This window comes from Vicia villosa, unplaced genomic scaffold (assembly GCF_029867415.1).
Source record: "Vicia villosa cultivar HV-30 ecotype Madison, WI unplaced genomic scaffold, Vvil1.0 ctg.000650F_1_1_1, whole genome shotgun sequence".
In the NCBI taxonomy this organism is placed as follows: Eukaryota; Viridiplantae; Streptophyta; class Magnoliopsida; order Fabales; family Fabaceae; genus Vicia; species Vicia villosa.
Window position 1 is genome coordinate 427,127 of NW_026705290.1, and position 72,089 is coordinate 499,215.

Genomic DNA, 72,089 nt, shown 5'->3' on the forward strand with positions numbered 1-72,089 from the left:
AAGAATTTCCACAGTTTGTGGGCAGAGAGAAACTCTGCAGAAAATACTTTCTCCTTCTCTTTTAATATTTCCGCAAACCCTAATCCTATTTTTCTTCATTGTCATCTTTAACGATAAGGAATTACTCAAAGGTTTGAGAGTCTAATTCCAACATATATGAACATTTAGACTGACCTATTTAGCATTTTTTTAATATATATGCATATATAGACCAATCTATTTAACATTTTTTCTAATATATATGCATATATAGGCCAACCTATTTAGACTAATTTTAATATATATGAAAATATAGGCCAGTCTACAAGACTTTATAGGCTTTTTTAATAGCCTGGACCTGACCTATTTTATTAAATAGACTTTTAAAAAAATTCAAGCCTGGCCTTTTTATCAAATTGGTCTGATCTGACCTTAAGTAGGCTAGGCTATAGGCCCCTGTAGGCCGGCCTGGCCTATTCCCACCCCTACAGCCAAGCCACCAACTTGCATGTGAGACGGGCCGAGCTTTGCAAGCAGTTGGGATGAGATAATTATAAACCGTCATACTCATTTTGTCAACTTAATAATTCAGACAACGCTTACCACATTCTAACTATCACATCCTAGCTTCTACATTATTCGTCCCTTTAGTTTATTCAACTTCATTAATTGAGTGTTTTTTGTTGAAATAATTAACCTTGCATTAATCTTAGAACAATATTACTTTCATCATATTCTGACGTGCGTCCAAATTTTTATTATTTTGTAATAAGTAAATGTTTGAAACCTTGATAAGTGTGATGAGTGTGATCAAAATTCTTAGATGAATGTCGGCCAATGAAGACAATTTTAAGGGTGTCTCGATTTCAAATGTGCTTTTGTTGAAAATAGTTTAACAAGCTAACTGTCACGATACTAATATGTCACTGAAAAGGATATTTACTTAGTTTGTATTCTCTATAGATAATTAATAGTTGAGAAATGCTTAATGTTAATAGAATATACATAACGAATACTTCACAAATAGTTATGATTGGTAGTCCAACTTTGACCTCCCATGTTTTCCGTACAAAACATAAATGTAAGTTGCTCTCTTTCTTTATAACTCAGATATGTTCGAAGCTGTCAGGTGCTGCGTTGTTCTAGATCTCCAAAATACAAACATCTCGTACGCTATAAGGGTTGTTTGGAAGACCAAGGTTCCCTCGAAAATTCAAGGGTTTGGTTGGCGGTGCATAAGGAACACAAACGTAACTAGAGACTAACTAGCTAAAAGAGGTATTATAGAGGTTGATAATGAGAATGTATGTCTTTTTTGTTTATCAAGTATCAAGTCGCTAAATCATTTGATGGTACAATACTATTATTTGAAATTGGTTTGGCAAGAGATAGTTATGTGGTTAGGTTTCAATATAGGCAATTCTGTTGAGGTGGTGGAACACTTGTTGGCATTCTATAGGGGGTTGGTTGGGGTTGTTTGTGCGAGAAAGCGACTGGTAACGTGGTTAGCCACTTGTTGGGCAATATGGAGTATGCGAAATGATATTTATTTCAATGCAGCGGTATTTCAAGTTGGTGAGGTGGTATATAGGGTAAAACTTTTGTCGTGGTTATGGAACGTTTTAGGAATTCCGGCGAATATGTACTGTAATTATACACTATGGTGCAATCGGCCTATCGACTTCCTTAATAGTTGATTTTGTAATTATCGGGGGAGTATGATTTGTACTCCGCCTTTTTAATGAATTTCATTGCTTATAAAAATAAACTCAAATATGTTCGCATTGTAAAATTTTATGAAGCAAGTCTTTGTGATATATGGTAGTGATTTAAATATTTATTCCAAGAGAGCAAATAGGTTGATACTTGATTTACGAAGCATACTTATAATTGTAGGCCAATTTAAACTATTTATAACATTAATTAATTAATGATCCGTGAATACCATCTTCCACAATATAATTGGTAAGTTTGTTGAGGTTTACATTGACGATGTAATTCTCAAGTCCATCAGTCACGAGCAACACTTCATCCGAGGAAAATCTTTAAAAAAATGAGGAAACACAACCTTAAGATGGCTTTAGAAAAGGGTGGGTTTTGTGTGTTGGCAACTAAATTTTTTCAATTCCCACTCTACGAGAAGGGAATCAAAGTCGAAAAGAATAAGACCAAATCCATCCGAAAAATGTCACCTCTTGAAAACAAGAAACCTAATCCTTCTTAAGAATGGTTAACTTTCCTAGGAGATCCATAATCAACTTGTTAGGAAAGACACGGGTTTTTACATCATTTGTTTAATTAAAGGTTGGACATGAGATTGTTTGGGAAGGCTAACATCAAGAGGCTTGCAAGAAAATATAATAGAGCCTTTGGTGATGATGGTTACTATCCCAAGGTGATCTTTGAAGATGTAAATTTTGGCGTTGGAAATCAATATGGATAATTTATTAGCTCAAGATGATGAAAATAATGTAGAAAGAGTTCTATATAATCTTAGTGATTGTAAAATGATTTTGAAACTATATATTTATCAAGGCTTGATACCCTTTTTGATCCTGTTTGTTAATCTCGAAGTTCATTTTGGTCTCTCAACTTAAAAAAGTATCATATTGGTCCTTTAACTCTTTAAAAGTATCATGTTAGTTCTTTCCGCCAAATTAGCGACGAAAAAACTCAAAACTTAATTATCAAGTTCGTCGCTAATTAGACAAAAAGAACTAACATGGTAAGTTTTGAAGAGTTAAGAGACCAAAATAAACCTCCAAAGTTAACGTATGGGATCAAAAAGGATAGTAAACCATTTATCAATTGAAAAGTTGAGTTTGTCTTTGCACTACTTTTGCACAAAATTTAAATATCACATAACACTTTGTAACATTTATGTTCTATCAAAAATCGACTTGATCAAATACTAGTGGTAAAAAACGCTATTAAATGGGTGCAATGGTAAATGGATTGCTTCTTTTTTGGAATTTTCTTCATAATATGTTCTTATGAAAGTCGTTAAAAGTCAAGTGATTTCATTCCAGACCACTCCTGTATGGACGTGTACGTGGTGACATATGTAGGAATGAAGCCCTGGCGCATGTATTTTGATGGTTCTAAGCATCAAGGAGGCGTGAATGCATGACGATTACCAATCTCACCCAAGAATTACTGACAGAACTCATGTTTAAATTGAAATACAAATGTTCTAACAACAAAGTTGAATATAAAGTTGAATATGAAGATTTGATATTCAGGTTGAAAATAATAATTTATATGGAGCCATAAATGTACATATTATTGGAGACTATCTAATAGTAGTTAAATAGTTGACACAACAATGCAAATGTGTTAGACAAAATTTGATATGATTTTTCAAATCCTATAGGTTCAACATAAACTAAGTTAATATTGCATGACAACGGTGAAACTTTGTAAGGAAATTGATACGTCTTGGTAGGAAATTTTACTTCGTACCCCTACAATTATACTTATATCTCTACGTGAAAAAACTTGGACCAAAATACCCTCATATAAATAATACATATTTTAAAAAATTTCATGTTTTCCTTACATTTTAGAAAAAATTTGAAACACCCAAAAATATATAAACCGAAACACTTTTTCAAAGTCTTCCGGTATAAAAAAAAAAGCACACCGAAACACTAAGAAAAAGAGTTTCAGTAGTTTTCAAGTTGTTTAAAGTTGCATACCGGAACACTTATATAAAGTGTTCCGGTGATTTTTTTTCTAAAATTCTAGACTTTACGCAACGGCTTAAAACGTTGTCTAAAGTGAATGGCAAATAATATAAAACTGTTGCCTAAAGTGTGTTAAGCTTACGCTAAGCAATTACTATAGGCAACAGTTTCTCTCTGCCAGCCAATATCTTTAGGCAACGGTTTTGAACAGCTGCGTAAAATTTAGAATTTTTAAAAAAAATTAAAGCAGCGAAACACTTTTAATAAGTGTTTCGGTATGCATCTTTAAACTCCACTTTAAAACTACCGAAACTCTTTTTCTAAGTGTTCCGGTGTGGTTTTTTTTAAACCAGAAGACTTTGAAAAAGTGTTCCGGTTTATATTTTTGGGTGTTTCAATTTATTTATTTTTTAAATGTAAAAAAAAAAGTAAAATTTCTTTTAAAATATGTATTATTTATACAAGAGTATTTTGGTCCAAATTTTGTGTGTGTAGGGGTATGAGTCTAATCGTAGGGGTACAAAGTAAAATTTCCGTAGCTGCCAAATCTTTTGAGGAATTAACTTGTCACCCCAAAATTGTACCTTCCACCCCCAATTTTATTTATTCCAATTTTACCCTTGTTAAAAAATGTGAAAGACAAAGAATTTCCGAAGCAAATTTCCGGTATGCACCTCAAAATTTCCGATACAAAATACTGAAAATTTAATTAATGTGAAATTTTCGGTACAACATACCGGAAATTTAGTTAATTTGAAATTCCGGTATACCAGAAATTTCAAATTAACTAAATTTCTGGTATGTAATTTTTAGTTTTTTAAACGGTTGAGATTTTGCCGACACTTTTGGAGGGTCCTGATTGCACTGATACATTTGTGTGGTCTAGAATGCACCATCATTTGTATAAATAGGGGTCTTAGGGTTATCGGATAACACATCATTTCAACAAAATGCCTCTTCCTCAGTATTTTATTAATGTAGAAGTGTGTTTCAATGGCCATAACCCTGTTGTTCAAACCAAGATTTCAGATGGGCCTGAATCCTTTGCCACCTTGGAAGAAACGTTGAACAATTTGCTGCCTGATTCTGATAACAGAAGGGTGACAAAGATCGAATTTCGGGAGAACTGGATTGATACAAATGGAATGGTGAAATACAACTTAATCGAGTTGAAGAATGATGAAGATGTGAAGGTCATGTAAAAATCATTTCGCCGTAGGATAACTAAAGGTCCGATCGAATTGGATGTGCCGATCCAAAGATCCGTTGAAGACATAATGTAGTGTCTGATTCGTCCAGAGTCTTCCGATAGTACCTAGGTTTTCATTTTTCAGAGTATTGTTTATGCTTGTTGTTTGTCATCTAATGTTTGTTAACTATGTATGTTTGTCATTAATGTTATTTTCTTTATCTACTCGAAACATGTATTGGCCAAAAAGATTATGCAATAAATAAGATGTTCGTATAAAATATACAAATATACAAATAATACAATCATAACAAAATGAATCTACATAGGTCCTCCACGGGCAACATCCGCCAACCTAGCTAAAATATTGTGAACCTCACCATCAGGGTTCACCAAACCCATGAGGCTATCCAAGTGAACTACGATGTATTGTAGGCGATTGTCCTAGTCACCAGCGGGAGGTGGAGGTGATGGTGGTGGTGGTGAAGAAGCCCTGGTACCTGAAGGCCCTAGAACATCAGATGCTGCAGCAAATGGGCTGACCCTAGGGTGTGACACACTGAGGAACCACTCCAGATATCCATCCTGACACTGCTCAGGCTGCTGAACCGCAACGGCTGTATCAAGAATCTCACGGGGAGATATGAAGATGTGACTCTGAAACCAGCCATCAATGCCACCAGATGGAGCCTCTGGGACCGGCCGTGGGATGCACTGCATATAACCAAAATGACGTTGACTCTTCTCAGGCAAGTGTCTAGCCACATGGCTCTCCCATCGGACATACCCTGAATATAAAGAAGATGCATCAAAAGGAAGATGCTCGCGATGACCTGTATACGGTGTCCAGATGACATCATCCAGCGTCAGAGCATCCAGCCTCCGCCTGTACTCCATCAAGGGTCTGTCTGGCCTTCCACCTCCTCGCACAAGGGTCAGTAGCCGCACAATGCTGAGTATTCCGCTCACAGATGTGAAGGAAGTGCTCGTAGATCCAACACTGCATAAATAAAAATAATCAAGCCCATGTAAAATATAATAAAACACAAAAAACCATGTAAGAATATATACCTGTAACAAACTCAGATAACCAGCAAGTAGTCTGGTGTCAAGACGAGATGCGGCATCAAGCGCTGTGTACAGCATCGTGAATGCAGCCACTCCCCAAGCCCAACATGGGGTCTCAAGGCTGCTGAATATAGAAAGATAGCGGACATACATATAATATCCAGACTTGTCCGCAAAGAGAGTACATGCCACTAGATGTAGCATGTACGCCCTAGCGGCAGCCTAGTACCTCCTACATCAACAAGCTCCTGATAAACCCTCCTCAACCAAGACATTCTGAGGTGAAAGCCCCGAGTGTCACCAAACTCCTTGAGCACAGTCAGCTCATCAACCTCTAAAGCATCCATCACCATGTGCACCGTCGTCGCCTGGTCCCTATGAACTGGTGTAAAAAATGTACCAGCTATCAGAAGGTGAAATAGGGAATGCACATCATCTAGAGTCACCGTCATCTCCCCGAATGGAAGATGGAAGGATGATGTCTCCGGGTGCCATCTCTCTACAAAAGCTGATAATAGAGGGGCGTCCAACATCGTCTGGGAGCATCTAGCAAAGTCCAACAAATGACAGTCCCGAACTATCCTCGCCACCTGCTCAGGCATCGGTCTCTCAGAGAAGTTCTTCAACTTCGACCCGTGAGAAGTGAGCTTCAGCACGAGACGCTCCTGTAACAAAAAAAAATACAATTCAAAAAATACTATTAAAAGACAATAGTATAAATCAAATTGCATAATAAAAATTAAGCAATGTTACATACCTCGCCCTGCCATATCCTATAAGCGACATGGTCATCATATCCTATCAAAACGGACATGTCAGAAGGTCCTCCTAAAAAACCTCCATCAGTGTGTACTGATGGCTTAGTATATGCACCTGTGGTGGTATATGTATCATGCACCACTCGCTCCTCAGCAACCTCCTCCTCAACCACAGACACCCACTCCTCAACTCTAGGCACCTCCTCATCAGCAATAGGTACATGCTCCACAGCAACAGCCACCGGCTCCTCAGCAACAGCCAGCTCCCGAACAACAACCACTGCCTCAACCTCAGCAACCTCATCCTGATGCACCTGCTCGTCCACAACAGTGGATGCTCTACAACCCCGGCAGCGAGGTGCACGGAACCCCCTATCCGCCTGCTCAGCTCTTTGTTTCCAGTTAGAGTTGGTCGGAGGAATGCGTCCAGCACGTAAGATTGAGGTACTAGCCTCATCAGCAGCCGCCCGAGCACGAGCATCAGCTCTATCAATGGCCCGACCCGCAACAGTACTATCTCTGCCTCTAGTCCTCACTTAAAAAAATAAAAAATATAAGAAAAATAGCATTTTTTTAAAAATAAAAATACTGGAAATTTCAAAATTTCCGGTATGGGAAAAAATACCGGAATTTTCAAAATTTCTGGTATTTTTAGAATTTTACAAATATACAGGAAATTTTGAAATTTCCGGTAAAAAATACCGGAAATTTCATAAATCTATCGGAAACTTACTTGTTTTTGCCAAATTTTCGGTACGCTGCTCAAATTTCCCGTATCGCCCAAAGATTTAAAAATTCCGGTGATCCACGCAGATTTCAGAAAATGTGGTAATGAATTATTGGTGGACATTTTGGTCATTTCAATTATTTTAGAGGTGCCAAGAATAATTTTAGGGGTGGCAAGACAAATTCTCAAATCTTTTGGTTCCAAAATTGGAAAAGGCCCATTTGACGAGTTGTGGTATTTGGAAGGAAAACTAGTGAAATCTTTGTTGGTACGAAAATAATTGACAATTTTTTTATAGATCCCCATGGGGTGAAAACCCTGCTGAAAACCCCAAAATACCTTTCGGAGATGCATCTCCGAAAAAACTGAGATTTGGGTTAATTCAGAGATGCATCTTCAAAAACACCCAAAAAAAGTTGGGATTTTGGTTAATTCGGAAATGCATATCCGAAAAAAACCCCCAAAAAATGGTTAGAGGTTTTTTCGGATATGCATATCCGAAAAAATCCCAAAAAATTAAAAAATGTGAGATATTGATTAATTCATATATCATAAAATTGATATAATTTATAAGTTATGAATAATAATAATGATAATTATACTGTTGTTGTTGATATTTCTATTCTAATTCCAATTATGAATTAAAAAATAAAACTCATAAAAAATTTAATTTTTTTGATAAATTTCACATTAATAATTACTAAAGTTATAACTAATACGCAACAATTATGATTATATAAAATATAAATACATTAATAATTATTCAACAAAAATTAAAAATTAAAAAAATCAAGTAAGAATAAAATTATTTACTACTTTATTCATATTTTAATACAAAGTTTGAATTACATAACTTTTTAAAATAATAAATAAAAATCACAAATATAAAAATTATTTTAATAATTAATTATGATAAAAAAATCATTTTTCACTTAGTTTAAAAATATTACATGAAAATTTTGTCTTAATTTTATTTAGTGAATAAATTATATATTTAATTTTATATAATTCAAAATTTACTTATGAAATATAATAAGAATATTTTTTATTTATATAAGTTCGTAGAATAATTTTAACTTTAAAATTATATGGAAAAATTTGTTTATAAAATGAATTTTTTAACTAAAAAATTATTTTTGAAAATTAGTTTATAAAACGTTTTTTTATGTATCATAAAAAAATATTAAATAAATATATTTATTATTATTATTATTATTAATTATATATATATATATATATATATATATATATATATATATATATATATATATATAAATAAGGTGTTAATTTAAATATTTATTAGGTTAATATTATTATTATATCTTGATTATAATGATATATATTTAATAATATATTTTAATTAATACAATTAATTATACTATTAATTGTATTGATTCACCTTGATTTTAATTTTTTTATAATTACTGAGTTTTTTCGGACATGCATATCCGAAAAATTCCAAGATCAAAAATTGGAATAATTCGGATATGCATCTCCGAAGATACCCCTTTCTAAAAAAAATGGTATTTTCGGAAGTGTATCTCCGAAGTCACATTTTTTCTTTAAAAAAAAAATGCATTCGGAGATGCACTTCCGAAATATAGGGGCGTTTAAGGAATTTCGTCGCGGGTTCATAAGAAGGTGGGAGGTGGATAAAGAAATTGTCAAATAATTTGACAAAATAATTTGACAACATTGCTTTTCGAGACAAAAAGTAATTATAGAGGTTCCCACTAAAAGAATCCATGAAATTGAGTGAAATATGGAACCAAATAGAGCGAGTCAGGTTGATGTGCATAAGGTATATCCTTATGCACGGTGCATAAATACTCAAATATTGTTTATATTACTCAAAGTATTATATTTATTACTCAAAATAATATACAGATTACTCAAAATAGTATAAATATTACTCAAAACAATAAATATATTACTCAAAATAGTTAAAAATTAAACACATCCCCAAGTAGAGCCATATTATTATTTTATGAAAGTTTGAAACTAAACATTGCTTGAATTCAAGGCTCCAAAGAACAACTTTAAGGATTTGAAAAAATTATTCTTGTAGTTTGCTTTCATCGACCATGCTAAGTTTGTTGTAAATAAGGTATTGAACACTAACTTTTTATTCACGTGTTTTTTAGAGAGAGAAGCTCCAACTTCTCTCTAAGAAAACTTAACGTGTTTTTCCCTCCTACTCTTTCTAGGAATTGAGCGTCGTCCGGTTTTCCCAGTTCCTCTGGTTTTCTTTCCCAAATTCATTTTGGTCTTTCTCTCTTCTCGTTTTACTAGAGGAGAGTCTTTCTGAGTTCGTTTAACAGCTATCATATAGTTTTTATCTGTGTGGTGTGGTGGTAAGGATACTATGGAGAAATGGAGAGAGGTTCAGTTGTCCAAAGAAGAGGAGGAAGGTATTACGGCAGAAATGGAGGAGGCGTGTGAAGATGAAGTGTTCCAAAGAACGTTGGTGGCCATGCTATGGACTAAAAACACTTTCAACACTCGTGCTTTTACAAACATGATGATAGGAGCTTGGAAGCTAAAGAATCCTGTGGAAGTTCAAGAGCTAAGCAAGAATCTTTTTCTTTTCCGTTTTGCAAACAAATGAGATCTGGAAGGAATTTTCAGAAATGGACCCTGGAGCTTCGACCGAAATCTATTGGTGCTCGCTCGTGTGTCTGGAGAAAAACAGCCATCAGAGCTCAATATGCATTTTGGCACTTTATGGGTTAGGGTTTATGAGCTTCCCCTTATGCTCAGATCGGAGGCCATGGCTAAGAAATTAGGAGGTATCTTGGGAGAGTTCGAAGAGATGGATCAAAAAGAGGCGTATAGGAATGGAAGAATTCTGCGTCTGAAGGTTAAAATGGATCTAAAGAAACCTCTCAAAAGGGGAACCATGGTGCGTTTCAAAGAAAAGAACTTAAGAGTGTATTTCAAGTACGAGAGGCTACCCACCTTATGCTTTATCTGTGGTAGAATCGGGCATCAGATGAAAGATTATGAAGCAGTTGGAGACCTCATTTACGAAGATTTCGAAAATCTAGAAGAGCAAGAACTGTCCTATGGAGCGTGGTTGAGGGTTTCCCCCTTACCCATGATTCAGGAAAAACAGAGGAAGAAAGAGTCAACTTCGAGTTCATGTAGTAAAAGTCTTTTCAACCTTTCCTCAGGACAGAGCAGATGTGAGGCGAAAGGAAAGGAGAAGGATGGAGATGAAGGAGAGATTAATCAGAACAAGGAAGCTGCACCTATTCTGATTCGTGACAAAGAAGAAGGAACCAAACAGGATGAAGGAGCTCCAAAGAGAAATGTGCCGGAAATTGAAGCTATGGAGGAATCCTTTGGGGCAGTGGATATCTCAAATGTCGGACAGAGCTCAGGGAAAGTCCAAAAGGAAAGTATTATTAAAAAGAAGAAGTGGGTTTGTAGACAGAGAGCAAGGAAAGGCAGCTAAAACCAAACCAAGAAGGCGGAGGTTAAGAGTGGTAAGAGTGGTAAGGCTCATTAAATTAGAAAATCCCGATCTGGTGTTCATCATGGAGTCGAGGCTTAAGAAGGAGGAGGTTCAAAATGTCAAATATAGAAGTGGTTTCAGTTGTTGCTTAAGTGTAGATTGTAGAGGCCATGGCAAGGAAAGAAATGGAGGATTGATCCTGTTTTGGAAGGAGAATATCCAACTGAATTTTATTTCCTTCTCATACAATCATATAGGGGGGTCGATAGTGGATGAGATTGACAATCAAAACTGGTTCTTTAATGGAATATATGGATATCCAAAGGAGCATAATAAGAGGAACACTTGAAAACTTCTGCAGGAGTTGGTTAGTAGGGTTGGAGACAGAGTTGTGTGTTTTGGAGATTTAAATGACATCATATTCGATACTGAGAAATTAGGGGGTAACAATAGGTCCTTTACTCAACTATCTATAGGAAGACAAGCTCTGGATGTGTGTGGCTTGATGGACCTGGGGTTCCATAGCCACCCCTTTACCTAGACTAATGGCAGAAAGGGAAGTGACAACATTCAATGTAGAGTGGATAGGGCTGTAGCAACTCAAAATTTCCTCAATAGATTATCTCCAATAAAAGTCACTCATTTACCAAGATTTGGTTCGGATTACGTGGTTCTTAGAATTGACTTGGAGGCGGATTTGGGCAACAACGCTAAACGAAGGAAACATTTGTTCAGATTTGAAGAGGCTTGGAGAAAAGACAAAAAGTGCGAAGCTACGGTGAAAGAAGTCTAGAATAATTTTCCTGGGCAAGGGGCAACAAAAATTGCAGGGATGAAAAGCTTGGAGGATCAGTTTACAGAGTACAAAGTCAGTGCAGTTAATCAGGAGCTGAGGAGAATTGAGTCATTACTAAAAGAATAAGAAAACTGGGATCCTAATGAAGAAGAAGTTGCAGCCTACAAAGCTCTAGAAGCTCAACGCAATTCCTTGCGCCACGTAGAAGAAATTATTTGGAGGCAAAAAAGTATGGCAGTTTGGCTTCAGCACAGGGACAAGAATTAAAATTTTTTCATAGGAAAACTGTACAGAGAAGAAAAATCAACATTATTCAGAAGCTCAAAGATGATAATGGCGCTTGGTGGAGAGGAGATGATAACGTGGAAAGGCTGCTGGTTACCCATTTTTCAGAGTTGCTTACTTCCTCGATTCCAGAAAATATCTCTGAAGTAGTTTCTGTGGTGCGGGGGAAAATCAAAGAAGATCATTTCAGGTGGTGTGAGAATCGATTTTCTGTCTCAGAGGTCAAAGAAGCGCTTTTTCATATGAGTCCTCTCAAAGCTCCAGACCCGAGCGGTCTTCCCGCTCTATTTTTTTCAGAAGTACTGGCATGTAGTTGGTCAGGGGGTTAGCATATTGGTGTTGGATATCCTAAACAATAACAGAGATCCTGGTGACATAAATAGCACTCACATTATTCTAATTCCTAAATGTAAAAACCCCTCTACCCCCCAAGGATTTTTGTCCCATTAGCTTGTGCAATGTGGTGATGAAGTTAGTCTCAAAGACTATAGCAAATAAGATCAAGAAAATTTTTCCAGAAATTGTAGACGAAGAGAAAAGCTGTTTTGTGAGTGGGAGGTTGATAACAGATAATGCTTTGGTGGTTATGGAGTGTTTCCATTGGCTTAAGAAGAAGAAAAAAGGAAAGAAAGAAGTGCTGGCTCTAAAATTGGACATGTCAAAGGCTTATGATAGGTTGGAGTGGGCATTTGTTGTGTAGGTCCTTACAGCGATGGGTTTTCCAACCCACATGGTCAGTGTGATAAAAAGATGTATATCGTCAGTGTCCTACAAGATCCTATCAACGGCCATCCTAGTAGAGTCCTTACACCTAAGAGAGGTCTTCGCCAAGGAGACCTGCTCTCACCATACTTATTTATTCTATGTGTCGATGTTCTTTCAGGTATGCTGAAGAAGGATGCTGAACAAAAGATGATTCATGGCATACAGGTGGCGAGATAAGCCCCGGTCATCACTCACCTGTTTTTCGCGGACGATAGCCTCTTGTTCTCTAGGGCAACCTGTCAAGAAGCGGATAGAATCATGTCAATTTTGAATTCTTATCAACTATCTTCAGGTCAAATGGTAAATCTTGACAAGTCGGAGGTATCTTTCAGTCAAAATGTGCGTGAGGAAGATAAAGGTATGATCCGTTCCATGATGGGAGTAAAGACTGTAGCAAATCACTCTAGATACCTAGGACTGCCAATGATATTTGGTAGATCAAAGAAAGAGATTTTTTCACTTGTCGTGGAGAGAGTTTGGAAGAAAATTAAGGGTTGGAAGGAACAATTTCTGTTCAGAGCTGGCAAAGAAGTGTTGATCAAAGCGGTGGCTCAAGCAATCCCTACATATGTCATGAGTTGTTACAAATTGCCTAAAGCTGTTTGTAAAGAGATCGAATCGATGTTGGCCAAATTTTGGTGGGGATCCAAGAATGGGGAAAGGAAGGTCCATTGGCTAAGCTGGGAAAAGCTGTCAAAGTCTAAGAGTATAGGAGCAATGGGATTCAGGGGCATTAGTGAATTCAACAAAAGTCTCCTTGGAAAATAGTATTGGCGTCTGTTGGAGGATGGAAACTCTCTAGTTAGAAGGGTTATAGTCCAAGTTACACCTGGAGGAGTATTTTGAGCTCTCAGGATCTAATTCACATGGGATCGCGGTGGAGAATAGGCAATGGGCAACAGGTCAGAGTTTTTGAAGACAGGTGGCTACCTTCTAATATAGGTTTCAAAGTCAGGTCTCAAAGACGTGCTCTCCCTGTAGATTGTAAGGTCGAGGATCTCATGGATATAGAATTGAGGACATGGAACTGGGACCTAATATTCCAGGAGTTTGATCATGAGGAAGCCTGCCAAATTGTCAGCATCCCTCTTTCTGGAGGAGATTTGAAAGATAAAATGATTTGGCATTTTGAAAAAGATGTAGATTACAGTGTTAGATCTGCTTACCACTTCTGCTTGCTGGTTAAAGAGTCCAAGAATCCTGGTCCTTCAAATCCTCCTTGCAGGAAACTCTAGAAGAAACTATGGAGTACTCCAGTCAGCAACAGAATTAGGAACTTTCTGTGGAGAGCTGCAAAGAACATTCTCCCTACAAAAGATAATCTGCAGAGGAAAGGAATCGATTTAGACCATTTATGTCCAAATTGCAATAAGGAAGTTGAGAATGTTAAGCATATGTTTATGGACTGTGATTTTGTAAGGCAATCTCTATTTGCATCTGTTTTGAGCTATAGAATCCCAACTGGTTTGTGCTTCAATGACTGGCTTCAAAGTATTCTATTTTGTGGGGATGTTTTCAGCCTGCAACTAAAATGCTCAATCATCTACAAAGTTTGGCTGAGTAGGAATCTGAAGTTGTATCAATTCAAAGATTTTTCACCGGTTGTGGTTGCAGAGGAAGCAGTGAACAGTGTAGTGGAATATAACCAGTGGAATCCTGTCTCTAGAGGGGCTGCCATGGTTTGCATTATGGCAGATTTCAATAGGAAGGATGTTCATACAATTCATGTGGATGACAGTATCTCTGGTGAAGGCTTAGTGGCTTTGGGTTGTTTAATCAAGGATCAACATCATGCTATTTTTATTGCAGCTTGTAAAAAAGAAGAAGTTACAGTTGAAGTTTCGGTGGCAGAAGGGATGGCTATTAGGTGGGGATTGCTTATGGCCAGAGAATTGCACCTGGAAAGGATAGTGATAAAATCAGATGCCAAGGTGGTTGTGGACTGTGTTAATCGCTTCCAAAAAATGCCTGTGTTGGATCCTGTAGACTTAGACATAAGAAATCTTCTTAGTAGCTTTAATTTCTCCTCTCTTTTGTTTCATAGTAGAACTTGTAATGTGCAAGCCCATAACTTGGCTAGGCTTGCTTTTGTTGTTGGTTCTAGGACTTAGATTGGAGGTTGTTCATCTTTGGAAGTCTCTGTTGTTGTTCCTTTGATTGTTGCCGCCTCTTAATGAAATTTCGTTTCCCATAAAAAAAAGGTATTGAAATATTGAAAATCGTAATACAATCCTGCAATAATATTACTCAAAGAGAGAGAGAGAAATAAATTCAGTAGATTTTATTTAATGGACCTGAGACTAATATTACGATTTTTTCCTTTGATGAAGGATATTGGTGGTAGCCTTTCCCGCAGATGTATAATTGTTGTAAGTAATAATAAAATTGTCAGACCAAGTGTCGAAAACAAGGATCTTGTTATATTATTTGTTCATAATTAAATTACTTAATTGGACAAAATGATTCTGATTGATTCATTTATAGCAATTAAGGTAGACTAACTCGGTTGGTAAGGAGTTGACTCACACATTGAAAGGTTGTGGGTTTAACTCCAATTGTCGATGTGAGAATCTCTTTGGTGGATGATCTATAAGCACTCTTTGAACCTTTGAGACATACCCAGACTATGGTGAGCCCTGATAATCTCTTTGGTGGATGATCTATAAGTACTCTTTGAGCCTTTGAGACATACCCAGACGAATCTTCTATAATGTTATAACCCCTTATTTCTCATGGACAAAATAAAATCTTTAATTTATTAAAATAAATTAATCAAAACTAAACATTAATAATTAAAAAATCTCAAAGAATTTCAATTATTTATATTTGTTAATAGACTACAAACATGAATTCTTACTCCCAAATTTTCTAAGAATGAACCTTCCTACTAAGCTAATAATGATATGCCATTCTAATAAACAATTTAAGTAAATTTATTTAAATAAATAAAGATCAAATTAAGTAGTTAAAATTTCATCAAGTTCTACTCATCCCTAACAATGAGACTTAGTTACTCATGTCAAAGAAATAAGAGATAAAGATTAGTTACTCATGTCAAAGAAATAAGAGATAAAGATTTAAAAAGAATTATTCATAAGTGATTATTGAGAAAATCCCTTCAATGATTTTGGAACCAACTTCTCAAGTAGGGCACAAGTTTCTAGTCTTCAAACATATCTGCATGACTGCAACCATGTTTCAATCCTCATGTATCTGCACATCCTTCTAAGTCTACCTCATTCTTCCACACAATCCTTTAATAATCAAATAATGCAACAGACATGTAACAGCACTTATTTCAGAATAAAATACCAACCAAAGCAGACCAAGAAAACATCACTTTGTAAAATAAGTCGGCTTTATTTTATCACTTTGACAACTAAGTACTCAGAACATATAACTATATACATTAAAAAAATCCAAAAAGAATTATCTATTCTTGCGTGTCCATATTATATAATCACTAAATAATCAATAATGGCCACATTAATAATCAATTGGAATATGGAATCAAATTTGTTAGATAGAAGAAAGAATGCATGATTTTCAATAGTCAACTATAACAGAAAAGAAAATGAAGAGCATTCAAATAGACCAGTTCCACTCTTTTCTATCTTCCATTCTTACATTACATGTCACAGTTTTGTTTTTCAACAAACTATCACACCATGAAACATATCATGTTTTTTTCTTTCATTTTTCTTTTGTTTGCTACTTCTGTATCAGCTTACACATTTTCGGATCATATTTCACCGAATTTCACTGCTTCTTATCTTCAATTCATCAGTAACACCGGCACATTCTTGTTTTCTAGAAACAAAACATTCAAGGCTGCTATATTCAATCCTGGTAACCAACAGACAAGTTTTTACCTATGCATCATTCATTCCGCGTCAAACACGATCATTTGGTCTGCTAACCGCGACGCGCCCATCTCGGATTCTGATAAGATGAACCTAACTGCCAAAGGGATAATGATCTATGGCGAAAACGGAAAGTCCAAATGGTCGACGCCGTCGCTTAAATCACATGTACAGAAGCTTCAACTCACTGAGATGGGAAACCTTGTGTTACTTGGTCAATCCAATGAATCTCTTTGGGAGAGTTTCGACCATCCAACCGATACTATTGTTATCGGACAGCGTTTATCGGTTGGATCATCGTTGTCAAGTGCTTCTTCCAGTTCAAATTTGTCAACAGGAAATTATGTCTTGACAGTGAGTTCTTCTGATGCGATTCTTCAATGGTATGGACAAACATATTGGAAACTTTCAAGGGATTCAAAGGCTTACAAGAGTTCGAGTGATGATGTTGAGTACATGGCTGTAAACACAACAGGTTTTTATCTCTTTGGACATGATGAAACAGTACATGTCTATGAAGTTGGTTTATCAGTAACTAGTTTTCGTTTCGCGAAATTGGCTTTCAATGGCCAGTTTACAGTTAGTAGCTTTTCAGGAACAAATTTGAAGCAGGAATTTGTTGGACCAGATGATGGTTGTCAAATTCCTTTAGCTTGTGGAAGAATAGGCTTATGTAATGATAACACTTTATCATCATCATCTTCTTCTTCTTCATCTTCACCTGTTTGTTCTTGTCCTTCGAATTTCCATGGTGTCTCGGGTAATCTCGGTGGTTGTGTTCCGAATGATGCATCGCGTTCTTTGCCGTTGGCTTGTAGTAATTCTTCTACCAATAATCATAGTCAATCAAATTCTTCAGCTGTTTCGTTTTTGAGCATAGGCTATGGTGTGAGGTACTTTGCAAATGTTTATTCTGATCCATTTATGTATGGAGTGAATTTATCTGTTTGTGAAGCTTTTTGTTCAAGTAACTGTTCTTGCTTGGGAATTTTGTATAGAAATTCATCTGGTTCTTGTTACATGATTGAAAATGAATTGGGATCAATTAGTAATGGAGGTGAAGTAGATATGTTAGGCTTGATTAAAGCTAATGAGGTTTTGGTTGATATTGATGGTGATGAACAAAATTCTTCAAAAGATGGATTTCCTGTTATTGCTGCAGTGCTATTACCAAGTGGTGGAATGATTCTTTTGCTGGTTTTCGGTTTTTTTCTTTTATGGAGAAAATTCATAAAATCAAAGAAACAAGAGGTGATATTAGGGAAACAAGTCTCGATCTCGCGTTCTTCGGGGGACTTGGATCCGGATCCCTTCTGCATTCCTGGTTTACCGACGAGGTTTGATTACGAAGAACTTGAGGTTGCTACTGAGAATTTCAAGACTCTAATAGGATCTGGTGCATTCGGCGTAGTGTACAAAGGTGTGCTACCTGATAAGACTATTGTGGCAGTGAAGAAAATAATCAACATTGGAATTCAAGGGAAGAAAGATTTCTTCGCGGAGATTGCTGTCATTGGAAACATTCACCATGTTAACTTAGTTAGACTCAAAGGCTTCTGTGCTCAAAGGGGACACAGAATGTTGGTGTATGAGTACATGAACCGCGGTTCACTCGACAGGAACCTCTTCGGTGGGAGTGGACAACCGGTTTTGGAGTGGCAGGAGAGATTAGATGTTGCGCTTGGAACAGCGCGCGGACTCGCTTATCTTCATAGTGGATGTGAGAGTAAGATAATTCACTGTGATATCAAACCAGAGAATATTCTTCTGCATGATCAATTTCAAGCTAAGATATCTGATTTCGGACTTTCGAAGCTTCTTAGTCCTGAACAATCTGGTTTATTCACAACAATGAGAGGAACTCGTGGTTACCTTGCTCCGGAATGGCTAACAAATTCAGCAATATCTGAGAAAACTGATGTATACAGTTTCGGAATGGTGCTTCTTGAACTGATCAGTGGTAGAAAAAACTGTTCGTTCAGATCAAGAAGTCATAGCATGGATGATGAACACAACAACAGCAGTAGCAACAATGGAAATTCATCGAGCTCGTCAACAACAGAACTTGCTTATTTTCCGCTACTTGCATTAGAGATGCATGAACAAAAGAGTTACATGGATTTAGCTGATCCAAGGCTAGAAGGACGTGTTACGTTTGATGAAGTTGAGAAACTTGTTCGTATTGCATTGTGTTGTGTCCATGAAGATCCAGTGCTTAGACCAAACATGGTTAGTATTGTTGGAATGTTGGAAGGTGGGACACCATTGCCACAACCTAGGATGGAGTCTTTGAATTTTTTAAGATTTTATGGTCGTAGGTTTTCTGAGGCTTCTGTTATAGCTGAAGAAAATGAACGTGGTTCTGTGAGGATTCAACAACCACGTGATTCAACTCGGTTGGTTAGTGAGTTTTCTTACATATCTTCACAACAGATCTCAGGGCCAAGATAGTGATTTTCTGTTAATTGTGATATGTTTCTTCTTATGTTAATTGTGTTGATACATGTATAGGATTGCATCTGTATGTAAGCTGAAGTTGTATTTTGAAAATGAAATATAAGTTTTTAAATTTTCACATGTATACTGATATAGGTTGAATGCATAAGACATAAGTATGTAAGCTGAAGTTGTATTTTGAAAATGAAATATAAGTTTTCAAATTTTCACATGTATACTGATATAGGTTGAATTCATAAGACATAATTATGAGGGAAATTATCTCTCCGCGGCGGGACTCTGAAAAATGTTCATATTACTCTTTTTTTTAAGGATTATTACAGACAATTTATTTCCAATCCGACTCATTTTATTTAAAAGAATTATTCCGAAATACATTATATATATATATATATATATATATATATATATATATATATATATATATATATATATATATATATATATATATATTTATATATATATATATATATATATATATATATATATATATATATATATATATATATATATATATATTCAATTTTATTAGTTTAATTTTGTACTCGATTTTAAATAAATTTAAATGAACAAAGACGATTTCAATAATACCATTAAATTTAGGTGTAACCCGTTATTCTTGACTAAATAATAATCTAAATAAATTACATTTTACTTATAAAAATAATAATTTTTATAAATCTTTAATAAACATGGTGACAATTCTCTCTACCTCTATTTCCAGTTATACCTTTCTTCTTTTGAGGGGGCGAAGCTTGTAGGCATCAATCAACTAATTATCATATCATATTGAATCATGAATACTTAGATAATATACTAAATGAGGAAAGCAATCCGGTGACTTCTGTATTCAAATTCCAAATGCTATTCTCTGTACAAAATCTGGACGTCTCTTGCTAGGCATTCTAACTAGTCCAGTGATCTGCAGCTCTGTAACTCCCCTGCAAAATCGCGCTCTATGACAAGCCAAAGTTAAGGATTATGACAAAGATAAACAAAATGGTTCACCACAACTTAGGAGATGGAAATGAGAAACATGAAAATACAAAATACAATAGGCATGCTAGATTCTGCAATGGAAAATATAAAGGATACTGAAGTGACGCTTCATTTTGATCTTCAGATCCACTTGTGTCTTTTCTCTTCTTGGGTAGAGGAGTCTGCTTCGACTTTTGTTTTCGTTTATTTGTATGTTGAAGAACAATTGTTCTAAAAGACTGGAACCAGTCATGAAGATTGATAAGATCTCCGTGCTCTTGAGCCAGCGAATACCTGTACACAAAATGTCAACTCAAATCTTGTGTTTTTATTTCCTCTATTAACAAACTGGTCACATCACAGTGGTAACCAATTATCCCATTCAACACATTTGTTGGGCTCAGGCTTAAACCCATACCAAACAGACTAGTACAACTAATACAAGTCCAATTAAAAACAGAAATGTTATGTCTATCTGAGCAACAATTACTATCTGAACAAAGATACAATATACTTACATAATTGAGGAATCATGCATGGATGGCAATAGGGCTTTGCCACTCTTGTTACAGCAACTACAACGTAAAATATAATGGAACTCCAACAGATCAACTTGAATCCTTCTCCTTGGATCTCCAATCAAAACCTATACAAGCAAGAAGTTAATTAAAACAACAGAAGAACAAAAAAGACATCAAGAGTGAAAAGACCAGCCAAGAAAACTTCTACTGAAGACAGTGGACCCCTAGCTCAATGTGAGCTTGAAGAGAAAATAAAGCTTTAGGAAAATCAAGAGCCCCAAATCTCTCCCAGTCTACAGCATGCTCCTCTCTAATCCTTTCTATGCCCTCTAGTATACATTCTGTTCTCTGCTAGTGCTACCCCACTTTCTGTTGAGTCAGTTATTCTAATACAATACAACTCCCACCTGACATATCACTTATCCCACCTCTTTCAAAAGTCCACCTTACGTATAAGGTGCTTATCGGAATGGCTAGTAATGAGCATGAAAATCGTTTTTCTCAGGAAAATATTATTTAGTTACTTAAATTTGTGATTTAATTTCTTTGGAAAACAAAATCTCAGTTACTTATACATCTGAAAATATCCCGTACAGTACTCTGCTTCCCATAATCAAGCAGGTTGTCAATAACATTTTCCTGAAGCAAATACATTCATTCAAGTAATCTTGCAAAAACATACTCTTACTCGGGATTTATTTTCTAATTTTGCCAAGGCTATTGCCAAGTGTAACTAAGCTACATTCTTGAACAAACTGATTAAGCATTAATAACCTTCCTAGTTGCAAGGATAAGATCTATCAGTTGGAGTTTGTGATACAAGAGGGAGGATGTGATGGACTGTAGCCAAGCATAAGTTAATCAGGGTTATTATATATCATCTGGTAGTGTCTAAATGTAACTATCATGTTCCCAGATAAATCCCAACTGTACTTCAGTGGTTGATATGAATGGAATGTCTTACCAGTTGAAGCTTCTCAACATTCTTGAAGCAGAAAATTTCATGGAACGGTATTCCTTCAATGGGCCTCAAATAATTTCTGTTGCATGAAAAAGAATAACCAGTAACAGTAATTAATAACCAGCATTGAGAACTTATTGGAGTTAGGGAAGAGAAGATATTTGAGAGAAGACTACACTTTGTATTGGGGGAATGCTTTGCTTTTTTTGGCTGGATTTACAAACGAAGGCATCTCCCCCATAAAGGATGTCAACAAAAATATATAGGGGTTTGTTTGGATGGTTTTATTTGAGCTTATCTACTGCCATAAGTTTTGTGACACCGTTTGGGAGACTTGATCAAAACAGCTTATGACATTTTTCATAAACTGTTATGAACTTATTTTTATAAATTCTTCAAGATAATTAATGAAAACAATCTATAATGTATATAAAAACAATTTAAATTAATTTCATCTTTTGTTATAAAAATAGCTTATACGAGCTTATTCATAAGCGCTTATTTTGATAAGCACTGGTGCTATAAGCTGCAAATAAGTTGTTTATCCAAACAGGACCTAAGTTAGTTTGGCTGTACGAGTTAGCAAGTTTATTCTTGGGCATAACACAATACAATACAATACATGATTGTGAGATGTTTCCATAAACTGCACTGCCGGATTAAAATTTTAACTCATAGATTGTATCACCAAAATCCATTTCAATCGAATAGGCTAATGTTTTGCCAATACTACTTTTGACTGTAGTTTCTAAATGGTATGAAAAGAAATAGTACACACAAAATGATCAAATGAATATTGGCGTATGAAATCAACATTAACAGTGCCTGAAGAGCAAGAACTCCATTGATGTAAAATACAATCTACTAGAAGTTAAATGGTTGTGTTGCATTCTTGATTTTCCATGTTAATACAATTACCAAAGGCTCGATGATAATAAATATCTCCAAGTTGAGATACGTACATCAAATTTTGAAATTTAAATATAAAGACCAATGAATTTTGCCTGACTGATAGTAAAACTGAGCACACATCAACAGCTCTCTGACATGAATAAGAAATTTATGAAACTACGGTCCCGTATTAATTAAATTGTTTAAGGAAAACAAAGAAAAAGGGTTATATGATTGTGTTGGATTCGTTATTTTCCATGTTAATATAGTCTGGATGATTATAAATATCTCCAAGTTGAGATACATACATCAAATTTTAAAGTTCAAATTTACAGATTGATGAGAAAGCTGAGCACACATCATCAGCTCTCTAACCAGAATAAGAAAGTCATGAAACTGCTGTCTTGTATTAATTAAATTGTTTAAGGAAAACAAAGAAAAAGGATGTGAAAAATGCAGTGCAAGTAAATCAACAAATATCGAAGATTGAAAACATTAAAAATGAAACATAGTGGCAAAATTAATCATTACCTGACTAAATCATCAAGAAATGCGATAGCTTGCAAGTTTGACATTCTTGAGTCCTTATCATTATTTATAGAACCCTTGGACACACCTCTCCTAAAAATATAAACAATTAAACAATAAAAATAAGAAAAACAATAATTTAAGAAAATACTAAAAAAGACTTTAATGGTAGAAATGAAATTTATGCATCGATCAGACAAGAAATCCTTCTTGGCAAGTGACAACCAAAGCAAAGAAGACAATAGAGCATCTCATACAAGCTTCCTAATCTTATGGTTATAATAATCCCAAGCAGAAGAGCAGAGCAGACAGCCATAAAACACTGCAGTAAGATTTTGCTAGTCAAAGGAAACTGTAATTTATATGCCATTTCACCTATTATAGCAAAAAATTTAAATGGAGCATAACATTTAGAGGGGCATTTCACCTTTGGATAAACGACTTCAACTTGATTTGCTGGGCTTTACATCCAATCTCTCGCATTAAAGTAATTCTCTACATTTTTTATATGTTTATTGCTTCATCTTGTGTTGTGTCATCATCAAATTATTGCTCAATTTATTCAGAATGCAATATCTTTACTCAGACGACATACTCATTGCTTCTACTTTTGATGGAAAAGAACTGGCACAAATAATAGAGGGAGGCTCCCTTCCACATACAGCCTTTAAAGGGAGTCATTCCAGTACCCTCCTGTGATAAAACTGCCCAAATTCCCTTGCTAGATGGGACTGATCTTACTATATTAGTTTTTTACATTGTCATTACTATTATTATTTTATTATGATTTGTTTCCTAATTTTAATATATTAATTGGATGATTGGTTTGTTTCTTTCAGATCCTAACTGTACACCCAACTATATACCCATTTCTTATTATGTTGTATTATAATTCAGCTACTACTGTTACCAGAAAAAAAATAATCATTTTAGAGAATAATATAATTTGTTTCAAATTATACCAATTTTATTTTTTCTTTTCAGACTTTATTCTTATCATTTGAGGAATCCATCTCATACACCAAGGAAACACTGCATTTGAATGACTTATTTTTTCACCTTTAACAATGAAGAAAGTACCTCAATCCCATGACCAGTTAATATCTACAATTAAACTATGATCTATCAGGAAACAACAACGAACTAGAGAAATAGAATGTTACTTGGAAATGTCCTTGGAATTCCTGTGTGAACTCTTTCCATCTTTACATCTTATTGAAGATTTCAAAATTTTCAGTTTCTCATGAATCTGCAAGAAATCATTATTTGGTAATTATTAGCTTTGATCGGGAATCAATTAAAATTGCACAATATTGAAAACATATTATTGTACAGGCATATCACAACATATCATATAAATAGGAATAATATCTCTTATATTTATTTGGTACTTATTCTCTTGAGGCCATATAAAACTGACTTTGTTGTGAAGTTGAAACACATGTCACAATATTATGCCTCTTTATCTCTCATCCAACGAGTAGCCATACTCATTGGAATAGCATCATCCGCTCTGTTTAGAACAACACACTTAAGAAAATAATATGACAATGACATATTGTCAACTTCTTGTAGAAAACTCTACCCATTTACTGATCATGGAGCTCATTCTTTTCATGCACGTAGAAACCTCTCAAGAAATCAGGAGATAACTATATTACCCAAATCATCCCCAACAATAAAAGATGTAGATTAACCAAAAAGTAACCTCATATTAAGTTTAATTCCTATACTTTATTACTACCACATGGAATATTTGTTAGACTTTAAGGACATATTTGGTCAATTACTAGGATTAGCTTAATATAATTAGCTAAAACAAACCCTACAGATGAGATGTTTATTCTCTAAACCCTAAATCTAAAACACCATCATTTCAAAAGACACGCATTCATCCCGCTGAATCGTAATTGTTGGGCCTCTGCATTCTCTCATCCTTCTCACCTTTTAATGGTGGTGGTCGGAAAACAACTAATCATGGCTCAAACTGGCAAAGATCGCACATAATCAATGATTTTACGGTTTTTTTCACAATTTGACTACAACACACGATTTTATTTAAGTTCGGGATTGTTGCGGGTGAGTGGGATCGTAAAATCTTAAGATTTTAAGATCTAGATCGAAACCTTGACAACCATGCCAGTAACCATATTGACACTAATGAAGCCTTCTTAAACGATATTAATCACTCATCTATACAACTTACAAGTATCTTAATTTATTTTCTAGGCATCAATAAATTGTAGTGTAGTCCTCCCCCCCCCCAAAAAAAAAAAAAAATTGTCCTCCATGTACAAACAGATCAATTTAAACATGCTAATCTCGATTCTGATGTAATTCATCAATTTACTAAAATGAGTGGCCCCGCATAACTAGTTTTATATATGAGTAAAAAGATTAATTAGAAACTTATTTGATAAGCTCTTATTTTATTATAACTTATGTACAAGTTGTTTCTGAAACTGAAGAGGGGATGAGGGTAAACTCTACGTAAGCTCTTTTATGTTGTTTTCTATAAGTTATCCAGAAGAGCTTATGAAAACACTTTAAGCGCATTTTTTATAAGTTATTTTAAAAAGATCTTCAAACACTTACAGAAATCATAAGTTCTTATGTCATAAGATAAATGTCTCTTATAGATGGTTTATCTCACACTACCAAATCTATCCTTTCTAGTTTATAAGCTAGTTTATCAGTTATAGATAACCTTTCAAGATAGCAATGCACTTGCAGAAGATTAAGGCCAATGAGCACAACAAGTTTGCTGACCTTCTTGTGTTGGCAGGCACTAAGAAGAGAACATAAGTGACTTCATGATACCAATATTCAACAATTGGGTCTAAAGTACTCCATAACATGATGTCAGCAAGAAAATAAAATTAAAATTCCTAGCAAACAAATATTCATGTGTAAACATACCTCTGAAATATTTTCTGTAAGTTTTTCCCAACTCTCAATCAATTGATCTAGCTTTCCTGAAGGGAGATCCCTGTATAATTTCCAATCAGAAGTCTATAGATATTTGAACTAAACAAAAATAAGATTTGCGTAAAGTGTCTAAATTAATAACATCTAGACATATCTATAACATTCATACTTACAAAGTTGATGTTAAAGTTCACCAGGAAAGATTTAAATGGACAAATAAAAAGAAATGAAAATTGTAATTTGATTTCGATGGTTATCATTTGGGCGTTAATCAAGGCTGAAGACATTATCATTTTTAGTTTGTCGTTAATTGGAACCTACTTTTCATTTAGGTTGTTACAGACTTACAGTTATTCAATTTCTTTTCAACTATTAGATACAGGCACAGGAATACTCTCGCAGTAAAATAAGGATGTAGCTAATAACTGTCTGCTTCACATGCAATTTTTTGACATCTATCCTCCCTCCTTTTTCTGTTTAAGATTTTAATGCAAATATTAAACTTTAATACTTTTTATACTTCAATTACAATGCAAATATTAAACTTATACGAAAATAATGCTAATATTAAACGGTTAGTCTTTTTACTATGCCCATTTTCTCAACTCTTCTTAAATATAAATAATCTTTTAGATGCTAAATAGTATTATTCCTCAATAGTAAATACTTAGTTATATATCATGAAAATACTTGTTTTTTGTATGAAGACTTAAATGTGCATCGCACGGATTTCCTAACTAGTTTTCCCTTAAGAGCAGATATTGCTCCACATCAGCAAGATTCTTATGGTAAATAAAAGGAATCAAGTGTCATTCTCCTAGTTACCTCACTTTGCGTACGATCTGACAAATACAACCTCCACTTTGCATGATGGAATATTGCTGACAGGGAACATTTGATGAGGACAGGCCATGGTCTTTTTCATCCCTCTTATTACAAACAGAATCCTTCGATGGATACAAAACTTGATTGAGTGCTTCACAAAACAAATCCAGCAGCCGCACTCCGCTATACTTTCCAGCCTCATATAGGCACTGGGCAAAAGGATAACTCAACATCATGAACTCCAACTCATCCATGTTAACAACTAATTTCCAACAATTTCATTAAGAAAAGATAATTTTTTTTATTGTGACATGAAACTCACTAGTAACACAGATGATAGGATAAACAGGTCAGAGACAGGGAACCTTAAACATACAAAAATGAAGTTCAAGAACAGCACACTCGTGTAAAAGGTCTATTTCAAAACATCATTAAATAACTATGAAATACTTATAAATACATGGTATCAATACTTCCTTAACAAGAAAACAAAGTCTTCTCCACATTTTGGTTTTGTTTTTGACACTTTAATTAGCATTTTCGCAAACTCAATAGTTTCCGAGAGGCCTAGGAAAGCTATGTTATTCCACGTGTAAGATCAATCCTTAGGTTTATATTTAGGTCGACTACATGAATTCATTTTATCAATTTTAATGCCCAAATTTAAATAGAGTTTAATTATGATACATTGTTGGTGTAAAAAGTTTTACACTATCAACAAATCACAATCAATTGTGTGCCATTTCATAAGGAGTTATGTGAAAATTCAAATGTTTTTAATGATGTGACGGTTACAATTGATTGATGGTGTAAAAGAATTATGCATATGAACTAAATACTATCATAAAATATACTGAAAAGTTACTTTGTATTATTTGGACTGTCATCAATAGATTAAAAAAAGTAGAATTTGACCAATAAGAACAGAAGATGAGTGCAAAACTCTTTAAAAGCAATTCCTAAATCTTACAAGAACCACAGTGCTCCATAGTTTCTTCACTGTCAGCAATTCTGACAAACCCTCAGCCATGCTCTTCTTAGTCTCATCAACCTCTTTATTCCTAGACAAATTATAATCAGACGGTGAAATCATTGTTATTTCCATTAAAAGATCAAAATTAGAACCTTAAAATCTGTAAAGTGAAATACCTTGCATATGATGGAAGTTCCTCCAAGTATTTCATCATTGTCTCAGGTGATAATCCAGAATTACTCAACTGAGAAACCATTATTATCAAACGATTAAAATAATAAATAAAAAAGGAATAAGATGATAAGAATTTATTAAAATATTAAGCAAGAAAAAGTTCAAGGCAAGTTTGTCTTTTTTATCAACTAAATTATACCCACGTGTAATAGCTTATCCAACGATTAAAATAATAAAATAAAAAAGGAATAAGATGATAAGAACTTATTAATTTATTAAGCAAGAAAAACTTCAAGGCAAGTTTGTCTTTTTATCAACTAAATTATACTCACATTGTAATAGCATTTGCTGAAGCCGGTGGAATAATGGATAGCATAAACTGTGCAACTAAATCTGTTACTTATGGCTTATGATTGCCGCAGTGCGGCTTTATCTGCGACGCACTGGGTAGTGCAGTCATAACAACCCCTTCTTAGTACTAACGCTTATATCGCTCCCCTTAACAATTAATCAAAATATTAAGTTCATGTTTCCATATGTTGAAATGTTTAAATTTTAGTAACAAGAGCACAGATCAAACACTAAACCAACTGAAGAAAACTAAACTAGCTTGGGCTATATGATACTAGAATCATATTTGAAGAGCAAACTAAGAAAAGTGATTCAAATATTAGGAGTTAAAAACAGACCTGATCTTCAACGATAACTCTCCCTTGTACGAGACTCAAAGGTTCCATAGAGAAGTGTAATAAACATGCTACCTGAAAGATAAGTCAGAAATGTGAAATGTAAATACTAGGTCATATATCCTATCACTGTCTATGTAATTCATAAAATGGCAATACAGAGAGCTGTTAGTAACCAAAATATTGCACCGTTAACCTTCAAAGCTCTTATAAAAGATGTTACTGTCCCATCCTGGTTGATGAAGTAGTTTCTCAAGAACTGCGCCACTTTATGACCAATATTAAATGTGGTGCAATGTTTTATAAAAACAGATTCAACAATTGCATCCATTCTCTCAGCTGGAGTTCCAAGCATAAACATAGAAGGGCACAAACACTCAAGAGCATGTGATGGAAAAATGTTTCTTGGGGCATCCACTGTCGTTGCAACTCCAAATACTAAGATGATTGGCACCTTGACAACCCATTCACTATTACAAAAAATGTTAAAGGATGAAAGTCAATTCATATCATTACCATTATATTATACATTAAAAATGAACAAATAAATAAATTACAATCTCCAAATGTCAGATATACAATAAACTATTTACACCGTAAGAGTAAGTGTTTGACAGAACACAATAATATCATAGAATTCATCTAACAAACCACACTGTAGAATTAGAAATAAAACTTTCGTTTTTACGGGTTAGTGTAGTACATGGTGAAACCTCCGCCATAGTTGATTGAAGTTTTAAAATAACCAAAAGCATTCTAGATGCACAAATACAAACTAGGTTACAAATATACATGCATGCTCACTTACAAAAGATGCTAAAACATACCTCAACATCAGGATAAAATCAGTTAAGACTGATCCGCAACACCTTTCCAAATCATTAATCATCAGCACTAGTGGCTTATTGTAGTTGTCTTGTTCTCTATACCATGATGCTAAGGTTTGTATATCAGGTGGCTGCTTAACAGGATAAAGAAAATTAAAAGTAAATGAGACAGTGGCAGTAGATAGAATTAATTTAATTATACATATTAAGTTCAATAAAAACACCCACGTCGAAAGAACTCCCTAGAAACTCTCGCAATAAAGCTTTCAAGCAACCAGCAATCCCATTTTTTAACGAAAACTCCATTGATGAAAGCATAGCCACATGACATCCATGGGATTTCAAGAAAAGGCCAAGCTCTTCAAATGTCATTATATCATCAACAAACTCTATGTTTCCTGTCAATCATAGTTCAACCTCAGGATTTCATATATAGATATAAATGGTTTTTCTTTTTCATTCTTATAGAATTGGTTGACTATCAGAGCACTCATGGGATTCACCGAAAAATGTAAAGACACTTACTGGTAATAACTAATGCAGTGTACAACTTCAAAGGAGTAGCATTATTTAGAAAAGGAAAAGACCGAGTTGCTTCAGCAATGCTAGGTTCTCCTACCAATCTAGTAGTATCAAAGCACTCCATAACCCATTGTTGTATATTACTGAATACACTGGCATTAATGTCTCTCAAGACATCCTGCAATAGAAATAAAACTACTCAAAAATCATCTTACCGAATCACTCAGGGGTAAAAACTGAAAATAAATTCAACTTCTTATATTAAGATGACCTTAATGGTAGATTCAATTTTTGACCAAACAATATCAAAAGCCTCAATCTGCATTTTTCTACACAAATGGCGATCACATTCTTCGGCTGAACTTCCTTCCGGTTCATTTGCACTCTGTGGCGATCTGAGAGAAAGCTTATTTCTCTTGCGAGGTTTTCCTTGTCCGGCTGATGTTCTATCCTTCCACTGATGTGAAGCTTTATGTAGAACAAAGAATGGCTATCAAAACAAACAAAAGAAATAAGGACTGGATCAGCATTCTGGCCATAGTTAAATCGTGTTTTTCCCCAATTTCAGACAGTTTAGTCAATGGCGAAAGGCTAAAAATCCGCAGTATGAACACATCACGAAACAAATAATTTGCATTTGATGACATTCTTCGTGCATTTGAAAATTAGTAAGATTACTGAAAGAAATACTTGGAATAAAACAACATTTCAACTTAAGAAGAAAACCTAGAAAGCAATGGAACGTGAAAATCTACAGTATTGTTAGAAAGAACCTGGAGATCATTCTCTGCGGTTGAAAGAGGTTGGAGAGAACTGTTACTCGGAGAAGAAGGGGCCATCGGAGAGAACTGTACGCGGCGTTCGCAGTAGTTCGGAGCGGGCGGTTGCTGGCCCGTACAGTGATGCCGGACGTGGTTGAATTAGAGTGGCGGATGCTAGGTTAAACGGGTCCGGATTTTCTGACTTTCACGCGGGAAACGACACTCGACCTTTACACTGGTTGTTTTCAGAGAAATAAGCAAGAGAGAAATGAAAGAGAGAGAAAAATTGTTTTAAAAAGTGGTGTTAGAAGATAATTAAGTTATTATCTATCCATATTTTTCACAACTAATAAACCATGTAAAACTTATGAAAGAAATTTTTATGAGGTTAACATAAATAGTCTAGAATTCACAAAATATATTAATACAATTTATTGGAAGATTTAACTAAAATAAGTCAGAGAAAAAAATGATATGCACTCATAAAATTATTTTATATTATTTATCAATCACCACTATGTATTTTATCAAATTATACTAATATTTTATTTTTAAATTATTTGTGTAATATGACTGAATGAATGAATCTTTATTGAATGACAAAAATACTATTTTTAATCTCACTTATTAATTAATAAATTTAAAATAAATATTAAATTAATTGGATTGCAATATATTAATTATTAAATAAATTAAAGTATCAAATAATTACTCAAAATAAGTAATCAAGTTAACATTAAATCATACATTAATTTTAATCCAAAGACTTTTTTTTTTAATTTAAAAAAGTTTACATTTTTCTCTTTTTACTTTCTATTAAACCGAACAAAAGAAATGTGTGAGAACACTCTTCTTTCACTTTTATTTTTCGTCTCTTTCTTTTATATCAACCAATATTTCTTTATTTCTCATATTATTCTCTCTTTTCATACTTTCTCTTATATATTTCTTCTCTCTTCTCATTTTTCCTCCACAACCAATCACACCCTTAGAGTATTTTGGTCCATTTGATTAATCTTGTGCTAAAAAATTAGCCGCATGGACTTTTATTTTTTAAACTGGAAGATTTAATAGAGAATGTAACCGCCAACTTTAACTATTTGTGATGTCTAAGCAAGATTAACGGGTAACTGTCATGCTAGTAGCAGCGGCAAAATTATGTGTGGTGTGCACCAGAAGAACTGCAAAACATGATCGAGAAAGAAATCAAAAATACAATAAAAAATTGCGAATGAGATTGATTAGCTATGGCGGTGGAGTTTCATGGCCACACCAGCAGAAGGATAGTTCATCTTTTTTTTTCATTTCTTTTGTTATTTTTTCTTTTTATTAATGGGTTGTTATATGTTTACTTAATTACTTCACGTCTCGTACTTGAAGAATTATTAACCATTGTGCCATAAATCATAATCGATAAGTGTCAACGGATTCAGCCTGTTAATCAAACATCTCATAAGTGGACTTAGAATGCTAAAAAAAGGTGGATGAGGTCAATGACATGTTAAGCAAGTCATCCTTGTCCCCTTAACTTTATAGGGAATGACTCCTCTGAAGATGAGAAAGTCACAAGAAGGATTTGAATTGTGTTGACTTTTTCTTCTTTAAGATGTGTTATCATATTTTGATTGTAAGGTTCAGAATCTGATTCAGAGTCTGATTGATAGTAGTGGAATAATATTGAACAAAAGTAAAGAATAGAGCAAGACAACACACAAGTAATTTATCATGGTTCCTCCTACAAATCAGAAGTAGTCCAGATCCCTTACACTTCCAAGAGATTTTCACTATAATCGAATCTGATTAAAAGTTGTTCAAGCACACAGGCAAGAGACTTTCAATGCCCAAACACACAAGTAAGGGACTTCAATGCTCAAACACACAAGCAAGAGACTTTCAATGCCCAAACACACAAGTAAGGGACTTCAATGCTCAAACACACAAGCAAGAGACTTTTGATTGCTCAAGCACACAAGCAAGAGACTTTACAAATTTTGAAGCACATAAGCAAGAAACTTCACAAATGCTCAAGCACACAAGCATGAGATTTCACAAATGCTTAAGCACATAAGCAAGAGACTTCACTGCTCAAACACGCAAGCAAGAGACTGTAATAATCTATCCAACAGATAAATGATAGCGATAGAGTGATAGTTACACTTGATATACAGTCAGAGATATAAACATATTACAACACATCAAAACTCTAAGACTTAAGAACTTATAAGAATGTACAACGGTAAGAAGTTCTAAGTTAGCTTGTGCTCTCTATTTTGACAGAGTAACTTCTCTTTTTCTTGTCAAGACGCAGTGTTGTGTATTTCTCCAAACTTTCAGCTCTTTTTATAGAGTTCCATGAAAGAATCGTTGGAGATATCTTCAATCACAAGATAGACGTTGTAAAGAGGCACCAAAAAATTAGTTGCAAAGCTTTCTCAAATGGATAATATCGTTGCAAGCTCATTTGAACTTCATTTTCTACAGAAGGAATTATGAGTTGCAAACGTTCAAGCTTCTGCAACTTTCTGTCGAGTTATCACGTTACCAGAACAAGACAAATTGACCTCTGAGTCTGATAGCGATGTGTCAGGACCTCCTCGGTTCTTGAGCTTTGACTGGGTTCAGGTTCTGGTCATTCAGAGTATGATTCTTGACTTCTGATTAATGATGGAAAAAGTCTCCATACCCATGGATATCCGCGATAAAAATCTATCACGGGTATGGGACGGGTAGTTTAATAAATATTTGCGGATAAGATAAATGGATATTTAAATACATGTTTATTAATGGATATGGATATGAGTTTAATGTTACTTGTACCCAAGGACATCTGTATCCGATAATAAATTATAAATATTACTTAAATATTATTAATTTATTATACTCTATCTTTTCATCTTCTAAAAACTAAAAAATTAGTGTTCTCGTATTTTTTTTTTGAAGTTTTCTTTGAAGAAAACCTTTATATCCCATACAAGTCTTATTGGCCATTTCATATTTAAGCTTCTTCTATACTTCATACCTTACTTCAACAATTATAGCATCAAACCAACTTGTATCGCTTTTTCTCCGTCCAACCACTGTCATGTTTTCTACTCCTTCGTCGTCAGCTCTTTCCCCTTAACTCGCAATCATAATACCATTCTTTCTTTTTTTGTTAAAAATGAAATGTATGGATATTATGCTTTGGTGAAAATGAAGAAAATTAATGTGATAAATTTTTTTTATTAAAATAAAAGAGATTTGTATGAATGTTATGTTATCATAACATTTTGTGTCTTTAAAAGAAGTTGAAAATATTATTTTCAAAACTTAATTTTAGAAAAATAGTGTTATCCATGGATATCTATAAATATCCACAAATACTTTGAAACCCGCAAATTACCCGCTTAATGGATATCTGCATGAAGATGGGATGGATATGGATATCATATTTATCCTAGGGTATGGGCACATATATCTTACTATATGTCCCCATGGATATCCATTTACATCCCTACTTCTGATCATTCAGACTTTGACTATTCAGGTTGGCTTGTTCAGAGTTTGGAGACATCAGATTTTGATCATCTTGATCAGAAGTTGAGAATTTGCCTCTTAAAAACTTCTCTTTCAATGTTTTGTGCAGTTTCAGAATTGGATTTCAATCAGCATATTCATCTCTGTATCCGCACACTTGAACACACAATAGTATACCCAATTGTTCTTCAAATACTTTGTTATCATCAAAACCCAAGGGATATGGTATAAACCAATTTTGTCCCAACAATCTCCCTGTTTTTTATGATGACAAACACAAGTATTTAAGGACAATGGATATTAATTTAATTAACATTATGACTTTAAGGTCTGAGGCTTATGTGCTCCCCCTGAGTTTGATAGTCTTATGGGTGAGGTTTATAAGCTTCCCCTAAGTTAGAAAGTCCTACGGGTGAGGTTTGAAAACTCCCCTTAAGTCTTAGTCATGTTAAATAAATTTTTCATTGAAGGACAATAAAACAATTCTTCAAAATTAACATATTTAAACTCACCAAGTTCAGATGCATAAATACCTATCTTTCTTCTCCCCCATTTGTCATCAACAAAAAGATAAAAAAGAACATAAAAGAGACTGAAGAGTAAAACTATGTATGGGATTTAAGTAATTTTGAATAAAAATAAGCTAAAAACAATCTTGCTCTCCCTTAGTTCAATACAATTCTGAAAGATTTGGCTAGTAAGATTGATAAAAGCATCTATCAAGTTTCAAGGTGGTCAAACTGTGATTTTGACTACTGAGCACAGGATGAGATCTTAAAATTTGCGCATGAAGACCAATACCTACTTCTCTCTTCTGCAACCATTGGTACACAAGGATCGAAACTTGATCAAGCGTTATCCTTTTCTTTCTATAAAGCATAACTTTGCATTAACAATAAGATCACATCTTCATTCTACCATAATTCTATTTGCCAAGCGTAATGGGCAAGCCAAAGCAAGATAATAACTTGAGAAGAGTTTTATCTAAGGAAGTTAGAAAAATCATGAAGAAGCAGGAGAGGGAAGATAAGATATGATTTGCTGAAGCTGCAAAAGCTCAGACTGTTATAAAATGTAAAGGTTCAAGCATGTCAATAACAGCTTCCAAGATATAAAGATCTTTAGAGACATCAAAGAAGAATCTCAGGGATAAAAAGAGTTCTATAAAGGATTTTGCAAGAGATTCAGATGCAGATGAAGGTAGTGTTTATTTCATTGTTGATTTAGGGTCTACTGATGTCATCTGAAATTTATGTAATCATTTTCGTAATGAATGAAAATGAGATCTTTCTCTTTTATATGCATGTAATCCTCCTAACTTTAAATACCTGTGGTTTGACCACTCATCTTTGAGTTTTTAGAGCATTTTAATATAATTTTAGCCAAAAATTTGAGAACTAACTCAAGACTAGGGATACTTAAGACATATTTTATTTTATCAAAAAACAAAAATAAATCCCAATTAAGATCGCTCATAATGTGAGCAAATACAATAGAATTTGGAGGATATTGAGGATCCAACAAATAGCCCACCAAAACAGTTCAAAGGATCATTCAGACGAGTGACGCATAAGTGATTAGAAAATTTTCAACTAAAAATATTCCACTTACATGCTATCAAAACCAATTAATCAAGTTCCAAGTTTTAGAGGATGAGATGCTTTAGAGTCTAATGTTCATCAGAACCTGTTTTAAACCTTCTGATCACATTATCTTTTTATCGTCATCAGGCTTTGATCCTTCATTCAGAAACTAACACTAATCTTCAACAAAACGCATTGTTAGATCCATGGTTTTCTGGGATAACATATGTTCTAAAATTGAGTGTGTTGAGACATCTGTCTTGACATATGTGTTGCAAGTGCCAAAATTTCATGAATGTTCATATTCTTTTTAATGAAATCAAATCTTTCAATAGTAAGGGGTATGGGTGTTCGTGGTGCGGTTTTGACAGTTTTGACGTAAGAAATCATTCGAACCACCAAAGAAAAAAATGTGTGGTTCGGTTTGATTCGGTTGGCTTTTAGAAATAAAATCAAACCAAACCAATGTGGTTGGGATTGGTTCGGTTGGTTTGATTTTTTTTTTAAAAAAATTATTGAACCATACATACACATATAGATGACAACATAACTTTGTATTTAGTTATTTATGCGTTATCAAATAACAACAAAACCCATCATATTTGGAGAACAAATTTTCATTTAATATACATAAATAAAATTAGATAAAAGTGGAATAAAAAACATAAAATAGTAGCATAAAACAATGTCAAAAATATTATAATAAATTAGAAAAAAAAGGAGTGAAAGATTAGAGAAGATGGAAAAGAAAGAGCAAAAGAGATGAGAGATTAGAGAATAAGAGGAGTATTAAAAACGTAATTGGAAGAGATAATAGTAGAACAGAAATAATAAGATGAAAAATAAATAACTTAAGAGATGAGAGACTAGAGAAGAAGAGGTGATATGTACTTGGAAAAGAAGATGAGAAAAATCGCAATACTGCTAGGCGAGATTTGAGAAGACTTAAATTAAAACCTTAAGTGTGAGGAAGGGAAAATTATTCGTAATCGTAAGACAAAGGCATAATAGGTTTGAGTTTGGGTTGGATGTGGGTTAATTGAATGTTGGTTGTAACGTAATGCGGTTTGGTCCGGTTTAGTTCGGTTTGTAAATTACAAAATGCAAACCGAACAAAACCGCACAGTTTTGTTAAAAAATGCCCAAACACATCAAAATCAAATACAGTTTTTTGCGGTTTCAGTTTGGTTCAGTTCAGTTTTGCGGTTTTGTATTGGACCGGTTTGGTTTTTAAAACCCTAGTAAGGGGTTTAGTAAATATATCATCCCATTGATGATTTGTATCAATGAATTGTATATCTATTACACCATTTTGAACATAACCTCTAATAAAATGATGTTTGATTTTAATGTGTTTGGTTCTGGAATGTTAAACTGGATTCTTTTTCAAACAGGTAACAACAGTATTATCATAGAAGATAGGTATACTACTCCCGCAAATCGGCTAATCCTCTAGTTGATACTTCATCCAGAGTAGTTGGTGGAACAACTAGCAGCTGAGATGTATTCAGGTTCTGTTGTGGATAAAGCAATAGTTGCTTGTCTTTTACCATGCTCATTTTAAATTCAGTCTCTATAGTCTTAGAATTATTTTTTGTAAAGAGTAGCATTAGTAGAACCACAGACAATATCATCTACATACACCTGAGCAATCTAGATTTCATTCTTTAGTGTCTTCTTGAAGAGTGTAGTGTCAACTTGACCCTTTTTAAAATTATTTTCTATCACAAAATTACCCAATCTCTCATACCAAGTTCTGGGAGCTTGTTTGTGTCCTTAGAGAGATTTCTTAAGCTTGAAAACATAATCTAGATGCATGGAATCCTCAAACCCAAAAGGATGCTTGACATACACTTCTTCAAAAATCACACCATTCAAGAAAGCACTCTTGACATCCATTTTATATAAAATAATATTATGATTAATAACATAGGAAATGATTAGTATGATTGCCTCTAAGCATGCAACAAGTGCAAAGGTTTCAGAGAAGTTTATACCTTTTTGGTGATGTATCCTCATGTATGATCATTTATTAGTAATATGTTATTCTAATAAGCTATTAATATTGTCACCCATCGCTCTTCGACATAGCTCATGTCTGAGTCAACAATATGAGATCAGTTATATTACCTAATCGACAATTTATCAGCATGTTAACCAATACATAACATTAAGCTTCGATATTTAATGCACATGATAAACCAAATCTATCTTTACATTTTAGCATCTAGTAAATGAAAAACTTGGATCTAACACCTTTCGAATATCAAACCAAAATCATAAAAATATGTTTTAGGTAGCTAATCCCAAACAAGTATTAAGTGCAAAGAATTCACCAATATTAAAGCATAAGAATAATTATATAGAACGTCATGATCGTAAACAATACATGAGTATATGGACGACTACATCTAACCCTAACCAAAGAAAAATTAGTCACCCTTACTCATCATAGTTACAATTAAGATATAGAAGAAAGAAGTTGAATAACATTTGTGATGATTCCTCGAACAGTGCTTCCGCCTTCAATCTTCCTCTCCTTTCCTCTCCTAGTGTGATTTGGTATCAAGTGTGTTTTTTCTCAAAACCACAAAGAATCCACTGAAAGTTCTCTAGCTAAGCTGACTTGAACACCTATTCATAGAGTTCTAATATTGCCTTCTTGTTAAGTAAGGCTGGTAGCTCGCTTAGCGCACCTACATTTATTCTCCCTTAAGTTATGTCAGCTCATTATTAAGTGGGCTTTGTCATGATACCTTGCTTAGCGCACCACCATGCTTACTTAGCAAGAAAACCCTTCATTTTCCTTTGAAGTAACATAGCCAAGAAGCAATGAATTCCCATTACTCGCTCAGCGAAGTTACCACACCGTTTTGCAAGTTGTGTTGCTTAACCTTGAAATTGCTTGGCTTTGAAGTTATCTTGTGTCGCCATTGCTTGCTTAGCGCGACCTTGATCTTCACTTAGTGAACATGTCTTCTTGGAAGGTGTTTATTCTTTGCTTAGTGAAGTCTTATAGTGTTGTTTGTGTATTTTCTTGGTTCTTGTTTACTTTTACTTAGTGAATACTCGGTACAAATTCATACAAGTATTTATTCTCGTTTTAGAGATAATTGGGGGGTTCCATTGATTACTTGCGAATTAAGTTAATAAGTGCTTATGTATTTTACGTATTTTTCCCACTTATCAAGAAACAATGGCTATTTTAATTTAAGAATAAGTTGAACTCATTACAAGTGAGATCACGTCAGGTGAAAAGGTGAAATACCTAATAAAAAGAAAATAAAGTAGTGCAAGTAGAATTTTCATGTTCAAAAAGACAAAAAAAAAAACTTGCAAAATAAGAAAATAGTTAGAGTTGAGTCTTGAATCATATGACAATGCAAATAAACTAGGAATTATGTTATTTATCTGTCTTTTGCCATGACAATATAGGCATCATGTGTTACAGTCACACACACTGAGTAAGAAAATGCTATGAAAGGTTGTACTGTGTCAATGTTTTAATACAGTCCATAGAAAATAAATTGATTTTTATGAAATATATTGTTGATGATATTTGGCTGTTTATTTTATTTATCTTGCCATATCACCTGAGGATAAGCAATGATTTAAGTTTGAAAATTTGATAACTCATTTATTGTAAGATATTTAAACTTTTAATAGTTGGATTATTCATTTCAATTTTACCATATTAGAGTTATTTTATTATATTTTTTAGTGATTTTTCTAAGTTAGTTATGAGCACATCAGGTGCTTTTTTTAATTTTTACTATGTTCTTCATGTGCAAGAGTAGCCATTATAACAAGTTCAGTCGCGACAACATTACCATTTTTAAAGTACATTATCATTCTTTACAAGAAGGAAGGGGTTGCATTAGCTTATGTGATTTTGAAAAGTTTAATACTGGTAGCTTTAAAAAATTGATGTTGTTGTGAACTATCCTAGCCTCGTTACAATCATTCAATTATGTTACAATTATTTTAGCTAATTAATAGAGTGAGAAGAAGTTGATATTCAATACAAAATTTACGTTAGAATGATATTTTTATTACACGACATAACTGTGTACTTAACCATCAAATTCTATTATTTTCTTTTCTCTATTGTGGAATTTTGTTGAATTTGCGATAGCGGTACTCGCCATAGGTTTTTGTTGAATATTTGGGCGGATTTTGATCATTGACAAGTTGAGAAAGAGGGCCAACCATAATTTCGTGTGGAGGAACAACAAATGCGGCCCAGGACATGCGCTTGAGTTCCTTGTTCACCAAGCTTCTATGCAATACACTTTTGTACTTTCCATTGCTCAACACCTACCATGTCAAAGAGAGTATTTATTATAGTTAACATTGAATAATATGATATAGCTCAATAAAATGTGACATTTTATTACCTCAAGTTGGTCACCAATGTGCACAAAGATTGCATCTTGCAAATAATTTACTGACACCCAACTATTGTCCTTCCAAAGTTGAAGGCCTGGAACATCATTGGAGACAAGTAGAGTAAGAGCAGACATATCAGTGTGAGGTTCAACTCCTAATGCCAATTCAGGTTGTGGACAAGGTGGATACATATTTATCTTCATTTCTAATTCTACTTCATCACCTCCCAAACAAGACTTCAAAACATTACTCTCCAATGCTAGCCCTTGAGACAAAAGCTCCAAGATATTGTTTGTCACCCTTAAAATCTCTTTATTGTATTCTTCGGTCACTTCCCTATCACACAAAAAATAATACAACTATAAGTTCTTAGTTTAAACTATTTATTTTATTTTAAGCCGCAACATCTGCAATGCACGTCACAAAAATATAATTGAAGTCACGACAATCACAACCACAACTACAATTTAAAATAATATTTGCAATAACTGCACAACCGTGTAGATGCAAGTCGTAGATAATGTAAGAACTAACCTGTAGGAAGGAGGATTTTTGGGCCACATTTCATAATTGACCCGAGAAGGAGGGGACATGAGGTGAAAATAATAATCCAACCATTCAACCTTTTCTTCTAGGTTCTTGGTCATCTTAGTTCCATACCCCTCAAACTTACCACTAGATGGATCATTTGCATACACCTCTTTCTCCTTTTGAGGTAGAGAAAAGAACTCTTGCCCTACATCTTGCAAATTTTCGATGAGTTTTGACGATATACCATGATCGGTGATGACAAAGAAACCCCATTCAGAAGCCGCTTCGGTTATTTTTGTCACTAAAACGTCAAGTTGTTGAGACAATGAAATGATAGGCACATCAACACCCTCCAATGCCTTGGTGTTCTCTGGTCTTTCATTATCTGGACGAATGAATTGTGGTGGAAGCTCTTTTAGCTGGTTAAAAGCCAAGGTTTGTACTCTCTTAACTTCCATCATCTTTAGTGATTGAATTAGTGATTAACTTTTACCTTAAGTCTTAGAATATGAGAAAATCTACACAAATGATCAATCTAGCATCACAATATATAAGGAATCATAATCATTCGACTTTGTTTCAAAGTTGTATACAATCTAGTGATCCACAATTAAAAAAAAATAAAAATCAAGAAAGTATTATATACATTTAATATCTATCAACAGCTTTACACTATAAATGCTTTCAACCTATTTCTTCAATTTAGCCACGCCTTGTTATTATTTTAGCAACCAAAGTATATAACAATTGAAACTCATATATGCCATTTAAAAAAAGAAAATAGACATCTCAATTGAAACGCTATGTCTTATTAAAAGTTGAGTTTAAGTTATAATATATACAATAAGTTAATGTTACAAAATATTAAATCTATTGATTATAAATATTAAACTGTTTATAAAAAATAAAACAATAATCAAATATTAAATAATACTGATTTTAAAGAACAGTTAAATTAATTGAAATTACCGTTTTTATTTTATTTTAAAAAAATAATCTTTTAAGAAGAACATGAAACTTATATTTAAGTTACAACAACAATCATTCAATAGCGTTTTCATGCAAAAAGTGCTATTATAAAGGACATAGAAAATTTTATAGTTTTTTGAAAAAACATTATAATTTTTTTTAAAAATATATCTTATTATATACTACTATATCCCAACAAAAACTACTTGAAAGTAAAGCTGTAAGCACTTCAGATGCCACATTGCTCATAGATTTAGTTTTCTAGTGGATGTTGATTTTCTAATGAAAAGGAAAACAACATCTAGAGTTTTTTCTTAACAATGTCTAGAGCTATTATCAGATTTTCTGTGTATATATAAATGTTTTCAAAGTAAATAAAGATGACAGATGTGAGACAAAAAAATGCCTTAAGAGAATTGTTTAGCACCTATGAGATAGATGGAAGTTTTCCTCATTGCAACTCGATTTTTTTTTTTCATTTACTGATGTGTTTAAACATGTCATAACTTGCTTAAGAGGCTTCATCTCTTACAACTCGAACCGATCTTAGTTGATTCACCTAATAGTTATAGATGAGAAGTAATGCTAAATGCCGACGGCAAAAGACCACTCAACATAATAACAGAAGGCTCAGTTTCTAACTTCATATGTGACGAGGCTTAGCTTAAGGTTGAACTTTGTGGAAACCGTGAATATGGGATCAACTGTTACAATACAATGTAAATACATAACCAAAACCACTGGATTTGGAGCCCCTGCAGTATCGTGCAGTACAGCTGCTACACAATTCTGCAGACGGTAGAGGATCCAAACTCAACCACCACCTTCTTATCAAAGGCAGTAACTACATACATCGCTGTTTTTTTGAATTCTCAATTCCTATGTAAAAAGATGGGTATCTTTGGAATTAGGAGATAGATTGCAACAAAACTGATGGTTCGGCCATACCATATCAAGTGATAAAAACAATGCTGCATTGCGGATTGTTACGTGTCAATGTCAAATCCCTTTGTCCAATACGGGATGCAATAAATTAAGATTCCCAAAGAGAAGGACACGCATATTGTGATAGCAGCATAGGCATATGCTCTCCAAGGGTCATTGGTTTTTCGCATTGCATTAAACTCGGCAGCGAATGTAGAAACAGTACTCAGACACCCCATCACACCAAATTGTATTCCTGCTACAACAGTATCACAATCCCTTGTGTTCACCTGCATCCAACAATTAAACACTAGTTGTGAGTGTAACCTTCAAAATTGTGTTGAAGATTTTCTTTATTTTGTAATGGCATATAATACATGGTTCATAAATGATACATTGGCAACCGACAACATATCTACACTTGTGGTTACCTTCAATCACTTCTATTTCCACGTTATTATTGATGTCTGCGTGTCAGCATTAGTGTCGTGTCCAGTGTGTTTAATAGACTAACAATTTAAAGATTAGACAATGAAAATTGAGCATGGAGGACTAGAAAAATGAATGATGACAAAGAAACTTACTGCATTCTTTATAGTAGAAAGTGCAGCCATAACACAAGCAGCTGATACATTGGCAATTAGAGTTCCAAATGGTATCCATTGAAACAAACCTTCCTTTCCTAACCCACGCCCGTTAAGCCTTGCTAAGAACCATCTAATCCAAACACCTATAGGTCCAACCATGCAAGCAAACCACAACTCAGCAGCACTGCCGCCATGCTTGAACTTAGCCTTTACTAATGCACCACTCACACCCCATAATATACCCAATATCACCAAGAATATCACCATAGCTGTCATTTGGCGATGGTAGCTGTTTACTTTGTAGTTGATCTTAGAGATGCCATTTTCTGGACTTGTGATATTCAGCCTGTTGAGAAGCCACCTAAAACCCTTTGCAGTTTCAACCCCAAATGCGATGGAGACGGCAACAAGAGATAAACCTGAAAATTTCCAATAGTAAAACTCAAAACTGAAGGAAAAAAAATTGAATGAAAGGGATATAAGCTTAAAATAATTGTACACCTTCATGAAATGAACTTACTAACCTATTACAAAGCCCAATGCAGAGATGACCCAGTGGCCGGAAGCACTGAGTTCAAGCATTTTTTGATTCCAACCACTGAAGGTTGTAAGGCTCCCCAAGTAACCAGTCGTTATTCCTATGACTAGATGCTCTGACACGTGAGATATGTCTTTTTTGAATTCAACACCAAACCATCCCATAAGAAATGAACCAATCTGAAATGATATGTAAAAAAAAAAAAAACCAAAACATATTAGCATCATGTTACCTGAATCAGGTTCCTTGTTTGTGCACTTCAAAACAGACTTACAAGTTTCACATTCATCTAACAGCAATTTAAAACTTCTAAATTGATTATATTAAACAAGATACAGAACAATTCCTTTCTATTGCTTATCCTGTAGATCATGGATTTAAGTTGTGCAAATGCAGCCAATCTTTTTCTGTCCTGACCCATGAGAAAAAGAATACCTAACTACTTCAACCTCAATATTTAGAAAATTCCAATTTGGACCCATCAACCGAAGGCATTAATCTTTAACTGTATTGTTAGAAAAGCAATAGATATTGTGAATTCAATATATATTGCGCTTTTAAGAATGTTATTACCATATTCTTTAAGAGGACATACCATATTAGAAGGAAGGTCAAGGTAAAGAATAGTATGATTGCTTGTCACATTAGCAACCTGGGGGCCAAATAACTTTTGCAGTAAATATCTTGTGAGGACCTGCATAGTTATTATGACAATTTCTGTATTAGCATATAATGCCATCATCAATATCAATATATCTAATCTAACGATTCAAGGTAAGTGAAAAGGTAATAATATTATTACCCCAAGAATTCCAAAAACAGCTAAGTGAGCCATACATGAAACATAGTCTAGTAACGGTGGCAAACCTTTAGGAGGTTCCTGAAAGCATAGAAAATCAACTATCCACATATATGATTAATTAACAAACGTTAAAAACGTGAGATCGAAATCACATAGCAAGTAGTGTTGAAGAGAGCTTACAAGTTTTGAATCTTCAGAACCAACCACTGCATCAGGTGGGGTGGATGAGAGTTCTCGTGGCAAAGGTCTAACAGTGCTTCCGTTTTCTGAGTGGAAACTATTGCTCTCGCTGAACCTTCTGCTCGGAAGAGCTCGATCGCCTATGTCGCCAGCTTCTGAAACACTCTCACAATCAACATCATTATCTGTGTGATGGCTTCTATGACTTGACAAACTCAACGAACGTCTTCGAATCGAAGAACCCCCGTCACTGTTCATTCTCTCCATTTCCACCATGCTAACACAGCCACATCAAACTAGAAAACTGTGTTGAACTTGAACAACACCAAACTTAATACAAGTTTGACTCTGCAACCACCCTGCAACTTGAAAGTTTGAGTCACAATTTACTACTTAACCATTTTTTATTTATTATCATTGAAAAACACACATTATATTATAACTACTTTTAAAAATACATAAAACAGTTCTCGTACGCAATCAAAATTGACTTATGGATGGAATCACGTGGATAATGACAAAAAGAAAGAAAAGATAACGAAAGCTACAAACAAGTGAACAAGAATCAATGATAAAGCATTAATAAGAAAGTACAAAAAGAATGAAAATGACGTTAAGTTGATGTGCCTAACAAATGAGGCTGAAACGCAAGATGTCGTTTTCAGAAGAAAAAAAAAATGCATGAGTTTGGAATAGCTTACTATTATTGTGGTCGACAATTTGTGTCAGTGTTCGGAGAAATGCTTGCATCACCGCTCACCCTTTTGAATGAAGAGGAAGACGGCGAGCAGGAGAGGATTCCGGCACGGCTGCTCTTGGTGGAAGGAATAAGAAGATGCTAAAACGACGTGTTTTTGGTGATTTGTTTTCGAGGTTTGATTAAGAGGAACAGACGGCTGAGATTTAAAGGGAGAGAGAATCAGATCCATAAGGTCAACGATTACAGCTAAGTACCAACCAGCATTTCCCAAAATCTAATATAACAAAAAAATAAGAAACAGGTTTGGAAACCATTTCGGGAATCACGGCGGAGAAATTATTGTAAGACAGATTGGGATGGTGAAAGTCGAAAATCAATTCATGAATGGAAGTGTTGGATCATACACAAACTATCTTGGGGAGAAAATTGATGATTAGAAAAGAGGAAGTGAGAAAATAATAGAGAATAATTGAAATGAAGAGTAAATTTGGCATTAACAAAGAAACTTACACTTAGGTGAGAGTACTTATACAAACTAAGTCAAAACAAGTGAAATACTAAATAATTTAAAAAATAAGCTAAAACACTTAAACTCCGGCTCGGAACCGGTTATGTCAAATACTCTAACTAGTTACACCTACACAAATCAGAAATGCAGAATTGAAAAACACATTCCGTAATCGGTTACGCCATTTACTGTAACCAGCTACGCCATTGAAAAACAAGTTCATGCAGTTTCAGAAGTGCTTTATTTTTTAAAATACTCACATCAGATTGCTCCCAGAAGCTTATACAATGCGTTTGAATTATTATGTATATCCAATACACCGCCTTAATTCAAGTGCTCCAACTTCTTCATGCCCAAGCTCATCACCAACTTCTTGAACACAACATTTGTGACCCAATTTCTCAACAAAATTCGCAACTTGTTCTTCGCTTCGACAATATCCCAACTTCAGCTTGTCTTCACACACCAGATCCCTCAAGTAATGAAACTTCATGTCAATATTCTTACTCTTCCCATGGGCAATGGGGTTCTTAGCAAAGGTTAATGGCTGAAACGTTATCAATCAAGAGAGTGACAGCTTCTCTAACATTGCTGTCCAGCTCTTCCAACATATTCATAAGCCACACAGCTTGACACGCATATAACAACACATTAATATACTCGGTCTCACAAGAAGAGAGTGCAACCACCAGTTCCTTTTTAGAACACCAAGAGATTGATGCTCCTCCAAACATAAAGACATAACCAGCCGTAGACTTTCGATCATTTTATCTCTGCACCAATTGAAATTGGTATAACCGAGCATATTGCATTTTATGCCCGTATCTGCTGCGGGAAAGAGAATTCCGCAACCAAGAGTTCCTTTGACGTATCTTAGGATCCTCTAAATTGTTATCAAGTGAGACACATTCGGCCTCTCCATGAATCTACTCGCAATACTGACACTAAAGGCCAAATCTAGACGCATATTGCGTTGGATCCACATTCTTCTCATCATCACTTTTGGACAGTTGTAACCTTGCTTCGACTGGTGTATTGGCAACATTACAATGCTCCATAACACACCTCTTCAATATCTCAAGTGCATACTTCATTTGGTGCATGAGCAGTCCTATTTTTGACTTGTGGAACTCTATGCTATGAAAGTAAGTCATGATTCCAAGGCCACTCATCCCAAACTTTTTCATAAGCTCACTCTTGAACTTAGAGATACTCACCTCATTGCTTCCCGTTATCAACAAATCATCAACATATAAGCAAAGTATAATCACATCTTTGCTTGCATCCGCCTTCACATTGACACCATGCTTGAAAACACATTTCTTGAAGTTATTGTTGACTAGGAAATCATCTATGCGTTTGTTCTAAGCTCTTGGAGCTTATTTAAAACCATAAAGGATTTTCTTCGATTTGTAGACCCTTCCCTCTTGATTTATCACAACAAAAACAGGGGTTGTTCTATAAAAACTTCCTCCTTAAGTGGACCATTTAAAAACAAGGATTTCACATCCATTTGATACATTGACCAATTATTGCAATTCGCAGAGCCTACAACTAGCCATATCGTTTCTAGCCTAGCAACAGGTGCAAACACCTCATCAAAGTCTATACCTTCTCTTTGCAAAAATTCCTTCGCAACTAGTCGAACCTTATGCATGACAATTTCACCTTTGGGTTTTTCCTTCACTTTATAGATCCATCTCACACCGATTGGCTTCTTTTGTTCCGGTAGATCAAACAACTCCGAAGTAATGTTCTTCTCGATCGATTCCAGTTCCTTTTTCATCGCACACACCCACTTTGGATCGCTTAATGCCTATTTCGTGTTAACGGGCTCGGATTCTCCCATAAGTGTAAAGTGAACGAAATCGCTATCATCTTGGAGTCTCTGAGGCAAACCTATTTGCCTAGTTGGACGTCTACTATTTTCCTTGATTCCAGCTTCAATCAGTTACTGTTACGTACCACCTGCAACCTTAGAATTCAAATATTCGTTGTCGTAACTTGTTACACGATTCTAGTAACCGGTTATGCCTTCTGCAGAACCGGTCCTAGTAGCTTATATATTCAGAAAATTATTATTTCTTAGTATGTTAGTTATATTTATGACATTATTTCTGGTTATCTGAGTCTTTGTTATTGTGTAGTGGTGGATATACGAGTATTTTCTGTTCAATTGTGAGAGGCGAGTTATTGTTACCACTGCTGGGTCCCCACGGGCCAAGAGACGGAGGGGAAGGCATGCATACCCAGGGGTGTTATGGAGTACAAGAGGAGGATTGATGCGCTAACTAAAAAAGATGTCATCTAGACACCCTATACAGGCCATAGAGTGGAGAAGGAGTTCAATGACGCTATACTTTTTTCTAGTTATTTGCGATGGGAGGGGTTAGTGGCTAGAAACTTACATGAGAGGTGTCTGCGTCAGTTTGGATATGTCCAAAACATCGCACGACCAGACTCTGCTATTCCATCTGAGGGCATTGATAGTTGGTTTCGTTGTAACATTATGGGGTTTGCACGTGCCATTAGAGATCATGCAGTGAAGGTTCAATTTCTTGCAGAGTGAGTGGATGGGTATTTGGATTAATACCTTACTGTATCATACCCTCACATCATCCCACCTATGCAACATGGAGATGATACTAGACCTTCTCATGTTGGAACTTCTCATACTGATGTTGGGGTACCTTCTGATGAAGTGTCGCCGCCTCCACATGGTACGAATGATGCTCAACATGCGTAGATGATAACCGTCATTATGGATAACTTCATAGGTTTGGTGAATCCATATGGCAAGGTTCATAATTTAGCATCACATGCAGCACACATAGCTCGCGGGGGGGGGGGGGATTTAGACATTATTATTATTATTATTATTATTTTTATGTATTATTTATATATTATGTGTAATATTACTTAGACATTTGCACAACACTGTTTATAAGATAACATTTTGACACTTCCATCGATGCATGATGAACATAACTTAGTAGAGATTACATAACTTAAGAAAACAATAATAAATAAGAAAACCTAAACACTATCATATGACTCTGCACTTTTCAACATCTTGATAATGTCCTTAAATCTAGAAATTATCGCATCAAACTCGACTGATCCCTTTGTTAGCCTACAGTGATATGATCTCTATATAAATATCAAATCTTCATCGGTCTTCAACTCAATAAGGTTGTATTTCACCCTTCCATCAATATCAATTCAATTTTCACGAAACTCGATCTTACTCACCTTTTTGTTATCAATGTCAGACAACAAATCATTCAACTTGGATATCAAGATGGCGAGACATACATCATTTTTCGGAAGCCAAAACTCTACAGGAGTTTCACCCTGTTGAAGTACACTCCTACCTTAGACAAAAACTAAGGAAGAGGCATTGTAAAATGTTATTTTTAATAACATATGACCCCTATTTCTCCAACTTTGAATTCATTATGGACCACTCAATACGGTCAGCGCAATCACAACCATATAAAAGTGTCGGAAAAATCTTAGCCGTTCAATTTTTCCCTCTTTTATAACTACTGAATAATTCATAAATTGACTAAATATCCGGTAGCTTCCGGATTTTGCTAAAAATTCGGTACAAAACAAATATTCCAGACATTTTGAAATATCCGATGCACCGGGTATTTTATTTACACTACCAGATTTTTTTCTTTGAACCGAATTTTTTGATTAAACTACCAGATTTTTTGTCCAGATTTTTTACTTAAATTTCTACGAGGACGGCATGAATATTATTGAATATGAGGAGTGTCAGCTATAAAATGAAGGGTGGCATAAATATTTCTATGGGGCATAGCTCAGGTACACTACACAAATGGGAATTTTTTACCTCATACCCCATCATTTATTCCCCTACCCCTACATTATATTTTTTTGACCAAAATACCCTAATATAAATAGTTTATTCGTCACAATTTTCACTTTTCCTCCAAAATTATTTTTCAGTCCAGAACTCTTTGACAAAGTCTTCCGGTACGCAAAATAAAAGTTAAAACTGGCTACCAGAACTCTTTTGCAAAGTCTTCCGAAACACAAAATAAAACTTGAAAAATGTAAAAAAAATAAAAAGACTACTCTCTTTTGCAAAATCGTCTAATATGCAAAATAAAAGTTAAAAATGATTACCAGAAGTCTTTACCAAAGTCTTTCGAAATACTAAATAAAACTTGAAAAATATTTAAAAAATGATTACTGAAACTCTTTTGTAAAGTCTCCCGGTATGCAAAATAAATATCAAAAAGATAAAATAATAAATTAGTTAAAAATACATAAGGTAAAATTGACATTTTTCATAAATATAGTAGTCGAAGGTAAAATTTTGAGAATTTATCTTGCCACCCCCCAAATTATACATTTCACCCCATTTTACATTATTTCCAAAATGCCCCTGACACTATTTACTAAAAAATTTTACCTTTTCTAGAAAAAAATTACTGTTGTCAAAATCATCAAAAAGCAAATTTTCGGTACCTCTTTTTGGCTGATATCGGAAATTATTTGTTTTTTTACAAAATTTCGGTATTCATTTATCGGAAATTTCAAAATTTCCTGTGCGATTTACCAGAAATTTTAAAATTTTCGGTAATTTTACAAAATTCATTACCCCGTCCCAAAAATTTCACGAAATTCCGGTAGAAAACCAATACCGAAATTCCGAATTTTTGGTATGTACTAGAAATTTCTTTAAAACCTAAAATTTCTGGTATGGCAAATGAAGTTTTATATCTTTACGGTCCTGAACCGGCAGCCTCAACTTCTTCATATACCAGAAATTTAAAATTTCCGATAATTTTATGAACACAAGTCACATTGGAAATTTGAAATATTCAGTATTTTTCATATATCGGATATTTCAAATTTCCGGTATTAATTTTAACTGTTGCTTCATACCGAAAATTTAAAATATCCGATATGTAGCATTTAGCACGGTAAATTGATAAATCTAACAAAACTTCTGATATTTATACGAAGTTTCCGATAAAATACCAAAAATTTAAAAAAATCTAATATTTTACCGGAATAATCTGATAAAAACACCTTATTTAGAGAGATGGGAGGTATAAAATAAAGGTGGCAAAATAAATTTTCTAAAATTTTCCATATATGGCGATGGGCCTCTTCCTAAGAAATTGGGTTGGGCTTCCGATTAAAATTCTGTTTGTTCTTCTATCTAAAACTTGATGAAGTTTTACTATGTACCACTTCCCTTAATCTTCAATCTTCATACTCTCCACTTTCCTTATTTGATTTTTTCTAAAATATTAATAATGATTATATGAAAATATAAATATAATTTTATTAAATTAAATTTATTATTCATCCGAGCAATAGTCTTTTAATTTCCCTCAAATAGCCCTTATTTCTATCAATTGCAAAAAATGCTATTATTAAAAAAACTCTTATTATATATTTCAATTTATCCTCAAACAATTGAATGTTTTTATTTCTATCAATTGAGTTGAACTTACGAAACTGGAAACATCAACTCTTATAAATAACAAAATATAATATATTAAAATCTAAAATATCAACCAGTGTAATAATGTAAGAAGAAAAAAATAGGGGGTTATCTAGCCTACATAGACCGAGATCAGATCAGATTTTTTTTTCAAATAGAAAAGATCTAGGCTATTTTAAGAGCCTATTTAACTAAAAAGGTTAGGTTACAGGCCATACAAAAAGTCTTTTAAGTCTAATAAGCTGACCTATTTAAATATAAATATGAATAATTTAATTATTATTATAATATTATATTCATACTTTAAATTAAAATACAAAAATCAAGCTTAGTCATTTTGATGAACGGATGAAGATTAACTGCAAAAACTTTATGAACAACGTCAGAAGTTGTTCTCTTAAGTTCTCTCAAGCAAATAGTATAAAAAAATTTATGTTAATAGGTAAACTTGAATAAGTAAATGCAAATAAGCATTTAGTCTTGTTGATCTTTTAATTTGTTAGTCTGTTTAAATATTAGTTAAATTTCTTATTTACAAATGCTCAAATAAAATAGGCTTTTATGTAGACTCTTAGGCCTAACAGACCTTCGAAAAGGCTAGGCTAGGCCTAAAATTAAGTCTTTGATAGGCCGCATGTTAGACTTAGGTTTTGAAATTTTTGACAGGACAGACTCAGACTTGACAAAGCCTAACTCGACCCAGCTTATTCCCGCCTCTAATGGCTGTCGCTCAATGACTTAATATAATGGACAATTATTGTTAGTTGTATGTAAGGACCCCAATGGCCAATACTTTTAACTGACATTTAGGGTTGTTGAATTAGAAACTAAGAAAAGTTGAAGACGCTTTCTACAATAACTATTAGAAGATATTTGATAAGATAAAGGAAGAGAAATGCTAAGTGTACACCAAAATGCTACACTCACACCATATTAATATACGGTTCCACGTACCTTTGTTTTTTTTAATAATTTTTTTATTAGATTTTGTATAAAACAATAGAAATGATTTGAAATAGTGATGGTGTAACTGTTAGATATTTGGTATGATAATCCTGGATATCTTCAAGAATCGTGTTCGTTCACTTTCCGAACAAAGTATTTCGACCCTATTCTTGTCTGGGTTCACGAAATCTTTGCGGGGATAATTCTTGAAGAACAATCTGTTTCTGACAATGGAGAACAGATCAGAATGTAGAGAGGAAGTATGAAATTTCGTATCCAAATCGAGACCAAAAGACTCCTTATATAGGAGACCAATAATAGAAACGAACAGACACACCTTTTCGGAAAACAGTTATGTCTGTTGGAACGGGTGCAACTATTCAAACGAATCGTTATGTCCGTTGGGAACGGGTGCAACTATTCAAACGAAACGTTATGCCCGTTTCTATTATTCATATTCAATTACGCGTTTGGCTCGACGAGCGTGCACTCCGCACTACCCTAACTCGTTTCAAACTTAACGCATAATTGCATTGGCCTATAGTAAATCACATTACTACCAAAATGCATTGATGATACTAAAATCACCAACAAACTCCCCCCATTTTAGTATAATCCTTGATTTACTTTACAGGTATAACGATCAAACAAATGCATAGAAGAAAATGTCTTACGATTGAATTTTCATCTTAGTACAAATACACATTCCAAATATTCGAAAATCGGGGTGTCATAACGATTGAACCCGTCAATCCATTTGAATATCTAAAGATATAGTACACATATGTTTCTTACAATACTCTACTATTCATACTTGACACTTTACAAGCCATGTGTCCTTATCCATTAATAAGCATATAGGAAGCCAAGTCCAAGCTTCTTGAAGCGGCAAAACTTCATGCTCACATAGGTGATCCTTTTAATCTTGCACCTGCATTTGCAATTTTTCAAAAGAACCATTAAGAAGATATACTTCAACCTAGCCATCACTTGCAGGTCTGAGCACATACCTTGGGAAGATAAACACAATTGCTCCAATCTTTAATTATGATCTTTCCACATTGAATTCTGCTTCTAACGTTGTATTAGAAGGGAATTGGGTATACCATAACTAATAGATTTAAATGGACTTTAATCCCATCCCAATTACAGACTTCTTCACTAAGTCTCTTGCTAACCCCTTCGTCAAGTGGTCAGCTAAGTTTTGTTGCAACCGAACAAACTCAATAGATATCACCCCATTCATGATTAGTTCCCAAATCATACTGTGTCTAATACCCAAATGTCTAGACTTTCCATTGTATATTTGGCTATATGCTTTAGCCAGTGTGGCACTACTATCACAACGGATAGAAATTGGTGATATCGGTTTAGACCATATCGGAATCTCATATACCAAGTTCCTTAGCCATTCTGCTTCTTTACCAGCAGCAGCTAATGCTACAAACTCAGATTCCATTGTGGAACTAGTTATACATGTTTTTAATCCCCACTATTTCACTTTGATTTGATTGAAAATGGTGTTTATCATTTCAAGATCTTTTCATCTTGAATGTCGAATCTAGAAACCTCTTTGTTTATAAAGTTCCATTCATCTCATTGATAATGATCAACATATAATTAACATGGAGACAAGAAAATCACAATGTTCTCACACAACTTTGTGTACCAACACTTGTCACAAGAATTAGATGAAGAAATATTTCTAGATAATCATGCATGATGATGCAAGAAGGTTTTCAGATGAAGTGAGAGATGAAATTATGAGCAATTTAAAATAGTATAATATAAATTACAAAGAGTACCTTTGGTTATGTTCACTTATCTCAAATCTTCACTTGAATTTCTATGTTAATCCTTCTTAATCAACTTCATCATTGACGTGCATGACACTTTTGATCCCTTTTCTTCTTTGATAGTCTTTGTCTTCATCAAAACTATATATAAGATATATTCTTCACAATCTCCCCCTTTTTGATGATGACAAACTCTTTGAATTCTTGTTTTGATAAGATTGGGAATTCTCCCCCTAACTTGTGTGTCTCCTCTTTAATTTGTAATTTTCCTCCTTAATCGGAGAATCTTACAATGACAAAGTCAAACTTTTAATGTCATTGTTTTGGTGCTTGTTTTCATCCATACAAGGTTTTAACAAGCTTGTACACCTTTTTGTTCATCAGTAGAAAGTATATAACCTTCTGATTTCTCCATGTAAATCTCCTCATCGAGATCTCCATTTTAGGAATGTCATTTTGACATCCTTTTGATGAACTATAAGTTCAGGCAAAAACTAATGCAAACAATACTCTAATTGTTGTCGTCCTTGCTACTAGTGCATATGTGTTTAAATAATTAACACATTCTTTTTGTCTAAACACTTGGCTATTAATCTAGTCTTGTAGGTGTTTAGTGTACCATCTTTATGATACTTCCTTCTAAACACTCACTTGCATCCAACAAAGTATGATTTGACATTGTTGATTCTATTTCATCTTGGATAACATCATTTCAAGAGAAGTCCCTTGAAATTACATCTTCATTGTAACTCTTTATGATCATCTTCCACTCGAAGAATAATAGGAATCTTACGAACAAAATTCTCACATTTTTCTTCTATTGAATACAAGAAATATGCCGACAATCGATTTTGTTCGGTCATAAATCCTTAGCCTTTTAGACTTTCTGCTAATTCTAAGTTCAATTTGTTTTTCAACAATGATTGGCGAACTTTCGGTTTGTGTTTCAACAATCCGCGGAGACCTTCCTCACAAGATTCTTCATTTGTGAGAATGTCGAATTCCTTATCCTCCGAAATAAGGTTCTAAAATTCCACATCTCAGAATTCAAATATTATATTAGACTCTATATTTAAAAGTCTATATATATTTTATTGTTAGATGCATAGCTTATAAAGCACATTAGATACCTCGAGGATTCAACTTAATCCTTTTAGAATTCATAATAATTTTTTTTTTTTATTTTTTATTTATAATAACTTACACACCACACACTAAAAAATAATTGAAATGCATTTTCATCCGTCATGTAATTGTGTTTTTGTTTTTTTTTTTTTTAAACCTGTCATTCTATCTACTAAGGAGTATATAGTATCTGAAACAAATTAAATTTGTTCGCTTTAATTCAATCGTTGTGTTTTTTCATTTCAAGTCGCAATTGTACTTTTCTACCACCACTAGTATCCAACGGATACAATTCATCCTTAACAAAGGAACGATATATTGTAGTACAGTGGCATATTATGGAATAAAAAATAGTCATGGTATAAATACACAGCGGCAGCATATAAATGTACTATGGTGATAGAGATATTCATTCAGGTTTACATTCTCAAAATTGCATTATACTATTTATATTCATATATTCATACATATTTGAATGTTATGCATACATGACAAATACAAGCATGAATGTGTCGTGAAGATAATATTTAAGTATCGTTTGGTCGAGAAGAATAGAGATTACCCCTAACGACTCTCTTGTCAATGCATCGCTAAGTTAAGTCTTCGTTGCCTTTAACTAGGGGTAGTAAAATTAGTAAAATGGTTCAGTCCGTTGAACGTTTTGAACGCATTTTATGTTAGAGATTCGGTGTGATAATCCTGGATATCTTCAAGAATCGTGTTCGTTCACTTTCCGAACAAAGTATTTCGACCCTATTCTTGTCTGGGTTCACGAAATCTTTGCGGGGATAATTCTTGAAGAACAATCTGTTTCTGACAATGGAGAACAGATCAGAATGTAGAGAGGAAGTATGAAATTTCGTATCCAAATCGAGACCAAAAGACTCCTTATATAGGAGACCAATAATAGAAACGAACAGACACACCTTTTCGGAAAACAGTTATGTCTGTTGGAACGGGTGCAACTATTCAAACGAATCGTTATGTCCGTTGGGAACGGGTGCAACTATTCAAACGAAACGTTATGCCCGTTTCTATTATTCATATTCAATTACGCGTTTGGCTCGACGAGCGTGCACTCCGCACTACCCTAACTCGTTTCAAACTTAACGCATAATTGCATTGGCCTATAGTAAATCACATTACTACCAAAATGCATTGATGATACTAAAATCACCAACAGTAACTACCGTGTACAAATTTTCAGTGTAAATATAGCAATGCTCTAATTTATTTATTAAGTGTTCAATGCCGAGAAAAAAATTTATAAAGTTGGAATTTAAGAAATACAATAAAAAACTAAAGCTCCTCCAAATAACAAACAACAAAGGTAACATTAATCCTAAAATACTATATTAATTTGTGATAAATTGGACACTATTAAGGCTTTATTTGGCCAGGTTTATCCGAGATTCATCCGGGAACCGGTCGATTAGAACCAGACCAATAAACCGATTGAAATGCTACTCGGTTTAAGGATGGATAAATTTTTTGTCCGATATCCAACAATAGAACCGAACCAAGCATCCAATACAATTGGGAATTGATAATTTATCCTAACTCTATTTTTGGTCAGGTTCGGACCAAATACCCGATAAGTATCTAGAAGTATCGGTTCGATTTCAGTCAAAAAAAAGTCCATCACTATTTCGCTCCGATTTTTGTTTACCCGATTACTATTTCGGTCCAATACTCGAAAGAGCAAATACCCGAACCAGACTGGACCGCGAAAACAGCCCTAGACACTACTACAAAGACACAAAATTTAGAAATATTCTTTTCCCAATGCACAAGTAGTCAGATCACCAACAGTTCCCGTTTGTTTTCTCTAGATCAAAAGAGAAGTTTTCAAGAAATTAACAATCAATTCACTTCAAGAAATGCAAATGGGTTTGATCCATGCATAATCATTCATTCCATGTGAGGGAGACCTTACTATACGTTACTAGCTAGATGTTAAACTCAATAATAATTTTGTAGATGGAATCATGGTTCAAATTGACAATAGCTCTCCGGCAAGAAGAATAAGATGGGACTTTATATTGGTTTGTAGCAGTAACAAGTTTATAATATTTCATCATTTTATTTTATATATACATGTTGATAATGATTTGACACAGTCCATAATGTGGACACGAGCAAGAAGTTGTTAAGGAGGTTCCATAATGTGGCCTCAATCAGTGAATTTAGAAGGGAAGACAAACGGACCAATTAAAAGTTTGATGATGTTTTGTGAGTCAAAATATGTCATTCATGTGGTTTGTGGTTGGTGTCCATTGAAATTTTATCTACATGACCGCAAATTGTGTGTTTGTTCTAAGTTGATGTTGGTTCTACAGGATCTGTCTCTGTCATTGTATTTGCACACGTTAATTAAATTCCTATCATTCATTCCTTTGTAGCCTTTGTCATTAGAATAATACTAACTACTAGTTGTATGTTCAACAAAATCACGGTTCAACCTGCACTATAGTTGGTTAAAATTGTCGTCGACAAATACTTTACATGATAACAATAATATGTAAAAATATTCAGACTAATTAAGAGGAATTGGTTTTAGTGTGGTGGCAAGTTGATCAGTTATTAGAACAATACTTGAAACATATTAACGTAAAAAAACATAATGATTTTTTTTTGATATAAGAATGGGCCTAAGCCCAAAAGAAACAAACTACAAAAAGGAAACTCGAGAAGAAGAAACTCCCGAGATATCACTAGCTAACAAAGAAAACATAAAATCAGGACACGTTCTAAAGATGTGAGGTCCAGGATCATAAGGCGAGCTCCTTTTGGCCATAGCGTCAGCACATCTATTAGCCTCACGGAAGACATGGGTGAACTTCACGGTAACATCTCCTGCGATAAGAACTCTGATACTTCTAAGCAGTCCATGAACTGCTCCATTGTGTCTTCTCAGGCCATTGAGCTTCGCAACGATGTTCTTGTTGTCTGATTGAAGCTCAATCCTACTGTACCCCTCTTCAATGTCATTTTTAATCCCTTCCAGCACTGCCCAAAGCTCGGCATCCTCACTACTACACATGCCAACATACTTAGAAAAACCTTTTACCCAACTACTGATTTTTTAGTTGAGAGGGAAAATTGATGTAAAATGTTTTTGGAAAATTTTATTTATAGCTTTTTTTTTTAACAGGTGTTAAACTCCTTGTAATGCACTATCATTGTGGTTCTCAAGGGTAAAAAAATGTCAACTTTTGTTCGGCGCCAAAATAATCCCATTCTATTTTATTATGAGATTTTCAAACCTTAATAAATTCTCACAAACAATTATCACCAACGTGACCGTACATGTTTTTTTTTTAACTGAATTAAGAGCATCCTGCCATTGAGAACAAGCTAAGCATCCCAACTATGTTAGTAGTCAAAGAGACTTCCATCCTATGACCATAGCTCATATATAATATAATAAAAAGAAGAAAAATATTTACATGAGGGGGACCAAACAAAACCCCCAAAAAATAAAGAAACGAAAAACCTGACTACGAAAATCGATACCAATGGAGACTCAACTTGTCTCTTATGAACTCATCCTTAATGAGAGAAGGAACTGTAACCCACCAAATTAAAGAAGTCAAGGTGTGACCAAAATCGGCAAACTTGTCCGCACAAACATTACCTTCTCTATGGATGTGAGACCAATTGACATTCACACCTAACACACTGTTACTCCACCTATTACAAAGATCCCAAGGAACGATGTCCGTGTTGGAACAAGATTTGTTCAGACTCTTAAAAGGTTTTGATGATAATAAAGTATTTAAAGAACAATAGAATTTTATTAATCTTCTTCATTAGCTTCAGTGTCTAATGAAGAAAAGTTCAAAGAATTTCTTCAGAAGGTCTAACCCTATGATCAAAAGTTTCTTCAAAGACTATGAAAGTTTCAGAAACAATGGGAGTAGTAGATTGTTTAGAAGTCGTATTCATCTTGAACCATATGTATATTGAAAAGATGAGGATTTATGATTTTGGATAAAAAGAATTTTAAGCTTTTATAGAAAAATGTTAAAAGATCAATCACTTTGCATGTCTCGGTTTCTGATCTTTAAAATTCTCAAGCCAATTACCAATTACACATGCCATACCAAATCATAATTAATCTTTGGAAACTGAATGTAATACGATATTATAGTAAGGATATTATAGTAAGAAGTAAAGAATCTCTAAATCTTTTTTTTCTCTCCTCTTTTGTTAAAAAAAGGATTTTAATTGTGTTAATTCCTGAACTTTAATTGTGTTAAAATTGACCATTTTCATTTTTTAATGAATTTATGCGTTTCAATATTTTTTTAAAAAGTTTTTGTAAGGGAGAAGTGCGTTTAAACGGTTTTTTTAGTTGGTATTTCTTTTGATACCTTCAGTTGGTATTTTTTCTTTTATCTTTTTGTTGATGACAAAGGGGGAGAAAATGACATGATATATTTCGGAAGAGTGCATGGAGTATTTAAGGAGAGATTGATGCATTTGGAATGCATCTGAACCTGAATTCCTAGAAGGTTCTGAGTTATTTAAATTTGGAATGAATTTAATTGTCTTAAGCTTAATGATAAACTTAATTTACTAAGAAAGGATTTAAGGAGAGCTTACAATTCTCACATATATGGACTGTTTAACTCAGGGGGAGCTTACAACCTCAGACCCTGATGTTAGACTGCCTTAATTAAGTTACAAAGATTAAATTAAATAGATAAGGAATTAATGAAAGCTTACAAACCTTACGTTGATGAACTATCAGAATTAAGGGGAGCTTACAAACCTCACTTTAATGGATTGTCTAACTTAGGGGGAGCTAAACCTCGAACTCCGATGTTAGACTGTGTTAATTAAATCATTAACCATTATTATTAAATACATGTGTTTGTCATCATCAAAGGGGGAGATTGTTGGAACAAGATTTCTTCAGATCCTTAAAAGGTTTTGATAATAACAAAATATTTAAATAAAAATAGGGTTTTACTAATGGTTGTTCAAGTGTGCAGGATCAAAAGACAATTAACCTTGATATAAATCAAGATAATTACTTAGAAGAATAATTAATGTGAGTACCTTGGCAATTTTAGTCAATATCACCCCATTCCCTTGGATTGGAAACACAAGCAACATCAATGTGGAATCAAGCAATCATGTGAATATCTCAAGCAATATCAAGTATCTCAAGCAACATCATATCAAACATTAGGATCATACAAGAGATATGGCATATGATATCATGATCAAAATCAAAGCATGTCAAGCACGAGTATCAAAATTAAATGCGAAATGACTAAGGTAGGAATAACATGTTATAAGTCAAGACCATTCAACAAGACAATACAAATCAAGTAATCATGGCAAAGATCAAGTATATACCTTAAGCATACAATATAAAATATCAATCATATGAACATGGTAATGTCATATGAACATGGTAATGTCAAAAGGAAACTCTAAAAAGAGCCGTCATACATGAACAAATCCTCAATCATATAAACATATCAAGTCAAACATAAGTAAACTAAGACAAGTTAACAAACTCACAAAAATATCATGGTGGAACTATGTGAGCCAATTGTGTAAATGTCAAGCAAGAAAGTATGAAAAATCATTTAAGCATTACGAATCTCATGACATCAATACAAGTCAATCAACATGGTTTTAGGGTTTGTGAAGAAATTAGGTTTTTTTGAACAATTATTAGCACAAAAAATGAACAAGAATTTAAAAATTTTAAACTTCATGTTCATGCATCCAAGATTCACACAAGTCACAACAAATAGGCATCAAAGTCATGGAGCAAAAGTATCAAGTATAAGTGATCAAAATCATTCAAGCTAGGTTAAGAAAGAAACATATTTTTATTGATGTTTTGAACTAAATAAACACATATAAAATGAGTAAAATAAATAATAAATTAAAATAAATATTTTTTTTTGAAATTATCTCTTTGAAAATATGGATGGTGTTTGAATGGATAGAACCTCAAAAACTTGGAAGTTTTTAGAGATTAGAAGAAATGAATTTTTCAAGCTTTCATGGAATTTTTGAGATTTCGGGAGTGTTTGTTGCTTAATGTTTGTGTGTTAAATGATGAAGCTTGATCCTTTACTTATAGGGAACTTGTGAAATCTTCTGGATGAAGCAATGATCAAAAGCAAAAGCTTTGATTTGATCTTGACTGCAAATTTGATTAAAGGCATTATGGTTTCAATGTTGTAGCATGACTTTCTAGAATGGTTAGAAAGAATGAGGGAGCAATAAAGGGAGATTTAGCAGGTTTGGTATGGAGTTTTATAAGGTCATAACCCCTCTCCCAAGGCTCCATGCATGCTTTATGTTTAAAATGCTTCTTTTTCAAAATGGCAATGGCGACTTTTGATTAAAAAAATGGAATGAAACTTGAATAAAGCCTTAGAAATTCGGGTGATGCATCATGGACTTGTGTAAATCATCAATTTTGTTGAGATTTATAAGCAACGTAAGATACAAAGCAAGATCACATAGTTGGCATAGCTGTTGGACATGAACAATAACATGAAATTGGGCTTTCAAACCACTATAACATGGCTACTTCATCTCTTTAAAACTTGGTGCTCAAGTAAGATAAGTTCATGCTCTTGGATTCTTTAGAAATATGAAATCATCCTCTATAACTTTCATGTTGAACACTTGAAGAGATTCAACTTGCATCTTGGAGAAAACTAGCCATCAAAATTGAAGAAAAAAGCTGTTTAACACTTAGAAAAGTTTCTAAGTATTTCACAACTTTGAGACACCAACTTGATCACTTCATAACTTCAATTTCTTATGAGTTTTTTATTCATTATTTCCAAAATATTGTAGTACGAAATGTCATATTTAAGTACATTCCTTGGGCATGAAAAATGGTTGCTTGAGGAAGGAGTTACAAGTTTGTAAAGTAAGCTAGATGAACATGGAAATTTTGTACTTGGAGAAATGTTCAAAATCCTAATTTCTCATATTTAATTCTTTTTCTTGATTAAACTTGATCAAACGAATCAAACAACCATATATTCATGATTATTGACTTAAGAAGTCCATGGGTGACCAAAAATCTCAAAAGTCAAACTTTGGCCTTAAGTAGTTGACTTTTCATCAGATGAATTCCAAACCTTCCAATATCAATGGATCAAGCTTCTTTATCCATTTAGGACATATGAGTGGGCTATGAGGAAGCACATTAGAACTTTGAATCATGTTTCAAACTATTAGATCATTTCTTGGTCAATAAGTCAACATTCCACTGATTTTGGTCAAAACCCTAATTTTGTGCACCAGATGAATTAGAGGTTGGTGATCTTGAATTGATTCACACTTGAACTTGAATATTGGTGAGGGGAAATAACTTGATCATATTTAGAAGTTTGAATCATTTTGAAAGACACCACACTCTGGTTAAATCAATCACTTAAGCTCCTTGATCCAGCACCTACCTTGTGAAAGAAGTAAACAAACAACACATATCTTTTTGTATTTTGAGGTTAGTGATATGAAATGATGCATGAGGATATCTTGATGCTTTGATGAATGAGATGATGATGATGGCGATACACTCATCCTTTGAGAGATAAGTCTCTTCTTTTTAACGGGGAAAACTCAAATCACACGAAATACATGATTAAACTCTTTTGAATCCAGTGCAAATGAAGTGGGATCTTAGGGTCAAAAATTAGGGTATGACACATGTCATCAACCTAAATACAAAAATTAATATAACTGTATAATATTTTTAACAAAACTACCACTAGAGCCATCTAAAAAATGAGGTATTTCAATCCACAAGTCTTGGTCAAACCACTCGATTCTATTTTTCAATATATTTTTTATCATAGGTGTTACCTCAATACTATATTTTAATATTATTATTTTTAATTTTAACTAGTCTAGTCTTACTACACATCAAATACAACATCTTTATATTTGCGACACTCAGTTTATTCTCGTGCTTGTTCTTTACAGACCAACATTTTATCCCTTACAATATCATTGGTCATACAATCGTCAAATAAAATTTCTCCTTCAATTTAAATGAATTTTCGTATCACATAAAACACCTGAGGCCTTCCAGTTGTAAAAAGGAAAATGATATATTGAGATTTTATGAGAAATTCGAAGGAGATACTATTTGAGAGAATTAAAATCTTTATCGTCTGAGATGATACTTTACAAAGTTTACATGGTCAACATGTAGCTTGTTTTTGTGTAACAGCTTTATGTCTGATATATTTTTGTGCAGTTTGCTCAGTGGTTATATTCCTCTTCATGTAAGTCTGATCCTAGGTTGTTTTGACCAAAATTCGCCAAAGGGGGAGATTGTTAGTACCATGGTTTTAGGATTGCCATAATTCTGCTATGTTGCTCCAGAAAGATGTCCTGACAGATGTTGTGACATGTTATACCAAAACATTAGCACATACTATTTTTAAATATTTATAGATTTGATTTGATTCTGTGATAGTATATTTCACAGGTCAAGAAGATTTAATCTGAACAAATTTTGTATCTCCAGCTGTATATAAGTTTCCAAAATTGGATGTTAATAAAATTTAGGAAACTTGGTGTTCCATGATTTAAGGAGATTTTATCTACACAATTGTGCATCAATCAGGTTATGGATCAAGAAATATCTGGATGTGGATTTCGAAGTTCATAGACTGCAGATGTGTATTTAAAGAGAAGATTCGACCTAATGTAATTTGAACTTTTCATAATTTGTAAATTAAGGGAAGCTTAGAGTTGCAGGTTTGAAAGTTTCTCGTGTAGTTGAGAGTCAGCCTTGTATCTTCTGATACTTGTGGTAGACATTTTGTTCTCACTCAGAAGCCTTTAGGTAATGATTTGAGTTTTTTTCTCACTCTTGAAGCTTTTAAGCAAAAGAGTTGAGCTTTTGTATTGGAAGTGTGATCTTCTGATTGAGTTGTTTCTTTATGTTGTCACTGGGATTGAGACTGGTACCTTATGCCATAACAACATCATTTTGGTTGTTTCCAACTCTTGGGATCTTATGCCCTGGTATCTGATGAAGGGTTTCTTATTACTATTGTGTTCCTTGAAAGGAAATCTAACCAGGTTTTGGGGAGATAGGCCAGAATGTCTAGAACATCTGTACTTACTTCAGCAAGTTTGTGATGCTCAAGAAATGGCTGGAATTGGAGTGTAGATCAATCAATGTCAAAGCATTCATGTATATGAGTCTGAATACCTTGGATCTGCGTGGAGCAAGATGTCCTACTTATCTCAAGAACAACTGTATAGGTTTTCTAATTCTTGGTCTAATCAGAAGGTGATCTGGTTATGTTCTTGCCAAGGATTTCACTAGTTGACTCGAAGATTGACTTCTAAAAATATTCCTGTATTGAAGATTTGTTTCTCGACATGATAACTGTTCATTCAAAGATCTGTGAATCTAGAATGAAAAAGGGTGTCAACCATGAAGACATGGGGTGACTAACTCTTATCTTATAGTTTAAGAGAAGGAAGGTCTGTCTACCATTTATATTCTGCAAGGTGAGGTAACTCTATTAACCTTCATACTTGATATTTTAAATCAAGATCGTAAGGATAATTCATCTCAGTTGAAGGAAGTTTCTCAGGTGGAAAAATAATTGGAAGTCTAATAAGAGGTGGAGTTTTCAAGCTATAACAAGCAATGAAGAAACTCAAGTGAAAAAAAGTTGTTTATATCAAAAGGCAAGCTGAGTCAATGATGTCAATCTAAATGTCTCAACATTGTGCTAAAATATCTGAAAAACTCATGCTCTATCAGGTACTTGCACTGAAGAGGTCTCTCTTGTGGAAAGTTGATTTTAATAGACTATTTTTGTTGACTTCCTCTAAAGTAAAAAACAACTATGGATAACCAAGCAGTGGTAAAAACTCAGGAGAGGTGTTATTTGCTTTATTTCTCATAACCTTCTTAGAACTTCAACTAAGATGTTTGGTCTTTTGACACTAACCGTATCAGACACTTGACTGTAGTAAAAGTGTTTCTGGTGGGATGTCTAGTCTCATTTTATCAATTGTAACTTATGTTGTTAATACTATAATGGAATATTATGGGCATTGGGCAACTAAAGAATACAAAATGGATTATCTAAAAGTTTTGGTAATGTTCTTTTTAACTTAAAGACTGATGAGTTTTGTGTTAAACATAAGTCAGTTGAGTGAGCAAGGTCTAAAGGTGTATCTCATCAAGGAAGAGTGGTTGATCTTTAATGAGATGTATGAAGTTCTTATGAGGATTTAAAAACAATTGCTATTTGTGGCCACCACAAGTATTTAATTATTTATTCTCTTACTTGGTGTTCAGGAAGATGAAGTCAAGATGTGACACCATAAAGTGCAACATCAGATAGTTGCAAAAGCTCTAGAACCTTTTGTATGGATCTGATTAGTCCAATGCAAGGTAGAAGACACATATATAATTTTCTTTTGTATCCTTAACAAAGTAAATCTATTATTTGAGAAGTCTTCAAAGGTTCTTATCTCTCCTTGAATGAGAATAAGATATGTTTCTGAGTTACCCTATTGAGAGAAGTACTTTTAGTGATGTTAACTTCAGGATCAAAATCATTGAGAAATGTACTAATTTTCAACCAGATGTTGGAACATCATCACAACAGTTTGTTACTTCAGTGTTTATGGAGATTCTAAAGGGCTAGAAGGCACTGAATATGAAAGCTATCAAGAAAGCTTTCTTAAGAGGGAGTTCATTATTTGGAATTTGTTTTGGTTTGTGATCATCAAGTGTTTCAGAGATGAAATATTAAATGATTGTGAGTCTTGAAGTCAAAAGCTATTGGCCAAGTCTGAAGAAGATTGTATTATTGGAGTATATTCTGGCCACTTGGATTAGAATTAATTGAATCCTGGTATATCTCTAAGATTAGGTACATTTTTGAAGAAAAATGAGTTTTACAATTGGGTTGGTTACTAAAAGAGTACAATGTCAAACTGGATATCATGACATTGTAGTGAAATTTGCTACTACTATCAAGGTACAAGGGTCTTGATCTACTTACAGAACAAATTTTTTGGTTCTATCATCATCATATAAGGGGTCTTGCTACAGGAAAGTATTGGAATTCCTATGCTTGGTATGGCTGAGATGCTTTGGGAAGTATTATTATTCATAACTTGAGGTGCAAGTTATTTTTAGAAAATTAGGGGTAATTCTGAAGTTGCTCTACCGAGGAAGTATGGTCATAACTGTTTGGACGATTGTGGCAACTATATTCCCTCACCTAGTGAGGTGTGCAATCTCCGAAGAATCATTTTCAATGGTATGAAGAATGTCATTTCAAATGTTGTAACATTTTCCAACAGTCAAAGCTTGGAAAAAGAGAAAGCTGAACATGAACGTGTCTCTCTCTCCCATGGTGAGTGGTGCACTATTACTATAGTTGATCTTTTCTTTGACTGAATGTATTTACAAACAAGGTTTCGTTACAAACTAAGTAACTCCTATTGTATATAAAAGTCTTACTACCCCACCATCTTCACAAACTGCGTTTCAACATGAGTATGTCTTTCAAATTTGATGATGCAAAGCAAGTTTGTCTGCTAAGAACCAAGAGGGAAGTGTGTTTTGGTTCAAAGAAGGGAGTGTCCAACACTGTTATGGATGTTGGAACATCTACAGGAACATCCATAACAAGGAAAACATTTATAACTAAGATGAAGTCCCTCAAGAAAAAGCATGATCAAATACTTGATTCAGACTCAGATGATGATAAAGATTGGTTCAATTTTATGGACTCAGAAGGTAGTATTGGATATCTAATACATGCTACTATCTGTTACAAAACAAATGTGTGTGTTTTTTGTGTTTGGTTAGTCATTTTTTTAAAAACTCTTTGTTTGTTCCATTGGGTAAGTGTCCTTGGTCGTGTCGATTTCTTTATTGAGTCATTTTTTCCTTTTTATGTCCTCTAAATGTAGTTTGGTTTGCTTTTTGTGTGTATTCCTTTGTTCTTTTCTGTTTTCAGTTCATTTTTGTCAATTTTTGGCTAAAAAGAGGGAGAGAAGTGTTAGTGAGTGTGTTAGTAAGTTTGATACGCAACATTTTAGGGGAAGCATGACTGTTCATCATACGTGTCTTTATGAGTCTATCTTGTTTGCCTTCAAATTGCTTCTGCTTCTGTGGTTATTTGCAGGATGTCCTCTTGAATGTTTTATCATCCTGTCAGTCAATTATGTCTTGTGTGTCTTGTCGTCTGAGTTATGAGCATAACTGTGTCTTGTGCTCTGAGTTATGTATGCTGCTTCTGCTGCATGTTCTTTTAATGTGTTGAACTAGGATAGTTCAATATTGTGTTCAGACTAGCTCTCTCGTGCTTCCAGTAAAGGTGTGTCTTCCTCTTGAGGGGGAGATTTGCCTCTATATGATGAGAATTGGTTATGTATTTCAGGGGGAGAGTCTTGCATCTTTTTCCTTATGTACGAAGTTTACATGATCAACATGTAGCTTATATTTGTGTAACTGATTTATCTCTGATATATTTTTGTGCAGTTTTCTCTGTGGTTATATTCCTCTGCCTGTAAGTTTGGTCCTTGGTTGTTTTAGCCAAAATTCACCAAAGGGGGAGATTGTTAGTACCATGGTTTAGGATTGGCACAATTCTGCTAAAACATGGTTTACTGCAAAGATGTTATGGAAAATGTTCTAACATGTTGCTCAGGAAAGATGTCCTGACAAATGTTCTAACATGTTATACTAGAACATTAACACATGCTGTTTTTAAATCTTGACAGATTTGATTTGATTCTATGATATTTATTTTGGATATATCTCAGTATATTTCACAAGTCAAGAAGATTTAATCTGAACAAGTTTTGTATCTCCAGCTGTATAGAAGTTGCCAAAATTGGATGTTAAGGCAATTTAGGAAACTTGATATTGTGTTCCAAAATTTAAGGAGATTTATCTACACAATTATCCATCAATCAGCTTGTGGATCAAGAAATATCTAGATGCAGATTTTGAAGCCCATGGACTGCAAAGGTGTATTTAAAGAGAAGATCTGACCTAATGTAATTTGAACTTTTCGTAATTTGTAAATTAAGGGAAGCTTATAGTTGCATGTTTGAGAGTCTCTCGTGTAGTTGTGAGACACCCTTGTATCTCTTGATTCTTGTGGTAGACGTTTTGTTCTCACTCGAAAGCCTTTAGGTAATGAGTTAAGTTTTGTGCTCACTCTTGAAGCTTTTAAGCAAAAGAGTTGAGCTTTTGTATTGGAAGTGTGATCTTCTGGTAGAGTTGTTTCTTGATGTAGTCACTGGAATTGGGACTGTTAGATATCACTTAGGTGATTAAGGAGGCGGGATGGCGATTTCCCATATCTGGATGTTGATTTTTAGGTAGAAGTTGCAATGGGTAGTGATTAGGCGAGAATTTGTAAACCAAGACTGTTTAGGCTTTGAACTAATACTACAAATAGTAGATTTCCTTCCTGGCTTGGTAGCCCCCAAAGTAGGTGATGTTTCACCGAACTAGGTTAGCAACTTCCTGTGTTATTTATCATTATGCAATTTTTATTTCAGTATCAAGTACAGCTTGATGAATCTGTTCAGTCTGGAGACAAATGTTGTAACATATGTCCTGACATTGTTTTGATGTAAGGACATCGGTATTAACATTTTTTCCTGTACTAGAAATTTCAACTTCCTTAGTATGTTCGTATAACTTTTATCTCTCAACCACTTTCTTTTTCCACAACACCTTTGAAATTCTCAAAACTAGTAAATATTTTTTACTTCTGATTCAATAAATAAACCGAAGTTTTCTCGAAAATTCATCAATTAAAAGACGAAAATAATTTTTTTCCCTAGTGAGCTTGGTTTGATTGGTCTAAATTCATCTGCATGTATATATAAACTCAAGAGGCTTCTTCAATCTTGATCTTGACTCCTTTGGAAATATCATCCTGGGTTGTCTTTCGAGTAAGCCTCCTTTGCACAACTCATCTAGAGGGTTGAGTGATGGTGGACCTCTCACCATTTCAAAAAAAAATCTAAGTTAAGCCTCCAAAATTTAAGTGCCCAAATTGAAGATGTCAATTCCGCGATGCATCATTGTGAAGGTTGAGAAAACACTTAGAAGGGGGGGGGGGGTTGAATAAGTGGTTCCTTTAAAAAAACTTGACGATGGAAAGATAGACAGAACACAGTTATTTTTATCCTTGTTCACCTTGTCAATAAGGCTACCTCCATTCCACCCTCAGCAAGGTGATTTGCCTTTCTCAACAAGGACTTAATCCACTATAATCAGAACCTGATTACACCTGCACGACCAACTGTCGTGACTTACAATACAATGCACGATCCAAAACGCCGGTGATTAACAATCCTGCACAAACCAATTGTTTGTGACTAACCAACTTCTAAGACTCAACTAGTCCTAGACTTCTTGAGACTTCTGACCCAACTGGTCTCTTAAGGACACAATTACCACGTAACTTCTGATGACAGTGTATAATGTTGCTTCTAAAAAGCTGTAATCACAACTGTGATATTTCACTAAGATTAAGTACAGAATAATGAACTCAGAATATGGATTTTTTTTTGCTTCAGAGAGTTTTTCTTCACACTTGATGGTTTTTCAGAGTTGCAGTGTTCTTGTGTGTTCTTTCTTGTTTTCTTCTTTTTCACACGTTATGTTTTCTTCAAACGATCATGAGTATATATAGCTTCAGAATTTTTGAAAGTTATCTTCAAAGCTTGTATTCAACATTAAATGGTTTGCGTGTTGTCTTTGCTTTTGTTGTCTCCAAGGATTTTCATGTGGATAGCTTCTTCAATCAACCTTGGGAATTTCACTTTTGGAGTGTTGCAGCCGTTTTGCTAATGATTATGTCTTCAATGGTTTAATTTGAATCATTCTTCGTAATCTTCCGTTCAACCTTTGTTCTTCAACTTCTGTTGTGGATGTGTTCACGATGTTCTGGTTCAATATCAGAAGTTGCTTTCAATAGTATTAATTAAATCATTCCTTATGATCTTCTGTTCAGCCTAATTCTTCAACTTCTGTTGTAGGTATGATTGCAGCGTTCTGGTGCAGTATCAGAAGTTGCTTTAAAACTTGCGTTGCGTTTCTCTAGCTTCTCATAAGTGCCAAGTTCTGATTCCTGGTACTGGTACATCTTCTGAAATTAGAACCATATGATTAGAGTACCATGTTTGCTTTATACAAAATTTGTTTGCTTGTTATCATTAAAACACTAGAATATGATTAGAACCAAATTGTGTTCTAACAATCTCCCCCTTTTTGATGATGACAAAACATTTACGTTCTGAAAAAAAATTAGTATAAGGAAATTGATCTCCCCCTGAAAATAGATATTTAGAGAGAAATATGATGAATAACTTCCCTGAATAATTTTCTTCTTGACTTGATTCTTTAGAAGATTGATGGATGTGGCTATGTATACGCGCATCTTCACAGAAGTTTTAAATATATTCCTGCATTCCTTTTAACAACAGAAACTTCTGGAGCACAAGTTAAAGAGGTTTTATCTCCGAAAACACCAAAAAAAATTGGAATTTTGGTTAATTCGGATATGCATATCCGAAAAAACCTCAAAACCATCAAAAAAATGGTCAGAGGTTTTTTCGGATATGCATAAAGTATTCCAAAAAATTGAAAAATTTAGAATATTGATTAATTCAGATATCATAAAATTAATATAATTTATAAATTATGAATAATAATAATAATGATAATTATACTGTTGATATTTCTATTCTAATTCCAATTAGAAATTAAAATATAAATTCATAAAAAATTTAATTATTTTTTGATAAATTTCATATTAATAATTACTAAAATTATAACAAATACACAATAATTATGATTATATAAAAAATAAATACATTAATAATTATTCAACAAAAATTTAAAATAAAAGAGATCAAGTAAGAATAAAATTATTTACTACTTTATTCATATTTTAATATAAATTTTGAATTACATAGTTTTTCAAAATAATAAATAGAAATAAAAAATATAAAAATTATTTTAATAATTAATTATGATAAAAAATTATTTTTCACTTAGTTTAAAAAAATACAAGAAGATTTTGTCTTAATTTTATTTAGTGAGTAAATTATATATTTAAATTTATATAATTTAAATTTTATTTATGAAATATAATAAGAATATTTTTCATTTTTATATAAGTTAGTAAAATAATTTTTAACTTTAAAATTGTTTTGGAAATTCTGTTTTTAAATAAATTTGTTTAACTATAAAATTATTTTTGAAAATTAGTTTATGAAATAATTTTTTTATGTATCATAAAATATAATAAATAAATAGTAAATAAATATCTTTATTATTGTTATTATTATTAATTTTATATATAAAAATAAGGTGTTGATTTAAATATTTATTAGTCTAATATTATTATTATATCTTGATTATAATAATATATATTTAATAATATATTTTAATTAACATAATTGATTATACTATTAATTGTATTGATTCACGTTGATTTTAATTTTATAATAATTATTGAGTTTTTTCGAATATGCATATCCGAAAATTCCAAAACCAAAAATTAAAATATTTCGGTATGCATATCTGAAAACACCCCTTTTCCAAAAAAAAATGTATTCGGAAGTGCATCTCCGAGGAGACTTAGAGACAGTTTTTATGCATGTTTCTATGTTTTCAACTTTAAAAACAATTTATTAAGAAAAAGTCATGACTGTCTTTATGTTTCTAACCTTAAGGAAGATTTATTTAATAAGGCTATTTATTAGGAAAGGTTTTTTTCATTTCATATTACTTATGATTGGTTTGATGACGCCCCGTCCTTTTGTTTCTTTTTTTTTATCATCAATGTCTTTGGGTATTACCAATAATTGTTTGGATGTTTTG

General features: G+C 33.8%; 6 protein-coding genes across 7 annotated transcripts; 2 read left to right on the top strand and 4 right to left on the bottom strand.

The window, feature by feature from the left end:
* Positions 1-13,007: 13,007 nt before the first annotated feature.
* LOC131630149 (uncharacterized) lies at positions 13,008-13,478 on the top strand. The gene has a single exon (XM_058900940.1). The coding sequence runs from the start codon at positions 13,008-13,010 to the stop codon at positions 13,476-13,478; it is 471 nt and encodes a 156-aa protein (XP_058756923.1).
* A 2,707-nt stretch (positions 13,479-16,185) lies between these two features.
* On the top strand, positions 16,186-19,358 carry LOC131630141 (G-type lectin S-receptor-like serine/threonine-protein kinase At5g35370). Its single transcript, XM_058900933.1, has one exon. The coding sequence runs from the start codon at positions 16,343-16,345 to the stop codon at positions 19,022-19,024; it is 2,682 nt and encodes an 893-aa protein (XP_058756916.1). The 5' UTR covers positions 16,186-16,342; the 3' UTR covers positions 19,025-19,358.
* A 237-nt stretch (positions 19,359-19,595) lies between these two features.
* Positions 19,596-30,908, bottom strand: LOC131630132 (origin of replication complex subunit 3-like). Its single transcript, XM_058900926.1, has 17 exons — positions 30,618-30,908; positions 30,116-30,334; positions 29,848-30,022; positions 29,551-29,720; positions 29,323-29,453; positions 28,692-28,965; positions 28,499-28,570; positions 27,812-27,879; positions 27,633-27,723; positions 26,663-26,871; positions 25,829-25,898; positions 24,073-24,158; positions 22,913-23,002; positions 21,494-21,569; positions 20,527-20,654; positions 20,126-20,302; positions 19,596-19,986 (listed from the first exon to the last, which is right to left on the bottom strand). Exons 1-17 carry the CDS (start codon positions 30,681-30,683, stop codon positions 19,881-19,883), a joined length of 2,208 nt encoding a protein of 735 aa, XP_058756909.1. The 5' UTR covers positions 30,684-30,908; the 3' UTR covers positions 19,596-19,880.
* Positions 30,909-39,788: 8,880 nt separating this feature from the next.
* Positions 39,789-41,373, bottom strand: LOC131630142 (flavonol synthase/flavanone 3-hydroxylase-like). Its single transcript, XM_058900934.1, has 3 exons — positions 40,628-41,373; positions 40,102-40,429; positions 39,789-40,021 (listed from the first exon to the last, which is right to left on the bottom strand). Exons 1-3 carry the CDS (start codon positions 41,083-41,085, stop codon positions 39,809-39,811), a joined length of 999 nt encoding a protein of 332 aa, XP_058756917.1. The 5' UTR covers positions 41,086-41,373; the 3' UTR covers positions 39,789-39,808.
* Positions 41,374-42,288: 915 nt separating this feature from the next.
* LOC131630133 (fluoride export protein 1-like) lies at positions 42,289-45,794 on the bottom strand. 2 transcript variants are annotated; one of them, XM_058900927.1, is made up of 7 exons: positions 45,326-45,794; positions 44,625-44,983; positions 44,445-44,522; positions 44,238-44,336; positions 43,629-43,821; positions 43,102-43,523; positions 42,289-42,807 (listed from the first exon to the last, which is right to left on the bottom strand). In XM_058900927.1, exons 2-7 carry the CDS (start codon positions 44,898-44,900, stop codon positions 42,580-42,582), a joined length of 1,296 nt encoding a protein of 431 aa, XP_058756910.1. In that variant the 5' UTR covers positions 44,901-44,983; positions 45,326-45,794; the 3' UTR covers positions 42,289-42,579. The 2 variants fall into 2 exon arrangements, with proteins under 2 accessions (XP_058756910.1, XP_058756911.1); XM_058900928.1 differs by lacking the exon at positions 45,326-45,794 and having other exon boundaries at positions 44,625-45,054.
* A 339-nt stretch (positions 45,795-46,133) lies between these two features.
* LOC131630150 (uncharacterized) lies at positions 46,134-47,618 on the bottom strand. The gene is made up of 3 exons (XM_058900941.1): positions 47,301-47,618; positions 47,050-47,139; positions 46,134-46,379 (listed from the first exon to the last, which is right to left on the bottom strand). The coding sequence occupies exons 1-3, from the start codon at positions 47,616-47,618 to the stop codon at positions 46,134-46,136; spliced, it is 654 nt and encodes a 217-aa protein (XP_058756924.1).
* Between the last annotated feature and the right edge of the window lie 24,471 nt (positions 47,619-72,089).

Coding starts and splice junctions, on each gene's coding strand:
- LOC131630149 (XM_058900940.1), top strand. CDS start 13,008: ATGGTAAATCTTGACAAGTCGGAGGTATCTTTCAGTCAAAATGTGCGT.
- LOC131630132 (XM_058900926.1), bottom strand. CDS start 30,683: ATGGCCCCTTCTTCTCCGAGTAACAGTTCTCTCCAACCTCTTTCAACC. Junction 30,335..30,617: donor CCGCAGAGAATGATCTCCAG/GTTCTTTCTAAC, acceptor TTGTTTTGATAG/CCATTCTTTGTTCTACATAA. Junction 28,966..29,322: donor GATTTTATCCTGATGTTGAG/GTATGTTTTAGC, acceptor TTTTTGTAATAG/TGAATGGGTTGTCAAGGTGC.
- LOC131630150 (XM_058900941.1), bottom strand. CDS start 47,618: ATGAAAAAGGAACTGGAATCGATCGAGAAGAACATTACTTCGGAGTTG. Junction 47,140..47,300: donor ATGGTCCACTTAAGGAGGAA/GTTTTTATAGAA, acceptor TGTGTTTTCAAG/CATGGTGTCAATGTGAAGGC. Junction 46,380..47,049: donor TGATAACGGGAAGCAATGAG/GTGAGTATCTCT, acceptor ATAACGTTTCAG/CCATTAACCTTTGCTAAGAA.
- LOC131630133 (XM_058900927.1), bottom strand. CDS start 44,900: ATGGTGGAAATGGAGAGAATGAACAGTGACGGGGGTTCTTCGATTCGA. Junction 44,523..44,624: donor GTTCTGAAGATTCAAAACTT/GTAAGCTCTCTT, acceptor CTATGCTTTCAG/GAACCTCCTAAAGGTTTGCC. Junction 43,524..43,628: donor TGCATTGGGCTTTGTAATAG/GTTAGTAAGTTC, acceptor GGAAATTTTCAG/GTTTATCTCTTGTTGCCGTC.
- LOC131630141 (XM_058900933.1), top strand. CDS start 16,343: ATGTCACAGTTTTGTTTTTCAACAAACTATCACACCATGAAACATATC.
- LOC131630142 (XM_058900934.1), bottom strand. CDS start 41,085: ATGATGGAAGTTAAGAGAGTACAAACCTTGGCTTTTAACCAGCTAAAA. Junction 40,430..40,627: donor AAAAATCCTCCTTCCTACAG/GTTAGTTCTTAC, acceptor TTTGTGTGATAG/GGAAGTGACCGAAGAATACA. Junction 40,022..40,101: donor ACATTGGTGACCAACTTGAG/GTAATAAAATGT, acceptor TTGACATGGTAG/GTGTTGAGCAATGGAAAGTA.